The sequence below is a fragment of the Gastrolobium bilobum genome, unplaced genomic scaffold (assembly GCF_033153095.1).
Source record: "Gastrolobium bilobum isolate Gb01-03AN ecotype WA unplaced genomic scaffold, APGP_CSIRO_Gbil_v1 utg23571, whole genome shotgun sequence".
NCBI lineage: Eukaryota > Viridiplantae > Streptophyta > Magnoliopsida > Fabales > Fabaceae > Gastrolobium > Gastrolobium bilobum.
Genome location: NW_026897251.1, coordinates 237,363 through 307,941, shown reverse-complemented (window position 1 = coordinate 307,941; position 70,579 = coordinate 237,363). Strand labels below are relative to the sequence as shown.

The window sequence follows — 70,579 nt, the reverse complement described above, 5'->3', positions numbered from 1 at the left end:
AACTTCCCAATGAATCCTTTAATCTGTCAGAAGGAAAGGCTAAACCTGATGCAGCCAGTATCCCTATTGTCTCTGAATAGTCAGAGATTTTTCTGGATGAAATTCCAGGTTTATTCCCAAACAGAGAAATTGAATTCTCCATTGACCTAATACCTGGAGTAGGACCAATTTCTATTGCACCCTATAGGATGTCACATGTATAGCTTGTTGAACTAAAGAAATAATTAGAGAAACTTCTATCAAAGCAGTTCATTAGACCAAGTGTGTCACCTTGGGGAGCATCAGTGCTCTTTGTCAAGAAAAAAGATGGAAGAATGAGGTTGTGTGTGGATTATAGGCAACTAAACAAAGTCACCATTAAAGACAAATATCCTTTGCCTCAGATAGATGACCTTTTAGATCAGTTGAGAGGAGCCACAATGTTTTCTAAAATAGATTTAAGGTTAGGATATCACCAGATCAAAATTAAGACTGAAGATATTCCAAAGACAGCCTTTAGGACTAGGTATGAACATTATGAATATCTAGTGATGCCTTTTGGATTGACAAATGCTCCAGCAGTATTTATGGATTATATGAATAGAATTTTTAGACCTTACCTAGATCAATTTGTAGTGGTGTTTATATATGATATTTTAATATATTCTAGGAATAAAGAGGAGCATAAGGAGCATTTAAGAATAGTATTACAAATTTTGAAAGATATGCAATTGTATGCCAAACTTTCAAAATGTAAATTATGGATGGAAGAAGTTAAGTTCTTAGGGCATGTTATTTCAAAAGAAGGAGTAACAGTTGAACCTAGTAAAATTTAAGGCTGTAATACATTGGGAGAGACCTATGACTATCACTGAGATCAGGAGTTTCCTAGGATTGGCAGGATATTTTAGAAGATTTATTAAGGAATTTTCACAACTAGTGTTACCTTTAACTAGGTTAACTAGAAAAGGGAGTTCCTATTGTTTGGGCACAAGAATGTGAAGATTGTTTTCAAAATTTGAAGAATAAGTTGACATCTGCACCAATTTTAATAATCCCCGATCCATTAGGAAAATTTGAGATTTACAGTGATGCATCTAGGAAGGGATTAGGATGTGTCTTAATGCAAGAAGGAAAAGTTGTAGCTTATGCATCAAGACAATTGAGACCTTATGAGGAAAATTATCCAACTCATGATTTAGAATTGGTTGCAATAGTTTTTGCCCTTAAGATTTGGAGGCATTATTTGTATGGAGTCAAGTTTGAGATTTTTAGTGAACATAAGAGTCTTAAATATTTATTTGAGCAAAAAGAATTGAATATGAGGCAAATGAGGTGGATGGAATTTTTGAAAGACCATGATTTTGAACTTCTATACCATTTAGGAAAAGCTAATGTGGTAGCTGATGCTTTAAGCAGAAAATCTCTTCACATGTCACATTTAATGGACAAAGAAATGGAATTGTTGAAAAAATTTAGAGATATGAAATTATCTGTGACTGTACTGTCTCAAAGTTTAGGTATTAGTGAAATAAAAGTAGATAATGAGTTGATAGATAAAATTAGGAAAGCTCAGCAGAAAGATTCTGGTTTAGAAAAATCTTTGAAACAGGAAGAATTTACCAAAGAGAAAGATGGTTTGGTGAAATTTCAAGGAAGAATTGTTGTACCTAAGAAGGAAGAATTGATGAAAGAAGTTTTGAATGAGGCACATAGCAGTAAATTCACAATCCACCCTGGTTCCACCAAAATGTATCAAGATTTGAAAAAGACATTTTGGTGGCCAGGAATGAAAAAGGATATTGCTGAGTATGTTTTAAAATGTTTAGTTTGTCAAAAAGTGAAAATTGAACATCAAAAGCCTTCAGTATTAGTTCAATCATTAGACATACCAGAGTAGAAGTGGAAAAATGTAGCTACTGATTTTGTGATGGGTTTACCAAGAACCCAAGAAGGGTATGATGCAATTTGGGTAATCATTGACCGATTAACCAAATCTGCTCATTTTCTACCAATTAGGGCTCAATATTCTATTGAGAGGTTAGCCCAACTATATATAAAAGAAATTGTCAAACTTCATGGAGTACCTCTAAGTATTGTATCAGATGGAGATCCTAGATTTACTTCTAGATTTTGGTGATGTTTACAGCAAGCCTTTAGAACTAAGTTGAGACTTAGTACAACATATCATCCTCAAACTGATGGTCAAACTGAGAAAACCATTCAAACTTTAGAGGATATGCTGAGAGCCTGCATCCTTGAACAAGGAGGTAGCTGGGGTAGATACCTACCATTAATAGAGTTTGCTTATAATAATAGTTATCACTCTAGTATTGGAATGGCTCCATATGAGGAACTTTATGGAAGAAAGTGTAGATCTCCAGTGTGTTTGTATGAAAAAGGGAAAAAACGGTTATTGGGACCGAAATTAGTCCAAGAAACCTCGAGACAAATTCAGATGATAAAAGAAAACCTTGAAAAAGCTCAAAGCAGACAGAAAAATTATGCTGATAACAGGCAAAAATTTGTCTTTTGAGAAGGAGAACATGTCTTTCTTAAACTTTCTCCTACCACAGGTGTAGGCAGAACCCTCAAAGTTAGAAAATTGAGTCCTTGGTATATTGGTCCATTGCAAATACTCCGAAAAATAGGGCCAGTTGCTTACCAACTTGCTCTTCCACCTCATCTTTCCAATATCCACAGTGTTTTTCATGTTTCTCAGCTTAGAAAGTATGTCTCAGATCCCTCTCACATTCTTGATATAGACTTAATACAAGTTAAAGAGAATCTGACTATTAAGACCAGACCTGCTCAAATCCTTGAAAAAAGTCAAAAGCAACTGAGAAATAGGTTGAAATAATTTTATCTCTTATAATAAGAGAAACATTAATCCCAAAAGTTAATAGCTGAATTCATATTTATTTATTTTCAAAAAATGAACAGAAAAAAAAAATATTTTTTTTCAAGGATTGGCTCTGACGCTCATATTATATTAAGCAAAACGAATATTTTATGGCAAATATATTTTTCATGTTGTTAAGATAATTTTGTCTAATGCATACATAAAAAAGGAATGAAATTCACTTTTTTTTCTTTTTCTCTTCACTTCCTAGGGGACGTTTGGTAGAAGAGAAAAAAAATTTATCCAGTAATAAAATTTTTTTATCCAGAAATCATGATTACTGGAAATATGGTGGAAAATATTTTTTTCTGAGAATATTATTAAAAAGTTGTTTGGCAAGGAAAAAAAATTTCAGGAATATTGCATTAATTTTACTAATGTTGTGTTTAGTTGATAGTAAAATATTGCTGAGAATGTGGACTAAAATTATAAAACTACCCATGTATTTGAATATTGAATCTTTTTTAACTTTACAAAGTTACTTGGATTATATCAGTTTCCAAAAAATAATAAATATTTTATGAATTTTTAAAGTATGTATTTTGTAATATTTAATATATATATATATATATATATGATAATAATAAATAAAATATAAAATATCTTAGATATTTAGATAAAATATCTTGAATATTTATAAAAGTAATAATTGAGATTTCTTAGATATTTATAAACGTAATGATTAAGATTTCTTAGATATATTTATAAAGGTAATGATTAGATTCCTTATATTTTTATAAAATATAATGATTATATTCCTTTTTCAAAATCTATATAAACCCTCCCCCCCTCCTTAGAAACTTAAGAAGAAGAAAGAAGGAGAGAGAGAGAGAGAGACAGAAGGAAAGAAAGAGGAAGAAGAAGAAGAAGTGGAAGATGGAGAGAAAGAAAGAAGAAAAAGAAAAAGAAAAGGAAAGGTAATATTGGCAGTAAGCAACTCATTCTCTCCTTTATTTGTAAAGTTAATTTTTAGATATTTTAGAAAGCTATGTTGGTTCTATTTTTATCTATGTTATGTTTAAAGTTGATATTTTAAAGTTATTTCTTTAAAAGTTGTGAATATGTCGTTACTCTGCCAAAATTATTTTATGAATTATTTCTACTCTTTTACTTTATTTTCTATATTTGGCTTTGTGAATTTGATAATTTACTTCTATTAGATATGAGAATAATCTTGAATCAAGATTATAGAAATTAAAGAATTTCTTTGGTACCAAATGAATACTAATGGAATATGTAATCTTTTACTGAATGCGTCTGATGTGACTGACCCACAAGGGGATCAGAATGGTTATAGGGTAAAAGACGTCTTATCATGGCTTGAGCTCCGCCATACAGAACTTTTCACATACAGAACCCACAGAATTTGGGCGCTCCAGAATTTAGCATTAGTCATTTCAGTTAAAGATTACACGTTCCTATAGATGTTTGTATCTAGAACCCACAAAGTTTGGGTAGAACCCACAAAGGTTTGACTGAATGAAGAACCCACAAAGGTCTGGGCTTATATTTATTGTTTATGATATTATTTTCTTATTATAAATTTTATTCTGTGAGAATGATATTTTCCACTAAAGTGGCTGGATTGGTTATAGTTCGAAAACCCCAATATTACTGAGATTTATCTCACGTGTGTTTGTTTTTATGCTAACCTTTTCAGAATAAACAGGCCAGTATCTGTAGCTTTGGAGTAGGGTAAAGCACTATGGTTAAAGACTTTAAAGACTATACGGAGCTCAGTGGAGCAATTATTAGAAAATAGAAATGTTTCTTTTCAGTTTAGATTATGATGTATTTCTGATGTAATGGTGAACTTGACTTCTGTATAATTAGATTTTATGAGTATTTTATCATATGCCTTATTTCATATCTATTGCATTAGAATTTCATTATAATTCTCGTTCTCTTATTTAAAATAAGATTTAAGAATTTATGTGATATCCTCTATCCTAGTCAATTGTAGAGGATGTTACATTTTATGGTATCAGAGCAGCGGTTCAGGTAAATAAAAACCAAACTATTATAGTTGTTTGGTATTTTGTCATAGATCATGCATATTTTGAGTTATTTTAATGAGCCTGATCAACTCACTATCATAAAACAATATATGTAGATTTATGGCAGATACAAGGCAGATATCTTCTTCAACTTCTGAACCAGAAGTTAACCCAGTAACTGATGCGTTTACCCAAGTGGCAGAAGCTCTTAGAGAACAAACTGTAACTAATCAGCAAATTATTCAGGAGCTCAGGGAGGATCGTGCAACCAGAAATCACACCCATAATTCTGAAAGTGAAAGTGGACCTAGAATTGTAAATACTCTGGGAGGACTTAATTCTGATTATAAAGGACTCACTGAATTTCGTAAGCATAAACCTTCCACTTTTCGTGGATATTATAACCCTGAGGCAACCATGGAATGAGTGAAAGAACTTGAGAAAATATTCCTGGTAATGGACTGTCCTAATACTCATCGTGTAAACTTTGCCATATACTTGTTGATTGGAGAAGCAGAGCATTGGTGGACAAATACCAAAAGATATTTCCAATGCCAAGGAACAGAGATTACTTGGACAATCTTTAAAGATGTCTTTTTGGAAAAATACTTTCCTCAAAGTGTAATAAACAGAAAATAAATAGAATTCTTTGAACTGAAACAAGGAAACATGACTATTGGAGAATATGTGGCAAAATTTGAGGAATTATCCAGATATTCTAATTATATACAAAATCAACCTAATGAGGAATAACTGACAACTAAATTTGAATCTGGACTAAAACCTGAACTAAAAAGTATGATAATAGGGCACCAAATCGGGAATTTTTCATCATTAATAAACAGGTGTAGAGATAATGAAGCAAGCATGAAAGAGGTTGAGGATGCAAGAGAGAAAGACAGAGCCTCAAATCGGAGAAGGAATGATGGCAACAACAAAGGGAGGTTTCAACGAGCGCAAAACTCAGGAAACAATTTTGCTAGCAATGAAGGGAAGAAGAATGGGGGTCGAACGAATTCCCAGATTCAGGTATGTCCAAAATGCAAGAAAAATCATGCTGGAGAATGCTTGGCAGGAAGAAGTGTGTGCTTTAAGTGTAGGAAGCCTAGACATATGTTAAAGAATTGTCCTCAGAATCAAGATCATAATTCATCAAACCAACCTACAACAAGAGGAAGAGTTTTCACCCTAAGTGGTCAGGAAGCGGCTCGAGCTTCAAACTTGGTTCAAGGTACATGCTTAATACAAGATTATCTTAACTGTATTTTTTGATTCTGGGGCTTCTCATTCTTTCATATCCCTATCTTCTACTCAAAAGTTAAAATTACCAATTTTCATTTTACCTTCTTATCTTGAAATCTTTCTTCCTACTGGAGAAAAGATAATCACATCTCACGTCTGTAGATATTGTCAATTTCAACTTGAAGGGAAATTGTTTGAGATAGATTTAGTTTGTTTGCCTATGATTGATATAGATGTGATTCTCGGTATGAATTGGTTGTCTGCTAATTGTGTGGTCATTGATTGTCATAATAAAAATATATTTTTCATAAAAGAGTCAGAACTTCCCAATGAATCTTTATTCTTGTCAACTTCCCAACTTAGGAAAATTTTGTTAGATGGAACACAAGGATATGTTCTCTTTAATCTGTCAGAAGGAAAGGCTAAACCTGATGCAGCCAGTATCCCTATTGTCATGAATAGTTAGAGATTTTTCCGGATGAAATTCCAGGTTTATCCCCAAACAGAGAAATTGAATTCTCCATTGACCTAATACCTGGAGTATGACCAATTTCTATTGCACCCTATAGGATGTCACACGTAGAGCTTGTTGAACTAAAGAAATAATTATAGGAACTTCTATCAAAGCAGTTCATCAGACCAAGTGTATCACCTTGGGGAGCATCAGTGCTCTTTGTCAAGAAAAAAGATGGAAGAATGAGGTTGTGTGTGGATTATAGGCAACTAAACAAAGTCACCATTAAAGATAAATATCCTTTGCCTCGGATAGATGACCTTTTAGATCAGTTGAGAGGAGCCACAGTGTTTTCTAAAATAGATTTAAGGTCAGGATATCACCAGATCAAAATTAAGACTGAAGATATTCCAAAGACAACCTTTAGGACTAGGTATGGACATTATGAATATCTAGTGATGCCTTTTGGATTGACAAATTCTCCAGCAGTATTTATGGATTAATTGAATAGAATTTTTAGACCTTACCTAGATCAATTTGTAGTGGTGTTTATAGATGATATTTTAATATATTCTAGGAATAAAGAGGAGCATAAGGAGCATTACAATTTTTAAAGATAAGCAATTGTATGCCAAACTTTCAAAATGTGAATTCTGGATGGAAGAAGTTAAGTTCTTAAGGCATGTTATTTCAAAAGAAGGAGTAACAGTTGATCCTAGTAAAATCTGAGACTGTAATACATTGGGAGAGACCTAAGACTATCACTGAGATCAGGAGTTTCCTAGGATTGGCAGAATATTATAGAAGATTTATCAAGTGATTTTCACAACTAGTGTTACCTTTAACTAGGTTAACTAGAAAAAGGAGTTCCTTTTGTTTGGGCACAAGAATGTGAAGATTGTTTTCAAGATTTGAAGAATAAGTTGACATCTACACCAATTTTAATAATCTCCGACCATTAGGAAAATTTGAGATTTACAGTGATGCATCTAGGAAGGGATTAAGATGTGTCTTAATGCAAGAAGGAAAAGTTGTAGCTTATGCATCAAGACAATTGAGACCTTATGAGGAAAATTATCGAACTCATGATTTAGAATTGGCTGCAATAGTTTTTGCCCTTAAGATTTGGAGGCATTATTTGTATGGAGTCAAGTTTGAGATTTTTAGTGAACATAAGAGTCTTAAATATTTATTTGAGCAAAAAGAATTGAATATGAGGCAAATGAGGTGGATGGAATTTTTGAAAGACTATGATTTTGAACTTCAATACCATTTAGGAAAAGCTAATGTGGTAGCTGATGCTTTAAGCAGAAAATCTCTTCACATGTCACATTTAATAGTCAAAGAAATAGAATTGTTGAAAAAATTTAGAGATATGAAATTATCTGTGACTGTACTGCCTCAAAGTTTAGGTATTAGTGAAATAAAAGTAGATACTGAGTTGATAGATAAAATTAGGAAAGCTCAGCAGAAAGATTCTGGTTTAGAAAAATCTTTGAAACAGGAAGAATTTACCAAAGAGAAAGATGGTTTGGTGAAATTTCAAGGAAAAATTGTTGTACCTAAGAAGGAAGAATTGATGAAAGAAGATTTGAATGAGGCACATAGCAGTAAATTCACAATTCACCCTGGTTCCACCAAAATGCATCAAGATTTGAAAAAGACATTTTGGTGGCCAGGAATGAAAAAGGATATTGCTGAGTATGTTTTAAAATGTTTAGTTTGTCAAAAAGTGAAAATTGAACATCAAAAGCCTTCAGTATTAGTTCAATCATTAGACATACCAGAGTAGAAGTAGAAAAGTGTAGCTACTGATTTTGTGATGGGTTTACCAAGAACACAAGAAGGGTATGATGCAATTTGGGTAATCATTGATCGATTAACCAAATCTGCTCATTTTCTACCAATTAGGGCTCAATATTCTATTGAGAGGTTAGCCCAACTATATATAAAAGAAATTGTCAAACTTCATGGAGTACCTCTAAGTATTGTATCAGATAGAGATCCTAGATTTACTTCTAGATTTTGGTGATGTTTACAGCAAGCCTTTGGAACTAAGTTGAGACTTAGTACAACATATCATCCTCAAACTGATGGTCAAACTGAGAGAACCATTCAAACTTTAGAGGATATGCTGAGAGCCTGCATTCTTGAACAAGGAGGTAGCTGGGGAAGATACCTACCATTAATAGAGTTTGCTTATAATAATAGTTATCACTCTAGTATTGGAATGGCTCAATATGAGGAACTTTATGGAAGAAAGTGTAGAAGAAAGTGTAGATCTCCAGTGTGTTGGTATGAAAAAGGGGAAAAACGGTTATTGGGACCGAAATTAGTCCAAGAAATCTCGAGACAAATTCAGATGATAAAAGAAAACCTTGAAAAAGCTCAAAGCAGACAGAAAAATTATGCTGATAACAGGCAAAATTTTTTGTCTTTTGAGAAGGAGAACATGTCTTTCTTAAACTTTCTCCTACCACAGGTGTCGGCAGAACCCTCAAAGTTAGGAAATTGAGTCCTTGGTATATTGGTCCATTTCAAATACTCCAAAAAATAGGGTCAGTTGCTTACCAACTTGCTCTTCCACCTCATATTTCCAATATCCACAGTGTTTTTCATGTTTCTCAGCTTAGAAAGGATGTCTCAGATCCCTCTCACATTCTTGATATAGACTTAATACAAGTTAAAGAGAATCTTACTATTAAGACTAGACCTGCTCAAATCCTTGAAAAAAGTCTAAAGCAACTGAGAAATATGATGATTCCATTAATTAAAGTGCGTTAGGAATTACTTTCACTGCAAGAGGCTATATGGGAAAAAGAAGAAGAATTACGACAGAATTTTCCAAAAAATTTCTTATGAGGTATGTCCAAATTTTGAGGACAAAATTTTGATTAGGAGAGGAGAAATGTAATACTTAATATTTACATATATATATATATGATAATAATAATAAATAAAATATAAAATATCTTAGATATTTAGATAAAATATCTTGGATATTTATAAAAGTAATGATTAAGATTCCTTAAATATTTATAAACGTAATTATTAAGATTCCTTAGATATTTATAAAGGTAATGACTAGATTCCTTAGATTTTTTTAAAAAGTTATGATTACATTCCTTTTTCAAAATCTATATAAAGCCCACCTTTAGAAACTTAAGAAGAAGAAGGAGAGAGGGAGAGAGAGAGAGAGAGAGAGAGAAGGAAAGAAAGAGGAAGAAGAAGAGAAAGAGAAAGAGAGAGAATGAAGAAAAAGAAAAAGGAAGGTAATATTGAGAGTAAGCAACTCATTCTCTTCTTTATTTTTAAAGTTGATTTTTAGATGTTTTAGAAAGCTATGTTGGTTCTATTTTTATCTATGTTATGTTTAAAGTTGATATTTTAAAGTTATTTCTTTAAAAGTTGTGAATATGTCGTTACTCTGCCAAAATTATTTTACGAATTCGTTCTACTCTTTTACTATATTTTCTATATTTGGCTTTGTGAATTTGATGAATTTACTTCTATTAGATATGAGAATAATCTTGAATCAAGATTATAGAAATTAAAGAATTTCTTTGGTACCAAATGAATACGAATGGAATATGTAATCTTTTACTGAATGAGTCTGATGTGACTGACCCACAAGGGGATCAGAATGGTTATAGGGTAAGGGACGCCTTATCATGGCTTGAGCTCCGCCATACAGAACCTTTCACATACAGAACCCACAGAATTTGGGCGCTCCAGAATTTAGCATTAGTCATATCAGTTAAAGATTACACGTTCCTATAGATGTTTGTATCTAAAACCCACAAAGTTTGGGTAGAACCTACAAAGGTTTGACTGAATGAAGAACCCACAAAGGTCTGGGCTTATATTTATTGTTTATGATATATTTTCTTATTATAAATTTTATTCTGTGAGAATGATATTTTCCACTAAAGTGACTGGATTGGTTATAGTTCGAAAACCCCAATATTACTGAGATTTATCTTACGTGTGTTTGTTTTTATGCCAACCTTTCCAGAGTAAACAGGCCAGTATGTGTAGCTTTGGAGTAGGGTAAAACACTATGGTTAAAGACTTTGAAGACTATACAGAGCTCAGTGGAGAAATTATTAGAAAATAAAAATGTTTCTTTTCAATTTAGATTATGATGTATTTTTGATGTAATGGTGAACTTGACTTCTGTATAATTAGATTTTATGAATATTTTATCATATGTCTTATTTCATATCAATTGCATTAGAATTTCATTATAATTCTCGTTCTCTTATTTAAAATAAGATTTAAGAATTTATGTGATATCTCCTCTATCCTAGTCAATTGTAGAGGATGTTACATATTTTATCGTTTCAATCAGTTTTTAAATTAATAGTAATAAAATTAATTCGACCGATGAAATTCATATTCAAAAAAATTTACGTAATAATTATATATTTTAAAAACTAATATAAACAATGATATATAATAAATCTAACTATTTTCTCAATTCTTAGTATAAATTTCATCATGATTGAATTATTATATTACTGTGTTGTTCTAATTTTTAAAACGTAATCTCAATTCTTAATTCCAATTTCCTCGACCCGTTTTCGAAGAAATTGAATGTTTCTCGTCAACAACCTCCACGTGAGTTGTTTCTCCAACGTGCGTCGTCTTTTGTGTCTACTTCCTTTTAATTTCCATGTTCACAACGCGGTGGTAGTGAGAAATGAGAGTTTTAACCTCCTACCAGCCACACGCGGATATAGAGCAGATGAAGAACAAATCGAAATTTTCAAGCACACGAAGTGGCGTTTCAGTCTAATATTTTCAGAGCAAGATTTTTTCGCTTGTGTTCGATGGCATTTTGGTCGGAGGAAGTCATCGTTTCCCGCGATCCGAGAAAAAAAATACAATGGTGAGATAGTATTTTGAATTGGAATTTGTAGTTAAAAACTAAATGAAGGAAAAAAAAATTCTTGAAATATTTTCACTTTTCCTCGTACCATGTGAAAATATTTTTTCTCACTCCACTTTTCAGGATTTCAACCAAAATCTCTATACCAAACAGCCTCTTAGTGAATCATATTCACTTTTTTGTATGTTGCATGAGTTTCCCTGTATATATTTTGGGCTTTATTAATCTCATACAATAAAAAATAAGCTTTTTCATGCTATAGAGACAATTATATATGGGACCCACTCACTTATAAAAAAAGAAAAAAAAGTAGCACGAAAATCGATGTATATATAGGAGAGAAAAATATTTTTCTACAACATAAGAGTATATTATTTCATATATTTTATGGGCTTGATGTTTCTCTGATGTTTCTTATATTGTAGGAGATAAAATTATCTTCTACACGTTTCTCATATTGTAGAAGATAAAATTATCTTCTACAAGTGTCCAAGGCCCATACCTTGCAAATGGGATCGTAACATTCCACCACGCTCCGCAGCCCTGGCGCCCATTCGGGCTGACTTTGCGCTAGTCTTTTACTAGCCCCGGACGAACACTGCAATGCCGACGTCACCACCCGTAGTGGAAGACTCTGATACCATTTGATAAGAACCTTGAGGTGCACCACCCCAAAAGCTAGCTCAAATGGTGGGAGTGTCCAAGGCCTTATAAACTCCACATTAGTTGCCCATACAACCAATGTGGGACTCTAAGTCTCATACCTTGCAAATGGGATCATAACAGTATGTGAGTTTCATATGGGACTATGTGAAGAGAAAAGAAAGAAAAATAAAATTTGGATTCCATATATTTTTATATGTATATAGAAAACAAAATTATCTCTCTCAACATTAGTTGCACATACAACCAATGTGGGAATATATATCTCAACACGTCCCCTCACATAAGAGCCATTTGGTTTACCTTTTGTGCTTTTTGTTTTAATTCCACTTTAAAGTGGGGGACGGTGAGACTCTGATACCATGTAAAGAACCTTGAGATACACCACCCCAAAAGCTAGCTCAAGAGGTGGGAATGCCCAAGGTCTTATAAATTCCACATTAATTGCACATACAACCAATATGGGACTATATATCTCAACAGCACGGATCGATCAATCAAAAGGCAACAATTATTAAAGCCCCAAGAATAAAACGTGCTGACTATTAAGCTTAATTATGACAAGGCACTATGCAATTAGACGTCAGTTTCGGGCAATTCCTCAACTGCTGCATTTGTAAAGTATGTCCTCGTGCAGTTAGGAATGAGTCAAGTATTTTCATCAGTTTTCTTGTGTCACATAAGAAACCAAACCTGTCATATTCGCTTAGCTTCATCGTTTTCTTGAATGTAAATTCATTTACCAACAAGAGCAGGTTGCTTTCAACCAAGAAAGTACTCCTATTATTACCATGTGACATGTGGAATTACCAACTTAGCTACGCATAGAGTACATTAATTTATAGTGGACCATTAGTAAGAAATACCTACCCCATAAGTCCTAAGTAATTAAGAGTAATTGAAAATCAACCCTCATTGTTTGTATATCTGTCTCCACTCCCCGGATTTGGCTACGAATAACTTCCCTTCTCCGTCAACCATTGTCATTTATCTTATCTTCTATGTGTCAATACCCAAATTGTTAAAGATGCTCCTACCACGGCTCAAGTTCAATTAACCCATCATATAGGTCGAAAAGCAAGCAAAGAAAACAAAAACAAAATATGGCATTTTGGTTTTAAGTATATAATTGATTAAGCATGTGAATGAAAGACACCAAGAATTCACACTTGCCTAGTGAAAGGCTCCAAAGTGAAGTGCTAATATTGGGGACCCGTGTTCTCTCTCTCTTAATACTGTTGGTTCACATGATATTATTCTCTGGCCTTCCTTTGAATTAAACAAAATATTGGTGATAGCTACGGGTTCCTTGCTTAGGTGGAGGACCTTAGTAATTTTGAAAAAAAAAAATTGTTGTTTATACGTTTAATTAATCGAAGTATAACAACCACCCATACATTGCGGTAATGAAATTAGTAGTTCAGACTGTTCAATTAGGATTTCCTTCAATCGAACCAGAATAGGAGTATCTGACTCATATGTAAGATTAAGTGCTGCACAAACAAGCAAATAAATAAAAGAATGAAAAGGAAGAAACCCTGAATGTAAACTTAGTAACAAATGACAAGCAACCTTTTTTTTCTTCCCTTAACAATCAACAATCCTACGAAGAATATTATTTATTTATTTTTTAACTTCGGTTTTTTAGCTTCGGTTAGCATATCACTATCAGTATACCCAACCTATGTAAAAAAATATTATTAATAATATTATTTGATTGTCTATTTTTTTTTAAGAAATTGTCATTTTAAAATATATAATTTTGTGTCATTTTAAATGAAACAACGTTGTTTTCGTATATAATCGGTGATTTTTTACATTCTCTCTCCATCACTTTAGTGAAGGAGAAAGAATATAAAAAATCATCAATTATGCATCAAAACAACTTATTTCATCTAAAATAAAAAAAATTATATTCTTTAAAATTATAAATATTTATTTATTTTTTAAACTCATAAACATGATAAAATTTGAATTGTATTAAACTCATCTAAAGGTACTTGAGAAATTCATTTGTAGATTTAACTTTATCTTATCCAAATAAAAAATATACATCTCCAACTCGAACCATACTAATTAAATAATATTATCATAGGGAAAAATGTTTCCGCATTTAATGCAGAGAAGTTATCTGCATTTATTTCCAAAACGGCGTCGTTTTGGTATTAAAATTTTAAAAAAGTATAAATATAAAGACTATTATAACCCTAAAATAAATTAAAATTACAAAAACACCATAATTTTCGTCCCAAAACGACGTCGTATTGGCTTACTGCAGACAACTTATCTGTAGTAACTACAGAAAAAACGAACTCATTCTCTTATCGCAATATTTTATCATTATAAACAACTTTATGTACTTCCAATTAAAACTAAATAATCACTGGATTTTTTTCTATAAATTTAAATGTGTAAACAAATTATCTTGCAGTTTAATTGCATTATTTATTAAAAAAATTCTAAATAAATCAGCTTAATAATATATATTTTTAGTAATAAGCTTAATAGTCTTTTTACCTACTTAAAAAACTATTTTATAAAAAAAATATAAAATGCTATATTTTTTTAACATCTTCTTTCAAGTAACAAAAATTCTAAATCCTTTTAATAAATTAGCTTTATAACTATCATGATTAATTAGAAAAAATATTAGATTGCTTTTTGAGTTTTCAAGCTATTAAATGATTTTTCCTTTTTGCTAAATCCCTTCTGTTTTGAATAACTATAGTCTATATAGTGATGTCATGTCAGGAGGATATGGCTTTATCTATTACGTTAATAATTTTTATATAACTACTTAAAAAAGAAAGTATTAACAATTTTTAATATTAATTAATTGGGATGATGTTATGGTGATATTTCATTATTTATTAAAAAAATGATATAGCATTACTCCATCCGTTTATCGCAATATTTAAGGCATTATAATTGACCATATTTTGTTCATTGATAATTACAATGATGACCAAGTTTATATTAACTATTCGCTTTTTCTGCAGTTACTGCAGATAATTTATCTGCAATAAATTCAATACGACGTCGTTTTAGAACGAAAATCATGATGTTTTTGTAATTTTAATATATTCTAAAGTTATTATAGTCTTTATAATTATAATTTTTCAATCTTTCAATTTTAAAATGACATTATTTTAAAAATAAATACAGATAATTTATCTGCAATAACTGTAGAAATATTTTTCTGTTATATTAAAAAGAAAAAATGGGCTAATACAACTATTTACCAAGGAACAAATTATGGTCAATTAATCATACCATAATTAGTAGCGCAAGAGACTGATTGAGAGATGCCATATCACCTTTTTTTAATAATTAATGATATATCATAACAATCACTTTTAATCCCTTTCTTTTTTTCTTTTTTCTTTTTTGTAATATCTTTTAATCCCTTTCTTTTTTGGAAATAGGAAACAAAAACACAACAAAAAGAATTATGGTCAATTAATCATACCATAATTAGTAGCGCAATTTCCTTCACGAGACTGATTGAGAGATGCCATATCACCTTTTTTTATCCCAATAATTAATGATATATTTTTACATAACAAACACCAAGCAACCAATCTCTCTATTCGATTCCTTGGTTGATTGCCCGCTCCAAAAACAGGGTTAGCTGCAAGAGCGACACTATCTCTGAAACCAATTGCTGAACGGCTAAGATTCCAAATAAAAGAGGCCAGTCCGACCCCATCCCCCAATCCTTTGAGCTGTCTAAATTAGAAATGATCCAATTTTTGAGGTTGAAAAATTCACGCTGATTTATATGAGGCATTATCATGCACCATACTTCCTTTGATACAGTCGCGAATAGTATGAAGGATAGTTTCACTAGACTGATTACATCTAGGACACAGATTTTTCTACAAACATTAGTCATCAGCTTCTCCCCTGCCATTAACCAAAGAAAAAAGCGAATTCTTTTAATCCCTTTCTTTGATCAATTTTGTTTTGTTTTTTCTCATCTAGTTGCTACATGTTATTCATTATATACTTAGCAGAAAACCTCTATCGAGACATTTAACAATTTCCTTAAATAAGTTCAATTATGACAATTACGACTAGAAATGCTTGCATACTTTCTCAAAGATGTGTTCAACCTATTATTATATGATACTCGCATTATTACATCAAAATTATATTATTATAAATGATGATTATATTGTCTATTAGGGATGTTCATCAACCGATCCAAACCGATTCAAACTGCAGAGACCGAACCGAAAAATCGAAAACCGAAAAATCGAAAAAATCAAAAACAAAAAAAATCACAAAATTTAATTGGATTGGATTGGTTAGTGAAAACTGATCCAATCCAAACCGATCCAATGATTCCCCAACTTTATCAAGTAGCCTTTCCCTAATCATAACACAAAAATCATATAGCAAAATTTTAAATCCAAGACCTATTAACCCATCATGTTGGAGAAAGTGGGTTATGCTTGATACATAATATATTTTTATTGGGCTTGATGTTTATCATTTTAAATAACATAAGTTATGTCATTTTAAAAGAGAGATACACACAAAAAATAGAAATCGTGGGAGAGAGAAAGTGGGTGATTTTTTTTAATTTAAAATTTAAATAAAAAATTTATTATGTGTCTATCTCTCTTAAAATGACATAATTTTATGTCATTTAAAATGACAAACATTTTTTCCATTTTTTTTACATGGGTTATTGTTGTACAACAGCTCCTCTATAGAAAGAAAATTTGGGTTACTTTCTATCTCAGGGAACCATATAATAAATTCTTTGTTAGAGATAAAAGATGGTAATTCAACTTTTTGTTGTACAATGCTTATAGATTGCACAATAATCATCAAACTTTACAAAGTCGATACATACAAAAGATATGTTATTTGCATAATAATCATTATATAAATCTTAGGTTTTTCAAAAAATAAAAATCGATTCAATCCAAACTGAATAAAATTGGATTGGATCGGATCAGATTTGAAAAAAATCTAAACTGAATGGATGATTACACGATTAAACCTAAGAAATTGGATTAGATGATTTTTTCTTCCAAAACTGATTTATTCCAGATCGCGAACACCCATATTATCTACGTATTTAATCTTCCAATCCTTTTTTTATTATCGTTAAATTAAATTGAAATCGAAGATCTTAAATATCATAATTTTTTATTTTATTTTTCTCTCCCTTTTTTTTCCAACTAACTACACCTAGGGGTGTAAATGGGCCGGGCTAGCCCAGCCCAGCCTACAGCCCGGCCTACATTGAGCCCGGCTCAGGCCCGACCTTTCAGAAAAGTAGAGTAGGCTTAGGCTTATAAAAAAGTTTTTTTAACAAATAGGCCATAGGCCAATTTTGTCAAGTCCGGCCTACAGCCTTGTAGGCTGGCCTATTTAATTTATTAAAATAAAATAATAAAATAATATTTATTTTATGTGTCAAAGACTCAAAGTACCAAATACCAATATCTCTTACTTTTTGTGCTATTTTATTTTATGAAAGGAAAACTTGTCTAATGTCTCCAAATTTTACATGTTGTTGCAGCTTAATACCATGGAGGTACCTTGCTGAATTATGATGTTACTAATGAAGATCTTTCAATAATACTCTTCTTTCCCTTGTCTTGATGGTGGTTTAAAGATTTTTAGATAAATGACATTCTCTTGAAGATTTTATTTCAGCATCCGGTAATTGTATTTTTCTTATTTTTTTCATTTCTTTGACTCTATTCCTCTATGATATACATGATAGAGCTGAGGTATTATGTTGACTCTTTCTTGTTTGTCATTTTTTTTCTTATGAGAAGTACTAGTGCATACATGAATGGAACTTTCTTTGCTCTATACAATTATTTTTTTTGCTTAGTATTTACAGTGGGAGGCCTACAAGGCCTGTAGGTCATGTCAGGCTTTCTTATTTTAAAAAATGGACCGGGCTTGACCTACAAATAAAGCCTTAATAGGCCAGTAGGTCAGATAGGCTGAATTTTTTTTTTACGTAGGCTTGGGCCGAAAAGGCCAAAGCCCAGCCCATTTACACACCTAACTACACCTCTTGTTTTCTATTGCTAATTTAAATATATTCTAACAGTAATAAAAAGATAATAAAAATGGAAAGATAAAATAAGTAGGAAATAAAATCATTCCCTTCTTGAAATATATTATTTATACATATTCACGTAACCACTACTACTAGCTTTGTTAAAAAAAAAAAAAACAACAACTTGGTAACTTTTGTTCTCTTAATATTATTTTAAGGAAAAATGTGTGTATTTTTAAAAAACATACGATATTTTTTAAGAAAAAGATAAATATAAAAAGATATGAATTTTATTAAAATAATAAAATAAAGGTGTGAATATCAATTCTTTGAATCTAACCCACCTCTCTTCAAAGTTTATGTCAAAGGGTACATATTTTTTCCTTATTTTTTTTTTTTGGTAAAGTATTTCCCCCTTATTTTAATTTAGAGATAACATATTCTTATTATTAATTTTTTTTATGACCACTTTAATTACGTATTCAAAAGTTTTTTTCTTTTCTTTTCGTTCTTCAATCTCTCCTTTAATCTAATAATAATCAAAATAATAATAGAGTGAACATCTTTAATTTATTACTTCTTATTTTTTCCCCAAAAAATACCCATCTTCACCGTTGTGAGCAAATTACTGGATGGAGAATGAGAAAGTGAGCGTCAATGGAACTAATTTGCAATATGGCAGATTTCTTGGGTGTGGATTGTTTTCGACGAACCTTGCTCCGTAAAGTTTTGATACACAGATGAATCCCCATCAATCATCATCGTTTTGCTGTGAAGGAGATAGATACGAAGCTGAAATACTCCTTATGAAGAGTTGAAGTTTGATACAAAAATGTTATGATGTTTGTGGGTAATGTATTCTCTTCCATTTCAATGTTTACACCTTATTCCTAACCCTTATGCAATTGAAACCTGCTCTCATGTCTCAAGAGTAAAAATGAAAATAATAAAACTTTTAGGACTGAAATGTAAATTAGGATAAAAGGTAATTATAATATAATATGGAACAGGTTATATTTACAAAAAATATTTGTTTACAAACTCTTATAAATTACTTCTTCCGGTAGAACACTGATTACACACTATGTTCTCGAGTAAACATAGTGTAATTGTGGATCATTCTACGTATAATATTATATAAATTAGTTCTTACCTCAGTATCTATCTACACGGGTTGCAATGTATAAAACCTCCACTTTGTGTAAAAAAGATAACTGACAAATCAGTACCTACCCCCACGGAGCAACACCAGGTCGTGACATATCAACTATATAAATCCATGTGCAATCTTTTGAGTATATTCATTCATTCATGGATCATGCTCAAACTTGGATAACCAGTTTTACAACTTCAACGCCCGTGCTTTATTTTTTTGTCCATTGTTCATCCGTGAGTAATTTGTTTTTGTCTTGGTGGTCTGTCTGTCTTTCTCTTTCCTAGTTACCAAGTTAATATAACATGTTGTCTAGTCGTATTCGTTAGCCTTCCCTCTCCCATGTTGTAATTCCGGGTTGGCAGTGTTATTATTTAGTTTCCATATCAAATTAACCTTATCTTTCACGAGATTATATCCCATGTTGTAATTCCGGGTTGGCAGTGTTATTATTTAGTTTCCATATCAAATTAACCTTATCTTTCACGAGATGATCTCCCATGTTGTAATTCCGGGTTGGCAGTGTTATTTATTAGTTTCCATATCAAATTAACCTTATCTTTCACGAGATGATTTTAAGCGTTACTTCGTTGACGACACCTGCACTGCACTCCAACCTGCTTTGTTTTTTACTATATATATATATATAATCCATTCACATGTTTATACTGTCTTAACCATTCCCCTTTGTCGTCCTCTGCTTCCTTGTGTATGTTATGTTATCCTTCTCTCACTTTACTGAATTTCGAGTGGTCTTGTTTCTCTCTCTCGCTTCAATTGAGAAATCCAAAGTCACTTTTTTTTTTTTTTTTTAATTTTATCTATTTGTCTTCTATTCAATTTAGCCAAGTTCTTAATATCTGCTTTCTGGGTTGTGTTCAATTTCGTTTTAGCTCTACTTGATATGAGGTTGTCTATTGGGTAGAGTTTGATGCTTTTTCGTTTTAATCCATTTTGCTTAATCTAAGATTGTTTGTTTTTTGGTTTGTGTTCTACTTTGGATTTCTCAGGTGGATGGAGGCTTTTGTGTTTGTGTTTGTGTTTGTGGTCCTTGTGCTGTTTGGTAGTGCTGGTGGTAAAGAGTGCACAAACACTCCTACCCAATCACACACGTTCAGGTATGAGCTGCTGGCATCAAAGAATGAGACGTGGAAGGCGGAGGTGATGTCTCACTACCATTACCATTTGACACCAACCGATGAATCGACTTGGGCAGATTTGCTACCGAGGAAGTTCTTGTCAGAAGAACACCAACATGATTGGGCGGTGATGTATAAGAAAATTAAGAACATGGGTGTGTTCAAGTCACCTGAAGGCTTTCTCAAAGAAGTGCCTTTGCAGGATGTGAGGTTGCTTGTGGGTTCCATCCATTGGAGGGCACAGCAGACAAACTTGGAGTATCTGTTGATGTTGGATGTGGACAGGTTGCTTTGGAGCTTCAGGAAGAACGCTGGTCTACCAACTCCTGGAACACCTTATGGAGGGTGGGAAGGTGCAGATGTTGAGCTAAGGGGTCATTTTGTTGGTTAGTTTATTTATTTCATTAATCCTCTTAACTGTTGTTGTTTTTGTTGTTGGCTTTTATTTACCAAATCTAACTTGTGTCCTCGTTTAATGTTCTTTATTAATACTCACCTCTTTTGCTTTCTTAATGAAGACTTAAGATGCAATGAAAGCGTAATAACTCACATTACACTTTTATTCGAATTGTTATTGGTAGATTAACCCTGTGGTTGGTTCTTTTTAATCTAAAATACAAAAGGGTATAACTGCATAAGTCCTCTCTTTTTTCTCTTGTAATGCTTTTTCCACTTTTTTGCTTGGTATTATTTTAGTCAGAGCTGAGAGAAGATTAGAGTATTTGTTTGAATAAAAACTGCAGTTATATTTAGAGAATATTTCGTAGTTGATGTTTTACCCACCCAAACAGCAAACAAATGCTCTCAGGCTTTTGTAAAGCTTGCCTTTCTATGTATATGGTTATCTCTGAAGGACTCCTTGGACACCATGTATTTCAAGTACTGAATTTTATTTGCTTGGTTTAAGGTTTGTTCATAGCTTCTGAAATATCACTTACACACTAATGTGTAGACACACAAATGCATGTTTGGTTCTCCTTCGGATTTTAGTGCTCTGCCATCTAGCAAGTACATTACCCCTGGCTGCAACTTTCTGCCTCTGCAGTTTACTTTTCAAGGTTAATTTATAATTGCATGTTTTTGACACTGTGAAGGGCATTACTTGAGTGCTTCAGCTCTAATGTGGGCCAGCACACAGAATGGTAGCCTCAAGGAGAAAATGTCAGCTCTTGTTGCTGGTTTGTCTGCCTGTCAGGAGAGAATTGGAACAGGATATCTCTCTGCATTTCCATCTGAGTTTTTTGATCGATTTGAAGCTGTTCAATCTGTGTGGGCTCCCTATTACACCATTCACAAGGTATAATTAAAAGTGGATTTTGATTATGCAAGCGCTTTTGGCCTTAGTATAGTGGGATTTCAACTATTCAGCTTTGACAGATTTTGGCCGGCCTGTTGGATCAACATACTATTGCTGGAAACCCTCAAGCTCTAAAAATGGTGACATGGATGGTTGATTACTTTTACAACCGAGTGATGAATGTAATAACAAAGTACACTATAAATAGACACTATCAGTCACTGAATGAGGAAACTGGAGGAATGAATGATGTCCTTTACAGATTATACAGCTTAACGGTACGTTAATCAGTTTTTATAGTTTCCTCAACTCTGTTATTGCTTCATTTGTATGTATAATTTTCTTGACTTGTAGACTTTGTTGATATAAGTATAGTCATTAACAGATATGGATTCTAATCCTTAGTTGAGAGATTATTTTATAAGCAATGGCTTACTTGTAAAATAGTTTTCATGATTATAGCACATGTTACCTAGTTATTGCTGTAAACTTCAATTCTGAAGTAAAGTTGTCTTGTTATTCTATGCAGGGAGATTCAAAGCATCTATTGTTGGCTCACCTTTTCGACAAGCCATGCTTTTTAGGGTTGCTTGCAGTGCAGGTAGTGATAACAATATTTGTTATGACAGAATTGCTATTTAATCTACGTTGTCTTATATAGTTGTGGCTGTAAGTTTCAAGGGGTTTCACCATTACAGTTGTCTTTCAAATTATTGTTAAAATCAGTTGTATTGCAGTTATAACTAATGTTAGCTTTTAGATGAGTAAGTACATCTTTGAGAGTGCACATGATATATTATATATAGCAGAAAGTTTCTATGTAAAATTTACGAGAATATAGTTTCTCATGCGGCATGGGACAATACATATACAAAAAAGTGGGTGGGACCTACTAAGGAGAAGAGAGAGAGAGAGAAAAAAAAAACAAGTGGGTCTCATCCACTTTTTTGTGTGTGCGTGAGAAACTATATTCCCAAAATTTAATTATTTCCTTATTTCAAGTTTAATTTTTATGAAAAACAGATCATGTTAAGAAGAAAATATTGACAATCGATGTTCATCTTTTTATGCACACAAAAAAATTCCCCCAACTTGAATATTATATATAATGTTGTGCTCACCTCCAAAGGAAACAATTACATTTTTGGATGTGGAATTTAGGCATTATATCTAAGTTTATAACGAGGCCCAAGAATTAATTTTTAAACTTTCTTCTTCATGTAGGCTAACGACATAGCTGATTTTCATGCTAATACACATATCCCAATTGTTGTTGGATCTCAATTACGGTATGAAGTCACAGGCGATCCACTTTATAAGGTGAATACTTTATGCACAATGTAGACTCATGATGTAATTCTTCTAACAAAAAGTGGATTCTTCTAACAAAACAGATTACTGATATATAGTTCACTAAGTTTTAATGGAATTGTGTTTATTTACTATTTTTTTGTATAATATCATTATTAGTTTTTAAATTACATTATGTAATTTATAGATTTTGCTTATGATATTTTCTCAATGATCTAGTAATTAAAACTTCTGTAGTCAACGGCTTGTGAAATTAACTAATTCTCTTGGTTGCATAACTTGAAGATATTAGTCATTCAAACATCCCTATTTATACGTATAGGCATTCAGTCAGTGATAGTTTGTGAAGTACACTTTCACTCTGAATGATATAAAAAAATACATAAATTGGTATTGGCACTATATGGTTCTTACGTCAAAGTAAATTGGTATTTCCGTCCACGTCACTTTCACTCTCCTTGGATCATTGCTTTCGTTTCTTCCCCTATATTGGGTATGTTTAGTAGAGTTGTATCGGAAGTAATCATTATGCGAAGTATAACTTACCATTTTTCATGCCTTTCAACTTTCTAAGATTTATTCTTGTTTTTTTGTTATGTTAGGATGTTGGGACATTTTTTATGGACCTTATAAACTCTTCTCACAGCTATGCAACTGGAGGGACATCAGTCAGTGAGTTCTGGTATTAAGATGTCAGCATTTTTGGTTTCAGTTTTTCATATGCATTTAAAATTGTCCATTGAATAGTTGTTTTCTACTGGGGCATCAAGTAGTAAGTGTTCTGTTCCTTTATTTGTTGGTAATCAGTTCTAGTTTTGTTTCTTAACTCCTTTACTTCAATTCTTGCGTAGGAATAATCCAAGGAGAATAGCAGACAACCTGAAAACAACAGAGAATGAAGAATCATGCACAACTTATAATATGTTGAAGGTACAGCCAATCATTCATCATTTTATTAGCTCATCATGTAATGCTTGGGAAGTTAAAAAATGTGTATGTGAAAAAATTTCTTTTGAACTGTTGGAAGAGGGATGACTTATTATTACATGTTAATTCATCGGTATATGTTTATGATTTTTTTTTTTGTATATGTGTTTATATGTAATTGTGACATAATACTTGATATTCAATCTCAGGTTATTTCTATTGAAGTACTTATGTTGCCGTATAATGTTTCCATTATCTGAGCACCCAAAAATAAAATGATTCCAGGTTTCTCGCCACCTGTTTAGATGGACCAAAGAAGTCTCTTATTCAGATTATTATGAGCGTGCCTTAACAAATGGTGTACTCAGCATTCAAAGAGGAACAGATCCTGGTGTGATGATTTATATGCTTCCACTAGGTCTTGGGGTTTCCAAGGCTAAAACTGGACATAGTTGGGGAACACCTTTTGACGCTTTCTGGTGCTGCTATGGAACAGGTGTGCATTTATTTTGTTTATTCACTTTCCAAACTGCATCAAACTGCACCATATTCTTTGTCAACTCCTTCATACTCTTATGAGTCTTATGTTCTCAATTTCTTTTTCCCGTTCATTAGGAATTGAATCATTCTCAAAGCTGGGAGATTCTATCTATTTTGAAGAGGAAGGGAAAAATCCTACTCTTTACATCATTCAGTACATATCAAGCTCATTTAATTGGAAATCGGGGAAAATTTTGCTCAATCAGACAGTTGTTCCAGTTGCTTCAAGGGATCCTTTCCTACGAGTGACATTTACATTTTCTCCTAATGAGGTACCTATTACTTTGTCTCACGGCATCTCAGTTATCCAAATATACATCATAGATACATTTTAGATTAAACATTCTCATAATGCCAAATCTGGGCAACATTTGGTATCTCCTCTCCTCAACCCCTTCTCCACTAAGGTTTTCATTTTCCAAAATGTTGGGTCCTTTTGCTACTTCTTTTGGTTTATGTATGATAATTAGCATACATCTTGGTAGTATGAGAAATGAAAAAGAAATTGGAGTATAATTTCTGAGATTAGTGTAATACCAGTACTTTCACATCTCACCTCTTAATTTTGGAATTTTTGTCTTTCGTCATTTTGACCTCCAGTCTTTTATTAATAGAACTTGAAAAAATGCAAGTAGTATTGAGATTTAGAACTGCCTCATCAAGGTGATTATTAATTGAAGATAGGTTCATTATGACACCAAAATTGGAGTATAATTTCTGAGATTAGTGTAATACCAGTACTTTCACATCTCACCTCTTAATTTTGGAATTTTTGTCTTTCGTCATTTTGACCTCCAGTCTTTTATTAATAGAACTTGAAAAAATGCAAGTGGTATTGAGATATAGAACTGCCTCATCAAGGTGATTATTAATTGAAGATAGGTTCATTATGACACCAAAATTGGGTATCTCAACTTGATTATTACAATTTAGTTGTTCAGATATATTTTAAATTCTTAATTGCTAAACGAATTAGCTAACAGATAATGGATAAGGTGTAATATCTTCTGATGAAAGGTGACAGACTGGTGTGACTTATAATGCCATTTTTTCAATCTTATTTGAGCAGAAACCAAGAAGAAATTAAGTATAGATTCTCGACATTTTTCTTCTACAACCAATCTTTTTAAATCTTTACTTGTGCAGAAAATTGGTACTTCTTCTACACTAAACTTTCGACTACCATCTTGGACTCGTAAGGATGGTGCCAAGGGGATATTAAATGCTGAGACTTTATCTCTGCCAACTCCAGGTATGAATCTCTCTTTACTTCTTTTTTACTATCCAAAAGTAGAGATTCCACTATTATCTAATTGCTCATGCGCGCACACACTAGATGCTAGAATTCTTAACCACCAGCAAAACAATGTTCTTTGGCCATTCCTTTAGGTTTGGAAATACACACACACACTAGTAAACTATATATAAAGTGTAGTTTATAACAGAAAAATTTGGGACTTGAAAATTGGAAATAATATTTTATTTTGTGGTCCTCTAGGAAATTTTTTGTCAGTCACACGACAGTGGAGTGCTGGTGACAAGCTGTCCCTTCAGTTGCCCCTTACCCTCAGAACGGAAACCATAAAAGGTAGCTTCGTAAGATAATCAACTAGTGTTAAGCCTTCAATCGTAAACATGTTCTAGAATTAGTTTACATTACTGATTTTATGTTCTTTAATGAAATTAAGATGACAGGCCTGAATATGCATCTGTCCAAGCAATTCTTTATGGTCCGTATCTTCTTGCTGGTCATACCACCGGTGATTGGGACATTAAAGCTGAGGCTAACACATCTGTTGAAGACTGGATTACTCCAATTCCTTCCAGTTACAATAGTCAACTAGTTTCTTTTTCCCAAGACTTTGCAGAATCAACTTTTGTTTTAACAAACTCAAACCACTCACTTACAATGCAAAAACTACCTGAATCTGGCACTGATTTGGCTCTTCAGGCAACCTTTAGACTTATCCCTAAAGAATCTTCCTCAAAGTTTTCAACATTGACAGATGCTACTGGTAAAGAAGTGATGTTAGAACCATTTGATCTTCCTGGAATGAATGTGATTCACCAAGGAGCAGACCAACCTCTTGTTGGAGATTCTTCCGATGGAGGGCCATCTTCTGTTTTTCTTGTGGTACCAGGATTGGATGGACGAAATGGAACAATATCTTTAGAATCCCAAAGCAATAAGGGTTGTTACGTGTACACTGGGATGAGCTCTGATGCAGGAGTTAAGCTCAGTTGCAAGTCTGAATCTGACACTACTTTTAACTTAGCAGCAAGCTTTGTTGCTGGGGAAGGATTAACCCAATACCATCCTATCAGCTTCGTCGCTAAAGGAAGAAACAGGAATTTTCTTTTGGAGCCATTATTCACCTTCAGAGATGAACATTATACTGTTTATTTCAACATTCAAGGTTGATATAAGTTAAATAAACACTATATAAGTTCCATCTGTAAAGGTTCAAATATAGAAAGAGTAATGATCAACAGAATTAATAAATAGGAAGTTGGTTGCAGCAGTATGACTCTTGACCTTTCTATTTCTACTCCTTTATAAAGAATACGGGAAGAAGTGGTGATTATGCATCACACTAATTGTAGGTGTTTTCGTTAATAATATCAAAATATGTATTAACCCTTTAATTACTTGCTATATTGTGGTCTATTTGCTATATAATATTAATATGGTATGAGCACTGTTGATTAAACATGAGTCATCAACTTAAAAAATAAATAAAAAATAAACAAAGCTCTGGTTGGGACTATGTATAATAACCAATTTGTTATCCCTCTCCTAATGTGCATTCATTCTTTTCTTCCTATGTAATTGATTTTTTCTTCCTTTTAATATACTCTGTAATTGAAAAAACCTATATTTTATGAAAGCATTTGGATAATCGATTTTCTTGTTTTCATCGGTTATGCTTTTATATTTATAAGGAAATATCCTAGTGCAGTAATTTTTTATCTGATATTTGCTCTGAATTGTCTCAAAGTGCATAAAATCTTGAAGATTATGATCTTATTATATCTCACTTTTTTTACCAGCTTATTATGATTTGGTTGTTGATTCGGAGATCCACTTTTAACATTGATTAACAAGTTTCTTATATCTCCCTAAGGGGTTGGACCGAGGAGAGATGGTGGAATGCATCAATTTTACATAATTTAGTTAATATTATTCTTTTATTGTATGCATTTGATTAATATTTTTATTTTATTTTTATGCATTTCGGTTACCTTTATGAGATTTAATTAAAAAATTATAAATTATGCAAACTGTTAAAATAAAAAAAAATATAATGTTGCCACTTTCCCAGGCATATACAGATAATATTCTTCTTTCACTTATAGCATTTATTACCATTCATTTTCTTCATATTATTATAAGTAATATATTTATATATTTTTAATATGTAAATAATATATTTAGTTGAACCCGGTTGAACTAATTATTCAATAATCCAGTACTTCGACCGAGTCGATGACATATTGGAGTTTTACAACACTGGTTATGTTGTTGTGGGTAATGTATTCTCTTTAATTTCAATGTTTACACCTTATTCCTTACCCTTATGCAATTGAGGGCATATTTGGTACATAGTACAGGATAAGGCCTGATAGTATAAGGCCTGATAGTCTAAGGCATGATTGTATAAGAGTTGATTAAATTTTAATACTATCCAGCATTTGGCATGATATTATATAAGATAATAAATTGTATAAGATAATATCATCCAATGTTTGATAATACACTGTATTATACTAGATAGGTTAAAAATAAATATTTTTGTCAAAAATACCTTTTAATAATAAATTTACATAATTCTTTCAAATATATGAGATGATATTATTTTTTATAGAAATATGTTGATCAGTGTGTCCAAAAAATATATTAATTTTTATAAAAATAAAAATCTCCAATATTTTAAAAAATTATTTTTTATTTTAATATATTAATATTAAAATAATATATTAATTCTTGAGAATTGCATTGGTTAATACATCAACCTCTTACCAAGCCTAATCCTACTCTCCTATGCCTGATTAAGTTATGCGTCATTTTGATGTATGAAGGGATCCTGTTGTATAAGCTTATACTATACGATGGTCACACCAAACAACTAAATATGTCGCAACGTATAGTATAAGCTTATATTATCAGGCCTTATACATCACACCAAACAGGCCCTGAAATCTGCTCTCATGTTTCAAGTAAAAATGAAAATAACAAAACTTTTTGGATTGAAATGTAAATTAGGATAAAGGGTATTATAATATAGGAAAAATATTCTTCCTTTTAAAAATAATTATTTTAGTTAATATTAGTGTTTTTATTTAAAATTTAAATTAAAAAAAAAAACTTACACATTTTTTTCCCATGATTTTCTTTGTGTATCTCTTTTTTCTTATTTTAAATGAGACAATTTTATGTCCTTTAAAAAAAACACCACACCGTATACTATAATATGATTGAGAAAACTTCCCAAGTTATTTTAAAAGTTCATTTTTTTATCACAAGTTATTTTTAGTTCCTACCTCTGTATCTATCTACACGGGTTGCAATGTATAAACCTCCGCTAGTGTAAAAGATAACTTGCAAATCAGTACCCACGGAGCAACACCTGGTCGTGACTTATCAACTATATCCATGTGCAATCTTTTGAATATATCCATATTCATTCCTGGATCATGCCCAAACTTGGATAACCATTGTTCATTGTTCATCCTGTTAGAAAACAAACTCCAAAAATCTAAAAAAAGGATAAAAACTAAAACTAAAAAAAATCTAGAAATAAAATGTGAAAGCATGCACCACAATACTAGCCTAGGTCACAGGGGGATGCAACTTACATTTAAAATAAAATAGCAAAAAGTTTGTTTCCATCTAAAAATAGAAATGTCAATCAAATGTTGTATAAATAGAGGAATGCCGTGAAGAAGAAAATGTGGGAAAAGCAGTACCGAAGTACTCATTTGAGAAAAGAAAATAGTGGTATGTTCTTGATGAAATTGTATTTTTGAGGGAAAATTTTCTTATAATAAAAGCCCATTTTTCTTCTGTATTATTCTGCGCCATAAAATTTCCTACACATCCCTGAGGTAGTGTTTAGTTGGGAAGAAATTTTTTTAAAGTGGGTAGTTGTCTTTACTAGGAAAGACGTTGGAAAGTTAGTTTAGTAGAAAAGTGTAAAAAAAGTTGTTTAGTAGCGCAAATATTACTAGGAATATTAGGTTAAATATCCTGATGTGTGTTTGGTTAAAAATAAAATTGTGATGGGAAACATAATGCAAAAGACAAAATTAACCTTCTTATAAAATTATGCATTTTTACTCATGTATTCTCGATTCTTTTTTCTTGGACATGTGCATTGAGGTCTCCATCCTGATGTGTGGATGATGAGGACCTACATTTCTATTCACATACTAGATAATCACTGTGGAAACTTTTTCTTCACCAAATTTATATTTTCGAAGTTCATAAAGTATTATATAATAAAAAGAAAATAAGTGGAAGATGGCAAAATAGTATATCGGATGATCAGATTTTTACAATTCAAGAAAATATCTCATGTGATACAAACATAAATTTCAATCGGAGCTGCTACTAATCAAACCAAAAAATTGTACTGGCCCAATCAATCATATTAAAAGAAACAACTAAACCCAAACATATTCATCGGATAAGAATCTGTTGCCCTGTTGATGAAAGAACCCAAACAGTAGGATTTTTATGAGCAGCAAGAGATACAAAAGAAAATTTGAAAAGAAAATAAGCCAAAAATAAGATGACAGAAATAATAAAGTGTTTTGGATTTCCTCTTAGCAGTTTCGAATCCACCCAAAAAAAGTTGGTATTATAACCTGTTTCAAAGACAAAAAAAGTTGGTATTATAACCTGTTTCACTTGCAACCTATACCTGATTCCATTCATCTATACTTTTAACAGAACACAAAGCTTAGCTCCTCGTTTCTTTTCGTCGTGGTTTAATAGGGAGAGGGGTATATTTGTCAATCCATTCTCCACCTTTTTCACTTATCTGATACCCTAAGGTGGTGTTTGGTTGGGATCTTTTCAGCGGATATCTATGTTTCTGAAGTATGGCTTTTAAAAACACCATGTTTGTTTCAACGTATTTTCACCAAAAACCCATCTATCCAATTTGTCTGGATTTATGAGAAACATAGATATCTGCACTGTTTAGAAACCCAATTTGAAGGTGAGATTTTTCGAAAAACCGGTTATCTGACTTTTAATGCACTGTTGATTTCATAAAGTTACCTAATTTTCCCAGTAAAGTTTTTCCCCACCAAACTACTTTTTTTACATTTTTCTACCTATCTCACTTTATCTATCTTTCCAATCATTTCTCTATCTATTACATTTCATTACTATTCTGAAAAATTTTCCGAAACCAAACGCCCCCTAAGAGAATACTACATGTTGAAACGGCTTCTTCAACAGTGTGGAAATCCAATTTTTACACTTCTTCTTGGATTGCAGGGGAAAACAGTTTGATGGGGAAATTTTGCAAAAAGCTTCAACCAAAGGTGGTTGGGTCAGATTCTCAGAAGCACTTACTCACCAAAATTTTAACTTCTCCCCAACCAAACACTACCTTACTAATTTGTTTATGACTTAGTGGTCTGTTTGTGTCTTTCTCTTTCCCACTTACCAAGTTCAGATAACATGATGTCTAGTCGTATTTGTTAGCCTTCCCTCTCCCATGCTGTAATTCCGGGTTGGTAGTGTTATTTATTAGTTTCCAAATCAAACCTTATCTTTCACGAGATGATTTTAAGCATTACTTCATTGACGATACCTGCACTGCACTCCAACCTGCTTTGTTTTTTTACTACATTTATATGTATATCCATTCACATGTTTATGCTGTCTTAACCATTCCCATTTGTCGTACTCTACTTCCTTGTGTATGTTATGTTATCCCTCTCTCAATTTACTGAATTTCGAGTCCTCTTGTTTCATCCTTAAATAATCAAATCAACCTAAAAACTTAAAAGTAAAGATTCATCAATGGTTTATATATTTCTGCCCCTCACATGAGATTTTATGGGCTTGAAAGATGAATTTTTCTAAGATGCCCCTCGTACGAGAGCCTATTGGACATGAAAAGTGAATAATACACGGGCTACTAAAAAATTTCACAAGAAAAAATGAAGACAATGGAAAGCAATGAGAATCGAAGTAGTGACTACTTAGTCACGAAGACTCTCCGATACCATAAAAAGAACCAAATCAATCGAAAAACTTTGTTAAGTGATGAGTAATCAATGATTTATATACTTTTGTCACACTCTCTCCGGCTTCAATTGAGAAATCCAAAGTCACTTTTTTTTTTTTTTTTAATCTTTTTGTCTTCTATTCAATTTAGCCAAGTTCTTAATATCTGCTTTCTGGGTTGTGTTCCATTTCGTTTTAGCTCTACTTGATATGAGGTTGTCTATTGGGTAGAGTTTGATGTTTATTTTTTTGTACCCATTTTGCTTAATCTAAGATTCTTTGTTTTCTGTATTTTTATTTTTATTTTGGTTTGATGTTCTACTTTGGATTTCTCAGGTGGATGGAGGGTTTTGTGTTTGTGTTTGTGGTCCTTGTGCTGTGTGGTAGTGCTAGTGGTAAAGAGTGCACAAACATTCCTACCCAATCGCACACGCTCATGTATGAGCTACTGACATCAAAGAATGAGACGTGGAAGGCAGAGATGATGTCTGACTCCGATTACCATTTGACACCAACCGATGAATCGACTTGGGCAGATTTGCTACCGAGGAAGTTCTTGTCAGAAGAACACCAAAATGATTGGGATATGATGTATAGGAAAATTAAGAACATGGGTGTGTTCAAGCCACCTGAAGGCTTTCTCAAAGAAGTGCCTTTGCGTTATGTGAGGTTGCTTAAGGGTTCCATCCATTGGAGGGTGTTGAGATGTGGACAGGTTGCTTTGGAGTTTCAGGAAGAACGCTGGTCTACCAACTCCTGGAACACCTTATGGAGGGTGGGAAGGTGCAGATATTGAGCTAAGGGGTCATTTTGTTGGTTAGTTTATTTATTTCATTAATCCTCTTAACTGTTGTTGTTTTTGTTGTTGGCTTTTATTTACCAAAGCTAACTTGTGTCCTCGTTTAATGTTCTTTATTAATACTCACCACTTTAGCTTTCTTAATGAAGACTTAAGAAGCAACGAAAGCGTAATAACTCACATTACACTTTTATTCGAATTATTATTGGTAGATTAACCCTGTGGTTGGTTCTTTTTAATCTAAAATTCAAAAGGGTATATCTGCATAAGTCCTCTCTTTTTTCTCTTGTAATGCATTTTCCACTTTTTTGCTTGGTATTATTTTAGTCAGAGCTGAGAGAAGATTAGAGTATTTGTTTGAATAAAAATTGCAAAGAGAATATTTCGTAGTTGATGTTTTACCCACCCAAACAGACAACAAATGCTCGCACGCTTTTGTACTGCTTGTCTTTCTATCAATGTTATTAACCACTCGGAGAACATAATCGTAACTCAGTCTTTTAGGGTAGTTTGTAAATAAAAAATTTGTAAATATAATCTCTCCTAATTTATATTAGAAAAATTATAAATATACTCAAATACCTGTAAAAAAATATATTAATTCCAAACATTTTAATATGAAAAATAATAAATTACATATCATGTCTAACAAAAGATCAGTCAAACATATAATACTAGTGATACTGTTAGGTTCAGTAGATGTCATCTCTAATTATAAATCAAATCAAAATTCCCTGCATATTGAATAACCAAGAAAATATTATGGTTATAGGTACATAATCTATGTAAGTCAATAAGCAACAGAACACTCAAACATTTCAAAAGAAAACAAATCATTCTTGGGTGAGAGTAAAAAAAAAGACATCAATTGATCAAAAAAAACCATTTTTGTTTTATTATTTTTTTATGAACCGGGTCTGGTCACGTGTTGAACTTTCAGCCTCTGCAGTTCACTTTTAAAGGTTAATTAATAATTGCATGTTTTTGACACTGTGAAGGGCATTACTTGAGCGCATCAGCACAAATGTGGGCCAGCACTCGGAATGCTATCCTCAAGGAGAGAATGTCAGCTATTGTTGCTAGTTTGTCTGCCTGTCAGGACAAAATTGGAACAGGATATCTCTCTGCATTTCCATCTGAGTTTTTTGATCGAGTTGAAGCTATTCAACATGTGTGGGCTCCCTATTACACCATTCACAAGGTATAATTAAAAGTGGATTTTGATTATGCAAGTGCTTTTGGCCTTAATATACTGGGATTTCAACTATTCAGCTTTGACAGATCTTGGCCGGCCTGTTGGATCAACATACTATTGCTGGAAACCCTCAAGCTCTAAAAATGGTGACATGGATGGTTGATTACTTTTACAACCGAGTGATATGAATGTAATAACAAAGTACACTATAAATAGACACTATCAATCACTGAATCAGGAAACTGGAGGAATGAATGATGTCCTTTACAGATTATACAGCCTAACGGTAGGTTAATCAATTTGTATAGTTTCCTCAACTGTGTTATTGCTTCATTTGTTTGTATAATTTTCTTGACTTGTAGACTTTGTTGATATAAGTATAGTCATTAATAAATATGGATTCTAATCCTTAGTTGAGAGATTATTTTATAAGCATTGGCTAACTTACAAAATAGTTTTCATGATTATAGCACATGTTACCTAGTTATTGCTGTAAACTTCAATTCTGAAGTAAAGTTGTCCTGTTATTCTATGCAGGGAGATTCAAAGCATTTATTGTTGGCTCACCTTTTCGACAAGCCATGCTTTTCAGGGTTGCTTGCAGTGCAGGTAGTAATAACAATATTTGTTATGACAGAATTGCTATTCAATCCACATTGTCTTATATAGTTGTGGCTGTAAGTTTACGGGGTTTCACCGTTGCAGTTGTCTTTCAAATTATTTTTGAAATCAGTGGTATATCTGTTATAACTAATGTTAGCTTTTAGATGAGTAAGTACATCTGTGTGAAAGTGCACATGATATATTATATATACCAGAAAGTTTCTACTTAAAATTTATAAGAATATAGTTTCTCATGTTGCTTGAGACAATTTTGTCTCATGCACACACAAACAAGTGGATGTGATCCACAACAGAGAAGAGAGAGAAACAAAACAAATGGGTCTCATCCACTTTTTTTCGTATGCATGAGAAACTATATTCCCAAAATTTAATTATTTCCTTATTTCAAGTTTAATTTTTATGAAAAACAGATCATGTCAAGAAGAAAATATTGACAATCAATGGTATCTTTTTATGCACACACAAAAATCCCCCCCCCCCCCCCCTTGAATATTATACATAATATTGTGCTCACCTCCAAAGAAAACAATTAGATTTTTGGATATGGAACTTAGGCATTATATCTAAGTTTGTAACGAGGCCCAGGAATTAATTTTTACACTTTCTTCTTCATGTAGGCTAATGACATAGCTGATTTGCATGCTAATACACATATCCCAATTGTTGTTGGATCTCAATTACGGTATGAAGTCACAGGCGATCCACTTTATAAGGTGAATACTTTATGCACAATGTAGACTCCTGATGTAATTCTTCTAACCAAAAAGATTACTGATATATAGTTCACTAAGTTTTAATGGAATTGTGTTCATTTACTATTTTTTGGTATAGTACCATTCATTAGTTTTTAAATTACAATTACATTATGTAATTTATAGATTTTGGTTGTGATATTTTCTCAATGATCTAGTAAAACTTCTATAGTCAATGGCTTGTGAAATTAACTAATTCACTTGGTTGCATAACTTGAAGATGATAGTCATTCAAACATCCCTATTTATACGTTTAGGCATTCAGTCTATCATCGTTTGTGAAGTACTCTTTCAGTCTGAATGATAGGGAAAAAAAAAAATACATAAATTGGTATTGGCGTCCACCTCACATTTTTAATTTGGTAACTGTATGGTTCTTACTTAAATTTTTCATGTCTATTTGTAGCCCTCTGTGTCTTTTTTATTTTTTACTTTTGGTCTTTTTTTTCATTTTGAAGTTTTTCCTATATTGCATATTGTATTTGTCTAGTAAATCTGTTGTTCAAACATCAAATTCCATGTCTATTCATTGCGTTCGTTTCTGCCCCTTTATTAGGTATGATTAGTATAGTTGTCTTGGAAGTAATCATTATACAAAGTATAACTTAACATTTTTCATGCCTTTCAACTTTCTAAGATTTATTCTTGTTTTTGCGTATGTTAGGATGTTGGGACATTTTTTATGGACCTTGTAAACACTTCTCACAGCTATGCAACTGGAGGGACATCAGTCAATGAGTGGTGGTAAGAAGATGTCAGCTTTTTTTGTTTCAGTTTTTCATATGCATTTAAAATTGTCCATTGAATAGTTGTTTTCTACTGGGGCATCAAGTAGTAAGTGTTCTGTTCTTTTATTTGTTGGTAATCTGTTCTAGTTTTGTTTCTTTACTCCTTTACTTCAATTCTTGCGTAGGAGAAATCCAGGGAGAATAGCAGACAACCTTAAAACAACAGAGAATGAAGAATCATGCACAACTTATAATATGTTGAAGGTACAGCCAATCATTCATCATTTTATTAGCTCATCATGTAATGCTTGGGAAGTTAAAAAATGTATATGTGAAAAAATTTCTTTTGAACTGTTAGAAGAGGGAAGACTTATTATCACATGTTAATTCATCGGTATATGTTTATGATTTTTGTTTGTATGTGTTTATATGTAATTGTGGCATAACACTTGATATTCAATCTCAGTTTATTTCTATTGAAGTATTTATGTTGCCGTATAATGTTTCCATTATCTGAGCACCCAAAAATGAAATGATTTCAGGTTTCTCGCCACCTGTTTAGATGGACCAAAGAAGTCTCTTATGCAGATTATTATGAGCGTGCCTTAACAAATGGTGTACTCAGCATTCAACGAGGAACAGATCCTGGTGTGATGATTTATATGCTTCCACTAGGTAAAGGGGTTTCCAAGGCTAAAACTGGACATAGTTGGGGAACACCTTTTGGCGTTTTCTGGTGCTGCTATGGAACAGGTGTGCATTTATTTTGTTTATTCACTTTCCAAATTGCATCAAACTGCACCATATTCTTTGTCAACTCCTCCATACTCTTATGAGTCTTATGTTCTCAATTTCTTTTTCCTGTTCATTAGGAATTGAATCATTCTCAAAGCTGGGAGATTCTATCTATTTTGAAGAGGAAGGGAAAAATCCTACTCTTTACATCATTCAGTACATATCAAGCAGATTTATTTGGAAATCGGGGAAAATTTTGCTCAAGTAGAGAGTTGTTCCAGCTGCTTCATGGGATCCTTTCCTACGAGTGACATTTACAATTTCTTCTAAAGAGGTACCTATTACTTTGTCTCACGGCATCTCATTTATCCAACTGTACATCATACATACATTTTAAAGTAAACATTATCATAATGCAAAATCTGGGCAACATTTGGTTTCTTCTCTCCTCAACCCCTTCTCCACTAAGGTTTTCATTTTCCAAAATGTTGGGTCCTTTTGCTACTTTTTTTGGTTTGTGTATGATAATTAGCATACATCATGGTAGTATGAGAAATGAAAAAGAAATTGGAGTATAATTTCTGAGAATAGTGTAATATTATTACTTTCACATCTCACCTCTTAATTTTGGAAATGACGAAGTATGCCGGTAAAACTAGCATAATAATTATACAAATGATGCTTGCTTTTGTTTGAATTTTAGTCTATCGTCATTTTGACCTCTTGCCTTTTATTAATAGAACTTGGAAAAATGCACGTAGTATAGAGGTTTAGAACTGCCTCATCAAGGTGATTATTAATTGAAGATGGGTTCATTGTGACACCAAAATTGGGTATCTCAACTTGATTATTACAATTTTGGTAGATATATTTTAAATTTTAATTGCTAAACGAATTAGCTAACAGATAATGGATAAGGTATAATATCTTCTGATGAAAGGTGATGGACTCGTGTGAGTTATAATGCCATTTTCTCAATCTTATTTGAGAAGAAACCAAGAAGAAATTTAAGTATAGATCCTCCACATTTTTCTTCTACAACCAATCTTTTTAAATCTTTACTTGTGCAGAAAATTGGTACTTCTTCTACACTAAACTTTCGACTGCCATCTTGGACTCGTATGGATGGTGCCATGGGGATATTAAATGCTGAGGCTTTATCTCTGCCAACACCAGGTATGAATCTCTCTTTACTTCTTTTTTACTATCCAAAAGTAGAGATTCCACTAGTTAACACAACTAGATGCTAGAATGCTTAGCCACCAACAAAAAAAAGAGCTCTTAGTCTTAGGTCATTCCTTTAGGTTAGGAAATACACACACACACACACACACACAAGTAAACTATAAATATATTTGTAGTTCATAACTGAAAAATTTGACACTCGAAACATGGAAATGATATTTTATTTTGTGGACCTCTAGGAAATTATTTGTCAATCACACGACAGTGGAGTGCTGGTGACAAGCTGACCCTTCAGTTACCCCTTACCCTCAGAACAGAGACCATAAAAGGTAGCTTCGGAAGATAATCCATGTGTGCTTTTTACCAGTATAAATTCTTCTGTGAGAGCATATATTTCTAAAGGAAGAATTAGTTTACATTACTGATATTGTGTTCTTTTAATAAAATGAAGATGACAGGCCTGAATATGCATCTCTTCAGGCAATTCTTTATGGTCCCTATCTTCTTGCTGGCCATACCACCGATGATTGGGACATTAAAGCTGAGGCTAACACATCTGTTGCAGACTGGATTACTCCAATTCCTGCCAGTTACAATAGTCAACTAGTTTCTTTTTCCCAAGACTTTGCAGAATCAACTTTTGTTTTAACAAGATCAAACCACTCACTTACAATGCAAAAATTACCTGAATCTGGCACTGATTTGGCTCTTCATGCAACCTTTAGACTTATCCCTAAAGAATCTTCGTCAATGTTTTCAACATTGACAGATGCTATTGGTAAAGAAGTAATGTTAGAACCATATGATCTTCCTGGAATGAATGTGATTCACCAAGGACCAAACCAACCTCTTGTTGGAGATTCTTCCAATGGAGGGTCATCTTCTGTTTTTCTTGTGGTACCAGGATTGGATGGACGAAATGGAACAATATCTTTAGAATCCCAAAGCAATAAGGGTTGTTACGTGTACACTGGGATGAGCTCTGATGCAGGAGTTAAGCTCAGTTGCAAGTCTGAATCTGACGCTACATTTAACTTAGCAGCAAGCTTTGTTGCTGGGAAAGGATTAACCCAATACCATCCTATCAGCTTCGTGGCTAAAGGAAGGAACAGGAATTTTCTTTTGGAGCCATTATTCAACTTCAGAGATGAACATTATACTGTTTATTTCAACATTCAAGGTTGATACAAATTTATTTATTTTTTATTTTTTGAATAAACATTATTTAAGTTTCATCTGTAAAGGTTCAAATATAGAAAGAGTAAATAGGAAGTCAGTTGCAATATTATGACTCTTGACCTTTCTATTTGTACTCCCTTATAAAGAATACCGGAAGAAATGGTGATTATGTATCACACTATTTGTATTTGTTTTTGTTAATAATATCAAAATGTGTATTAACCCTTTAATTACTTGCTATATTGTGGTCTATGTGCTATATAATATGAATATGGTATGAGCACTGTTGATTAAACATGAGTCATCAAAATTAAGTTGCAAAATTCTTTTTGGTATTTAAATTAGTTCACTTTTGTATTACTATGTACAAGTTATTTACCATGTTCTCCTTAAATAAAATGTTATTATTCCTTATCCCTTCAATAAATCACTTTTTTTTTTGTATAACTTGGAGGGTATCCTCGTTCAACCTCCTCTGGTCACTTTGTCTACAGCCCGAAGGCTACCCCATTGGAACAACGGCTTCATCGAGCCTTCACTACCAGAGACTAATCCTCTCTTCAAGGAGAGAGATTTTGCAAGAATTTGCTTGAGACAGGTTTGAACTCCTGACCCAAGTAAATCCTTGTAAAGTCAGTTGACCCTTGGGGTTCTTCAATAAATCACTCTTAATTAAACGTTGGAGGCTGATTCAAATTTGTGCACATTAATTAGCAAGCTTTGAGTGGCATTCCACATAGGCAAACGATGCTGCACAAACACAGTCAAAGACGGAGGCCCTCAGAATTGGGCCAAAGAGTTGGTTGTGGCTCAAGTCCAAAGTACCCAATGTAGGAAGCAGTAGATATCGTTTTGGGTATAGGCCCCCAGAGGTTATTACACGATAAATCCAATGATATGAAATAAGACGTAGGCCCAAATAATAACAACGTTAGCGCCGTAAAGCCAAACTCCACCGGTGTTGGTGCTTCAACGAATAATGAGACATCGTTAAGCTGTTGCAGTTTTGAAAAGAGGAAAGTGAAAATGTAGAGACGCTCGGTGGGTGCATGAAAGTTTGGGAATTGGGACCCTGACATGTTGATTTATACTGTTTATTGAAGTCTTCTAACGATTTTGCCCCTTTTTTGGTTAATAAATAGGGAAGTCAACTAGAACTTTTTGATTTTTTAACTTCTCTTTGGAGACTTGGAATAAATGACCATGAAATACATTATAATTAATGAATGGCATAGGCTAATGTTGCGTGGTAAAAGCATTTTTTAAATTATAAAGCTTATTTAAATTTTGTGTTATATTATATTATGATTATTTTAAAAATACTTTTAGTATAATTTTCTGTTATTTTAAATTTTGTGTTATAATTAAATAATTTTTATTTTTTAAAAAATGCTTTTATTATTAATTTTTTCTTAAATTTAAAGCAAAAGAGTTAGGCTATCACTTAGGAAGGGAATCAGAATTTTCGGCATTTTGATTTGGTGTTTCCACTATTCTGATTTTTTTTTTACATATTCATACACATTTACATCTTCTTACTCCATTGCAATTCTTCAAGCATTCTATTGTGTCTAAAAAGGCTCTTGATTGGAAGTATCATTGTTCATGAGACGAATTTCAATCTATCCTCGGAGGAGGGTGAGAGTGTGCATGACAATTTTTTCGGAATCAATTTTTTTTTAATTTATGTTCCCAGGAACAAAAGTAGATAATAAACTCGTTTGATAAAATCGATTTATTTTCTTGTTCCCGGGATAACCCATTTAATTTTTGTGCTGGGAAACAGAAAAAAGAATCAAAAAATTTCTGTTTTTTTGTTCCCTGACACAAAATGAAAAACACTTGTCTCTCTCAATTACTCTCCACTACTACCATCATCACCACCACCACCACCCTCCCGACACGACAACCACTACCATTGTCGTCGTACCACCAGTGCCGTTGTCACCACCACCACGATTCCACCGCACCATCACCACCACCTCCACCCATCGCCACATCACCACCACCATATCACCATCTCTGATACCCGGACACGTGAAATTTTGAAAAATATGTGTGTCGGACACCAATACGCTCCGATACGTTCCGACACGCGTCCGACACGCAGTAAACATTTTAGGACACGCAGTCAACGCTCTGACACGTTCTGACACGCAGTCAACTTTTTCCGACACAGAGTCAACGTTATGACACGTTTTCGACATGTTTTTTTTTTTAGTTCTAAATTTTATTTTATTAACTAAAACATAAAATAATAATTCATAAATCGTTTTTTCTGTTATGAAATTTGACATGAAAAATTAATAAGGTACGAAAAATTATTTTTGTTTATATTTATGTTATGAAATTTGAATATGTGATTGTTTATATGACTTAATATGGGCTGTTGTATGTATTCAATATAAATTATATTATATATATTAAAAATATTATTTAATATCAAAACGTGTCCCAACGTGTCGAAATATGATATTTTTTAGAATTAACATGTCGGCGTGTCGTGTCATGTCCCGTGTTAGTCTCAGTGCATCATAGATCACCACCACCACTACCATGCCACCATTACCACGCCACCATCATCGCCACTATTGCTGCAACCACCACCACCAGCATCGTCGCAACCACTGTCGTCATCACCACCACCAACTACCACTACCGTCGTCGCAACCACTGCTGTCTCCACCACCACCATGTCATTACAACCACCACCACCATTACCACCACCATCACCATAGCCACTATTGTCACCACCACCACCATGCCATTACCGTCGCTGCCACCACCACCACCATCATCGCAGCCACTGTCGTCATCACTTCCACCATTGTCACCACCGCCGCAGCCGCTGTTGTTTCCACCACCACCGTCACCAACCACCACCACCATTATCGCAGCCACTGTCGTCACCACTACCACTACCGCCACCAACTACCACCACCATCATCGCAGCCACTGCATCTCCACACCACCATGTCATTACCACCACCGCCACCACCATCACCACAACCACTGTCGTCACCACCACCATCATGCCATTACCACCGCCACCACTTCCATCTTCGCAGCCATTGTCGTCACCACCACCACCATTACCACCGCCACCATTGCCACCACCGCCATCGTCGCAGCCATTGCCATCACCACTACCATTACCACCATCATCATCGCAGCCACTACGTCTCCACACCACCATGTCATTACCACCATCGTCGCCGCCGCCACCACCACCACAGCCATTGTCGTCACCACCACCATCATGCCATTATCGCCGCCGTCACCACCACCATCATCGCAGCCAATGCTGTCTCCAGCACCACCGTGTCAATACCACCATCGCCGTCGTCAACACCACCATCGCCGCAACCATTGTCGTCACCACTATCACCATGCCACCGCCACCATCGTCGCAACCACTGTCATCACCACCATCGCCACTAACTACCACCACCGTCGTCGCAGCCACTGCTATCTCCACCACCACCATGTCATTACAACCACCACTACCGCCACTGCCCACCACCATCGCCACCACTACAGCCGCATCCTAGCCACCACCACTATCATCGCCACTATTACCATCACCACACCGCCATTGCCGCCGCCACACCATATGGAAAAGAAAATGTATTCTGAAACAAAATTTATGCTTAATAGGATTATATTTTATTATATTATTTGGTATGTTATCAAACGCAATTCTCATTCTCGAAATAAAAATATAACATGTTATCAACTATGATGCACAGACACCGACACGGGACACGACACGCCGACACGTTAATTCTAAAAAATGTCATATTTCGGCACGCTGGGACACGTTTTGATATTAAATAAAAATTTTATTATATATAATATAATTTATATCTAATACATATAAGAGTCCATAATAAGTCATATAATCAATCAAATATTTAAATTTCATAACATAAATATAAATATAAATAATTTTTCGTACTTTGTTATTTTTTTATGTCAAATTTCATAATAGAAGAAAATTATTTTATAATTTTTTTTTTATATTTAGTTAATAAAATAAAATTAAGATTAAAAAAAATGTGTCCGAGCGTGTAGGAGCGTTGACCGCGTGTCGGAACGTGTCGGAGAGTTGATCGCGTGTCCCCAAATGTTGATCGTCTGTCGGACGCGTGTTCGACACGCAAATTTTTCAAAATTTACGTGTCCGTGCTTGCTTAGTTATCAAACACTTTTTTTTTCTCGGAAACTGTTCCAAGACATAGAAATAAAAAAAATTATTTTTTTTCAAAAATAATGTCAAAAAACAGAATGATTTTGATGCCCATCCTGATTATCCAACGTCATTTTTAGCTGACAATTACCGTTATTGCTCACAAATGTCATTTTTATTTCTCGTTTTCTTTGTGGCAGGTTTTATATTGCTTGACGTGATAGGGATTCCATTGATTTTGGGAACATTCACACATTTAATTAGACTCAATTTGATGTCACGTGTCAATTTAGATGTCTCTCAGTAGAATCAATTAAATGTATGAAATGCTTAAACGCAACGACAGAAGGATGAGGGACAATTCAAAGCCATTAACGTGCTATAGTCAGTGAGGTTTGGTTTCATAAATGTAAATACTGCGGGATGGAGAGAGACAGATTCAAATAGACCGTTCTCGTATATTTATCTAGGATAATATTTTTTTCATACAATATGAGATAATTATTATATTTTATAGATTTATTTGTGCAAATGGGATTTTTTTTCAGGAAAAAAGAGAGAAAAAATAGAATCAAATCCATTTTAAATTTATGTGTATAAGAGATAAAAAATTTATGTAATATGATAATAATAAATTGTTGGGAACTCGGTTCCTTCAAGCTCGGCTAAGTAACCTTTGTGCAGAAGTCAATCAACAAGATCCTGATCGCGGATCTCAGCAATACCTCGGCCTAAACTTCACTAGGTCGGATAGCGCAGCGAAAAAATTAAAACGAAAAATAGGAGAGAGAGAGAGAGAGAGAGAGAGAGAGAGAGAGAACACAAGCAATTTTTAACGTGGGAAAACATTTTCCAATGAAGAAGTAAAAACCCATGGGACCTAGTCCAGATCAAAAATTCTCTATAAAAATAATGGTTACAAATATCAAGATTCACCAATGTGCTGGTTAACTCAACCTCTCCAACAATGGTGATAATCAAATCTTCCTAGAGATGTTTCACTCAAACTCTCTCTAGAGATCTCTCAAATACAAAGCATAAAGCTTTGCTCAAATCACTCAAACAATTTTTCTCTCAAATATGTTCTCTCAATCTGACCTAGCCTCCACCCTCAACTAATGAATATATAGAGGAGGTGAGATCTAAGGTTAGGGTTTTTAGGAAACCCCTCAATGGGCTTGGGCTTAGCATTGAAGGAGGAAGCCCAACAAATCTCCCCCTCCGACTTCAATGCGTCCGCTTCAGCATCAACCCGGCTCCTTCATAGCAGTCTTCAAATTTTCTTGCTGGAACCGGCTTCGTCATCATGTCGGACCAATTTTGGTCAGTGTGCACCTTAACTAGTTCGAGCTCTCCACCTTCCACCACATCCCGGATCCAGTGATACCTTACATTAATGTTCTTAGTGCGGGAGTGATAGGTCGAATTCTTTGCAAGATGGATTGCGCTTTGATTGTCACAACCCAGCTCGTACTTGTCTTGATCATGGCCGAGTTCTATGAGGAACTTTTTCATCCACAACATCTCTTTGTTTTCCTCAGTAGCGGCAATGTACTCAGCCTCTGTTGTAGATAGTGCAACACATTTCTGAAGTCTTGATTTCCAAGAGTCAGCCCCTCCGGCAAATCTCATCAAATATCCTGTAGTCGACTTCCTCGAGTCGGCGTCTTCCCCCAAATCAGAATCCGAGTAGCCTTGCAACTCGGCTTTGCCTTCTCCAAATCGGAGACATAAGTCGGTCGTACCTCGGAGGTACTTGAAGATCCACTTCACTGCTTCCCAGTGCTCTTTGCCGGGGTTTGACAAATACCAGCTTACCATTCCAACAACATACGCCAAGTCGGGTCTAGTGCAAACCATTGCATACATCAAGCTTCCGACGACGGATTGGTAAGGGACCTTCATCATCTCATCTTTGTCTTCATCAGATCTCGGACATTGCTTCTGGTTCAGCTTTATGTGTCCGGCAAGGGGGGTGCTCACTGTTTTGGCTTTGTCCGTGCTGAATCTCTTCAGAATCTTCTCAATATATTTCTCTTGTCTCAGCCACAGTAGCTTCTTCTGTCTATCTCGGATGATCTTGATTCCGAGAATCTGCTTTGCAGGGCCGAGGTCCTTCATTGCGAAGGACGAGCTCAACGCCTTTTTCAAGGCGGTTATACTCGATTTGTCTTTGCCTACAATAAGCATGTTGTCAACATATAACAACAAAATCAAAAAATCTCATGCCTCGTACCTCTTCATAAATACACAGTGGTCGGCTTCAGTCTTCTCAAACTTATGATCAGTCATGAATGATTCAAACTTCTTGTACCACTGTCGAGGTGCTTGCTTCAAGCCATAGAGGCTCTTCTTCAACCGACATACCAAGTCTTCTTGGTCTGGAGCTTGGAATCCTTCAAGTTGCTCCATATATATTTCTTCTTCTAAATCACCGTGAAGAAATGTCGTCTTCACGTCCATTTGTTCTACCTCGAGGTTTATTGAAGCCGCTATGGCTAACACAGTTCGGATTGAGGTCATTTTCACCACAGGAGAAAAAATCTCCTCAAAATCTACTCATTTCTTATTATTGCAGCCTTTCACTACAATCCGGGCTTTGTATCTCGGCTTCTGCCCGTTCTCTTCATTCTTAATCTTGTAGACCCATTTATTTTTCAGAGCTCGTCTTCCTTCAGGCAACTCGGTCAGCTCATAAGTCTGATTCTCGTGCAGAGACTTCATCTCGTCCTGCATTGCCTTTTTCCATTCTTCTTTCTCTGAGCTCGTCACAGCCTTATCATAACTCTGAGGCTCACCGTCTTCAGCAACAACAGTGTATTCATCATATGGGTATCTTGTAGAGGGTCTTCTTTCTCGAGTTGGATATCTCGGCTGTTCTTCAGCTTGAGAACTCGATTCATCATTCTCATCCTGGATCTCATCATCAACTCGGACCTCAGTGTCTTGGTCATCATCAGCTTGTTGCTGATAATCATTTTCTTCATTATTTTCTTGATTTTCTCCCCCTGCTTCAGCACGAACAGAAGGGATGGGTTCTTCACGTTTGACAGTAGCTCGGACTTTGGCTTCGAGATGTCATGAATGTTCTCATCTTCATGAAAGATCACATCTCAGCTTCTCACTATCTTCTTATTGATTGGATCCCAAAGTCAGAACCTGAACTCACATCTCGGCAACCAAGATAGATGCATTATTTTGTCTTCGCATCAAATTTTTCCCTTTCATCTTTAGGGATATGCACGAAAGCTCGGCATCCAAACACCTTCAATTGATTATAGGCCGCTTTCTGACCTGTCCAGACTTCTTCTGGAATTTCTCCTTCAAGTGGTCGTGATGGTGAGAGGTTGATCAAGTCAACAGCTGTTTTGACGGCTTCTCCCCAGAATGATTTCGGCAATCCGGCATTGGATAACATGCTTCGGACCTTCTCTTCAATAGTTATGTTCATCCGCTCAGCCAGTCCATTCAGCTGAGGTGTCTTGGGGGCGTCTTCTCAAGTCGGATCCCGGCCGCTCTGCAATATGCATCAAAAGGGCCGCAATACTCACCACCATTTTCAGATCGGACCACCTTCAATTTCTTGTCAGTCTCCCTTTCAACCGTTGTATGGAATTCTTTAAAGGATTGGAGTACTTCGTCTTTAGACTTCAACAAATATACCCACACTTTGCGGCAGTGGTCATCAATAAATGAAACAAAGTACTGAGCTCCTCCAAGGGATCTTTCCGACATAGAGCAAACATCAGTATGGACGAGGTCAAGAATATACCTGCGTCATCTTGGTTGATCCAGTCTCACAAAAGAAACTCGGTGCTGCTTTCCAGCTAGGCAATGCGTGCAACTCTCCAACGCTTGGCATTTCAACCCGGTCAATAATCCTTTCTTGTTCAGGATCTGGAGCCCTTTCTCTCTCATGTGGCAGAGGCGCTTGTGCCATAGCTCCAAGCTAGGTTCATCTCGGACAGAATTGGCTTCTCCGCCATTGATCTTTCCTTGCATCACGAACAAGGATCCTTCCTTCTTACCTCGGGCCACGACCAAGTTTCCCTTGGCCAGCTTCCATCTAACACTACCGAAGTAGTTCACTAACCCGGCATCATCAAGTTTGCCTACTGAGATTAGGTTCAAACGCATGTCAGGAACATGCCTTACATCTTTCAACACAAGTCGGCATCCGACATCCGTGGTCAGAGTTACATCACCGACACCAACAATCTTGCTGGTCACTTGATTTCCCATCTTCACGACTCCAAAATCACCACTTCGGTAAGAGAAAAAAAAATCTTTGTGTGGAGTAACGTGGAAGGAGGCACCGGAGTCAACAATCCAGGCGCAGTCATCATATGCAACATTCAAATAATTATCCTCACCTAGGAGGAATATCTTGGCATCTGGGTTGGCAGCCACCACAGTGGTGCTCTTGCCTTCCTTCTTCTTGGGAATAATCTGATCCGGCTTCACAGAGCCATTCTTCTCATCATTCTGCAGGGTCCAGTAGTCTGGCTTCTTATGGCTTCTCATATTTCGGCTTTGACCGACCTCTGGAGTTTCCTTTTCTGTCACGATCTCAACCCCGACTTTTGCTTCTACCCCGGGAGTCGGATTTCCCTTTGTTTTCAGCAATGTTGGTCTCAGACGTGCTTGAAACACCTCGTTCTCTTCTCCCGACTTCTTCGCTCAGGAGGCTGTCTGTCACGACATCCATCTTCAACTTTCCTTCTGGAGCTGAATTACTCAAAGTCACCACCAGAGTATCCCAGCTTTCTGGTAGCGAGCTCAACAGCAGCAAAGCCTGCATCTCATCATCAATTTTCATCTCAGCTTTTGACAGCTGATTCACAATACCTTTATAGGTGTTGAGGTGTTCAATCATGCTTATGTCGTCCTTGTATTCAAGCTTCACAAGTCGACGAACCAGGTATGCTTTTTTCCTGGGAGTCTTCTTCTGAATCATGGACTCCAGCTTCGTCCACAACTCATACGCGTTCGTGAACTCGGACACGTGCTCAAAGAGGCTTTTATCAATATATTTCCTGATCGTGGCTACCGCCTTCTGACTCAGGATCTCCCACTCCTTATCAGTTTTGCCTGCCGGTCTCTCATCAAGGATAATGGGCTCATGTAAATCTTTGCAGTAAAGATGATCTTCCATCATCGGTCTCCAATAGGTAAAATTATCTGCGGTCAACTTGAACATGTCTCCATCATTGGTTATGCCACTGGTCTCCATCTCGTCTCCCTCAGAACCCGTCGAACCTGGCTTTGATACCACTGTTGGGAACTCGGTTCCCTCAAGCTCGGCTAAGCAGCCTTTGTGCGGAAGTCAATCAACAAGATCCTCATCGCGAATCTCGGCAATACCTCGGCCTGAACTTCACCAGGTTGGGTAGCGCAGCAGAAAAATTAAAACGAAAAACAGGAGAGAGAGAGAGAGAGAGAGAGAGAGAGAGAGAGAACACAAGCAATTTTTAACGTGAGAAAACCTTTTCCAATGAAAAAGTAAAAACTCACGGGATCTAGTCCAGATCAAAAATTTACTATAAAAATAATGGTTACAAATATCAAGATTCACCTAGTTAACTCAATCTCTCCAACAATGGTGATAATCAAATCTCCCTAGAGATGTTTCACTCAAACTCTCTCTAGAGATCTCTCAAATACAAAGCATAAAGCTTTGCTCAGATCACCCAAACAATTTTTCTCTCAAATCTGTTCTCTCAATCTGACTTAGTCTCCACCCTCAACTAATGAATATATAGAGGAGGTGAGATCTAGGGTTAGGATTTTTAAGAAACTCCTCAATAGACTTGGACTTAGCATTGAAGGAGGAAGCCCAACATAAATTTCATTTAAAAATTCAACGCTAATAAAATATAAGAAGCTACAAAAAAAAATTCAACAGCGTAAAATTAGACTTCCATGTTTAGTGGGAACTGCAGAGGGGAAAAACGAAGAAAATGACGCATTCACAACTTTCCTTTTTACAGATCTCCTTTTTTATATCAAGTCATAAATAAGAGATCATTATAATTACGGGACTTTTAATTATTTGGCTTATAAATAAGAGCACTGTTGAAAAATTTAATTATATTTTAATCCATACTATTAATTTTTTATATCATTAAAGTTATTTTTAAATTTGTGCAGTATGACAATTTACATTTTTATTGTGTTATCTTTCTTACTTCAAAAATTATATAACGCTTTGAATAATTTAGATGATAAACATCACATAACGTTGACGCATGTAACTAAATATATTTCCTTTTCCCCTTTCCCAACATAATTAAGTAAACAAATTATAAATAAAAAAAACAATGGAAACTCCTTTATGTTTTCCTTTAACCTGATGACACTGGTACACACAGGCATGGAGATGTAACATAACATTATTTTACATATATAGGAGAGACAATGGCACTTAATGAACACAATATATTTATCTCTAAAACTGGTAAAAAGTCCTTTAGTCTCACTCAAAGAGATTTTGTCTTTTAGCAACAGTGGAGTGCAACGTGCAAAGATAATAAGGTAGAGTATCATGCAGTGACTGTTAATAATATAAAAGCACATTTACTGTAACAAGCACGATACTAAGTCTTATAATATTTGCACTACTGGCCGCAACGTCGGCACAATAATATGGGAAGACACGTGCGTTGCCACCTTGTTTTGAATCAAATTTGAACAGTTTCTGAAAGCTCGGGTTAATCATTAAAAAGACTTGCATAGAACTTTTAAATTCCACTTTATATATATCTTATTCTTTAAATTTTCGTCTCATATTGCTTACATCATTGAGTACTGTAAAATGCTGTTTAATTAAGATAATTTTTTTTTTTGTAAATTGCAAGTTTTTTACTATGTACCTAGAGCAGTAGCAGAGCCGGATAAAATTTTTAACCCATGCCAAATATTAATTTCCGAAAAAAATTAATCATTGTAAGCCATAGAGGAAAATGTTATTTTCATAGTTCTTTGTTATTTTTATGGGTTTTATGTTTATCATGTAACATAATATAACCTCACTTTCTTACACACACATTAAAGAGGTGGGGTCCACATATTTTTCTTTCTCTTTCATCATTTCATTTTCTCTCTCCTTTTTATTGTATGTGTTGGAAACAACACTTAAATTATGTTACATAACATTAATAAAACCCTATTTTTATATTCTACAAATAGGAAATTGTTGCAATTTCGACAAATGTACTGGTCATATAAGTAATAAAGTGATAAAAGTAAGGTTGTCGATCCCACGAGAATTAATTTATCAAGCAATAATTTATTTATATAACTAAAGTTGAATCGATCTTGAAAGTCTTTGAAAATATGATGTGATTTAATAAAAATAGAAATTTTAAAAAAAAATTATTTATTTTCAAGATTAATAACTAAGATGCTAGAATGCAGACAAGAACTAACGAGTTGAATTCAAATATGCAAAAACGTAGTTAGGGATTCGATTTTCCCAATATTTTCCTAATGAGTTTACCCTTTCTTGCAATTAACATTCAAGATTAAGTTATCAATGATTCTTTCTAAACTAACTAAACTCTCAATCCCTCAGTGATTTTAGTTCTTTACTTTATCCAAAGCCTTAATCTCTTAAAGCCTTTTTCTAAAGCAAGCATTAAGAGCAGGAATCATAAGTTGTAGAATTTGTATGCCTATGTTTAGATCATACAATCCCTAGCAATTAATTAATCGGAATCAAGATACCAATATCCCTATTGACATACAAGTAGGGATGTTCAAAATGTCCAAAAGAACCAAATCGATCCATAACCAAATTGCTTCACATTTTAAAAACCGGTTTCATATGAAACTGCATTTTATTTTATAAACCGATTATTTACAAAACCATAAAAATAATTGGTTATCCATGGTTATCCATAACCAAACTGCTCTACAATTAAAGAACAATATTATCTTTTATCATGCCTATTATATTAGTCAATTGACTCAAACTTCCAAACAATAAATTAGCAAAAAAAAGTTAAGCAACTCAAGTAGAAAACATTTATTTAAAAAAAATACACATAAATCGAAATGTTGCATCCTAAGAAAGCACTTCTTATGTAACGTAACAACTTCTTTTCCCAAAAAAAATAAAATAACCACATACAGTCCTCCGGGCAAACTCATAACTTGACAAGGCGAAGGCTTTGAAAGAAAAAAGATGAAGTTAAAAAATCATAACGAAAAGGGCAACGAAATTATCAATTGGCTTAACGTCATTGAGAGTGTCGTTAAAAGGATAACTCACAATGAATTTACTTATTTGTTCTTTAATTATAGAGCAGTTTGGTTATGGATAACCAATTATTTTTATGGTTTGGTAAATAACCAGTTTATAAAAATAAAATACAGTTTCATATGAATTCGATTTTTAAAAATAACCGATTTTCAAAGTGTGGAGCAGTTTGGTTATGGATTGGTTTAATTCTTTTGGACATTTTGAACACCCATACCCATATCTTCCTCCATCAGTTCAAATGAAACTCTTAGTAACATAAATCTTGAGAGAATGAAGAGCAATTTTTTTATAATTTTAAAATAATTCAACTGTTCTTTTACCAATCACTCTCAAAACAACGTGAAACAATTTCTATAAGAATCATTTTGTCCGGAGAGTTCCAAAACAATGAAGATTCTTGCAAGAAATAGTTGGTCAACTACCTATAACCGGGAGAAACAAAGGACTACTTATAAAAATAGCACAATCCATCAAAAACCAATTTTTAATTTGTTAAAAAACCGGTTTTGAACTTGATAACCGATTTATGGTTCATAACCGGTTTTGATTTAAAATCGGTTTTAATTAACCGGTTATAAACCATAAACCGATTTTGGAACCGGTTTCAAACCGGTTTAGAAAATTAATAACCGGTTTTAAAAGAAGAAAATCGGTTCGGTTTGAAAACCAAACCATTTAAAACCGGTTCGGTTCGATTTTTGTTAAAATTGGTTATGAACCGCTCCATGCACACCCCTACATACAAGACTCTATGTGTTTATTTATAAGTGCGCAAGTCATAAACAAAACTAATTATCAATAAACAAATTAATTGCATAACTCAAATCTTAAATATTAATTACAAGAAAGATTAAACAGCGTTCAGGAATCCATTGGTTCCATGTCGCCCTAACTACGTAAAAACAATTAGCCTAATATGTTCAAAAAAACAAGAACAATAAATGAAAGATAAAGAGAATGCATGGTGAAGCCTTGAGTTGTTTTTTGTCCTTCTCCTTTTCAAGAGCTCTCTTTTGCCTCCTCAAAGTATTCTATGCTGCGTGAATCCCCTTCTGTAACCCTAATCACTTCTCTTTTAAATAAATAAAATTAGGCTTTTAATTTGGACAAGGCTCACTGAGGAGCTAGTTGAAGCAAGTTGTTGGGCGAGAAAATTCGACACGCTCGCTTGACTTGCTCGCTAAAGCAAGAAGGTGAGCGAGGACAAAATAATTTTTATGAAAGCTCGCTCAAGCGAGCAAGCCAGCGAGGATGAGGCTTCTTCGATTCTTGATTTTTCTTTATTTTTTGGCTTGATTCTTGACTTCTTCAACTTCATTGATCCATCAAAATTTTAATTTAGCATTTTAAACCTGAAAACAATATAAAAAGAAGTTAGAATCACTTCCAGACATTAAAACCTCAATTCTTTTGCATTTAATTAATTTACACTATGTTTTTAATCGTATTTCTCTTTATTTAATATATCTTTTTATCCTATAAATATAATGTCTATGACACTCATCAGAAATCAACCATTTTTTAAAACTAACCAGAGGCCTTATATATATATATATATATATATATATATATAACGCATAAAAAAGTAAGGAAAAGAGAGAAAAAAAATAGATTTCACTCACTTTTTTGTGTGTTGTATGAGACAATTTGTCTAGTTTAATACGAAAAACATTTTTTTTTTATTGTATATAGTAACCAGCATAAAATTAACAACATTCCTAACCCAAATTTCGATCAACTTTTCTGAGTTTTCACGTGTTTTAAGAAAAGTTCCAAAGTACTAAGCTATATTATACAAATGTGCATTTTAAAAAGTAATAATTTAGTAAAAACTTTGAAAAGCGCATATGAAATTAAGGAGATTTGGATTCTTCCATCTCATAAACTACTTTATTAAAAAAGAATTGAAATTATGTAAGATTTCATTACAAATAATTACAGTCAAGAATAAACTCACAAAAAACTTAAGCTAGGTGAAAATATATTAATTGTTTTATACTATATTTTTAACACATTTTCTCACGCAATAATTTTTAAAATTTAAAACATAAATAATGCATAATCCCATATATATGATGTATTTAAGAAATTTTATAATATTTATTAAAAATTTATTAAAAAAACTCTAAATTATTTAGTCATAGATACTTTGTTAAAAACCTACTCTCAAAAAGCTTAAGTTTTTGAAATAATTAATTCATGACATTAATTACAAAATTCATTAATTATATTTAAAATCACTTGGTCTCTTGTCTTCTTACATAATTCAAAAGAAAACATCATATATAGATGTATTCAGTACTTTAATAAAATAGATGTGGGTCTCATTGTTGGTGGGATAAGTATCATGCACTGATGATACTCATACGAAGCTTATTTTTTCTAAAATAAAAATTAATATAACTTTAATAAGAAAGGAAAGATCTTCTTAATTATATTATTTACAAGCATAAGAAGATTATTACGAGAAAGAAAAATAAAAATAAAAATAAAAATAAAAAAACTCTATATAAATAACAATTGATAATATATATATACAGAGAGAGTTATATTTATAAATTTTTTATTTACAAACTACACTATGTACTTTCGAAAGTACACTAGGTTACATTATGTATATTCAGGAATATATAGTGTAATTTGCAAAAATTTATAAAAAAATTTGTAAACGGATCACTCCATATATATATATATATATATATATAATTTTTTTAGTAACATTATTGTCTCGTATAACATGAGATAATTATAATCTTTAATAACTTGATCATGTTTTTTATTGTTAAGATTAGAGGTGTAAATGAGATGAGGCTAGTTAAGTCTATAAAATATTTTGAGCTCTTGTTAGTCTGATACGAGCTAAATTCTAGGTTCGGTTTGACTTGTTTATAAAAAATTAAAGGCTTGACTTGAGTTTGACTTGACTCATTTACCGTCATAGAACTCACTCAATCCACATATAATTACATCTTTTATGCTATCTAGCCGGATCAAAAAAAAATATTTCAATACATTCAATTATCCCATTAATTAGAGATTCGATTCATGGATTATTTGGAACTAATTCAAGATATATTAAAGTCGAAACTTCATGATCGAATAATGAGTTCTGCAATTTATTCTTAGACATTAATCCAGCTCATGAATTAGAGAAACACGCAGCCTACCCACTTGAAACTTCTCGTATCATTTGAACACAAGTCAACCATCTCCAACTCTGAATATCCATGAAAAGACCAATAGTCAGAGAACTTGTCTGTGAAACTGTGATCTTGAGAGAATGCGAGTAGATAATAGTTAAAAAATAAGATTATAAAAGTAGGATTAATGATTTAGTAACATAAAAATATATTATTTATTATAATAATATATCAGGCTAATTCACAAGCTTTTAAGTTAAGCTTCATTAAATTAGGTTTGGACTTGTTTGTTAATTAAACATTTTTTAAAGTTTGAACTCATTTTATTTATTAAACAAGTCAGATCAAGTCAAATTTAAAGCAATCTAAACCTTCGACCCATGACAAATCGTTCGATCCATTTAGATCCTTTATTACAATGAACTTCATGATGTTGAGAATAATAATATTATCGTACTCACAATATACGCAGATTCAGACCATTATTTTTTTACCTTAAATTATTAATCGCTTACAAAAATGTAGATTTATTCCGATAAGACATTCTCTATAATTTATTAAATGACAGTTAGTCAATACAACAAAAGAAAAATATAATGTGCAGCACTCTGGGGAAACAAGTTAGACTTAAAACTTTGAATTTCCATTATAGCCGAATCCATTTGTACAAATAATGTCGAGTAAAACAACGGATGTATTCTTTCTGTCCGTGGCATTAATAACCCAAATTAAGGTTACAATTTGGTCACATTAAATTACGTACTTAACTGCATATTCCTAACAGGATAACTCTAAATGTGAAATTAAGATTTTCTGAAAAAAATGAAAATAATAAATACAATCTGGAGGATTTTTTTTCTTTTTCTTGTTTCACATACTTTTAATAATATATTTAATATTAAACTGTTATGATCGAATAACATATATTACACATAGATTTATCATATTGCGAAAATGTTACAATTTTTTTGCATATATAAGTCGGTTTTTTTTTTCAAAAGTTTTCTTTTTTCTTTTTAATTAAAGTTCAAGCTGTATGTGAGACGTACATATATAAATCTTTGATGATTTTTTTTTTTTTGGTAAACAAATCTTTGATGATTTAAATCCGGGCAATTAACTCAATAAAATGAGATAGCTTTGTATTTTATGATCTTTTTGGACGATAATTTAATTTGTATGTTTCTGTATTTTTTTAAATAATTTATACCTTTTTTAAATGAATCCTTATTAAAAATAAACTGAATCTAAGCATCCAATAAAATTTTAAAGATTTGAGTTAATTTGTTGTTGAAAAAAATTCATTATTATTACGACATTTAGGACTGTTTGTTTAAGTTTGTTTTTTATGAAAATGTAATTTTAAACAATTTTATTATAATTTTTTATTAAAAAAAGAAAAAAAACGAAAGAATAGTTTAATACTTTTCTTAAAATTATCTTCTAAATGAAAATTAATAACACAAATATATGTTTTTAAATTTATCTAAACACTATTACCGTATTATGATTTATAGGGTGCACATGACAACTTTCTCGGAATCAAATTTTTTTTTTAATTTCTAGAAATGGCTAGAAAATTCGTTTGGTAAAATCGGATTGTTTTTTTGTTCCCGGATGAACCGGATTAATTTTTGTGCTGGGGAACTATTAAATATTATAGTTATTTGAACTATTATTTGACAGGTCAATGTTATGTAATTAGTGGAAACCCACATGTCTTGTAGATATATACGTGTGTAATAGACACAAGTCTCATTTTACCCTCTTTTCAGTCTCAATGAATTTACTTTTCTCTTTCTCTCATACTTTACTCTTCTGTTGTAATAGGAACAGAAAAAAGAATCAGAAAATTTCTGTTTTTTTTTTCCGGGCACAGAATGAGAAACACTTATCTCTCTTAATCACTCTCCATCTCTACCATCATCACCACCACTACCACCACCATCATCCCAACACGACCACCGGTACCATCGTCGTTGCCGCTGTCGTACCACTAGTGTTGTTGTGACCACCCCCACCACCACGATACCACCGCCACCATCACCACCACCTCCACCCATCATTACCACCATGCCACCATCACCACCAACATAACTACCTTCGCTGCAACCACCACCACCACTATCTCCGTCACCACCACCATCACTACTACCGCTATCAATCACCACCATCATCATCGCAACCACTGCCGTCATCGCCATCGCCATCACCATACCACTGCCACCACCACCATCACCACTACAACACCACCGCTACCATCACCATCATTGTCACAACCACCACTATCTTTGTTGCAGCCACCATCCCCGTCGCCGCCACCAACCACTATCACCATCGTCACAGCTACTACCGTCACCCCCATCACCATTACACCACCCCCGCCACCACCACTTTCACCTACAACCGCCGCCAGCGCTGCAGCTACTGCCACCACCACCACCATCTCCATGATGCCATCACAACCACCACCATCATGCCACCTCTACCATTGTCGCCGCAACAATGCTACCAACTACCATCCCCACCACCATTGTCGCAACCACTGCCGTCACCTCCACAACCGCTACCATCACCACCACTATCATTGCTACAGCCACCACCGACACCGACACCGCCGCCACCACCAACCACCACCACCATCGTCACAGTCACTACCGTCACCACCACACCATCGCCACCATTACGCCGCCACTGTCACCTACCATCACCTCCACCGCCGCAGCCACTGCCACTGCCACCACCATCTCCATAATGCCAACACAACCACCATCACCATGTCACCGCCACCAATGCCACCAACCATTATCGCAGCCACTGCCGTCACCTCCACCACCACCATCCCCACTGCCGCCGCCACCATTACCACCGCCATCACCGCAGCCACTGCCGTCACAACCACCACCACTATCATCACCACGTCACTGCCACAATCACCGCCGCCGCCACCACCATGCCACCCCTCGTCGCCACCACCACCACCACCACAACAACACCATATGAAAAGGAAAATGATGATCCAATTTTTTTTTATATTTAATAGAAATTATTTTTTATTATATTATTTGTTGTGTTATCAAATACAATTCTCATTCTCAGAATAAAAATAGAACATGTTATCAAACACATTTTTTTTTTTAGAAACTGTTCCAAGGAACAGAAATATAAAAGAATTGTTTCTTTTCAGGAATAGTATTAGGGAATAGAATGGTTGTCATGCACACCCATAGTATGCAGATATATTAAAAAAGTTGATTATATATTATTGGGTGAACTTCCTCTATCTACTCTTTTTTTTTTTTTTTTTTTTAAGGGTTGTTTATATATTATGTAGAAAAATAAAAGACATCGCTTCTGTCCATAGAATAATATTCAACGCATCTCCGTGCACGAACGTCCCCGTGGCACCAGTGGTCCCCTCATGCACAACAGAGAAATATTTCCTTTTCTCTCCCACTTCCATCGAAGCCAAATTTCAAAGAACATATGGCACCTATCTATTTTTTTAATAATTGAGATTTGTCTTTGATATGGATATGGTGGATTACCTTTTAATTCATATGTACTTGGAGTGAGGGGGAAAAAATATGTGGACTTCACATGCGAGACTTATAGTAGGTCTCACTCTCACCTTTAATTTTCTACATTTTATTGTATCCCCGTTAAACTATATAAATGATTCTAATCATGTATGTTGTATATCTGAATGTCATATTAATTGTTGGGATAGCTAGCAACTTTTGGATTGTATATTATTCAAAATTTCTTGTTTTCTCCCGGATTTTTTGTCTGTCTTCTAAAAAAATTGTCATTGTTTAATTGTGTGGGTTCTAAAGGTAAGACCCACACCCACCCACGAAAATAGATTAGGATGATTTAAACGAAGACGTAAGACTCTACCAAGAACTATAAACAATAATATATCTTACATCACTTTTATTTATAACAAACATTGAGGTGCCTGTGACTTCATTTTCTTTCGGTGCGTAAGTCACGACTTGCAATTAAGATTTTTTTCAGGAGTAATTTTAAAAATAATAATAAACCACATTAAACCGGTGCATTTTTTAAACAAAAAAAGAGAATGCCTCCTTAACATTATGTTATTTCCTTAACATAAGTTTTTGAAGACTTGTTAAAAACTGAATATGATATAAAATTTGTGGTTTTTAGATTAAAAAAAAAAAAGACTTGTCTACTCTCATATTATAAGAAGAAACATATTTTATGCTAAGACAAAAAGTGACGAGACTCATTATTAAAAAAGAGAAGAAATAACAGCACAATTATCGAAGTATCCATGACATAATATAATAATCTTTTACAACATGAGGTGACTACTTTCCTAAAAAAAATATTCACTTTCAGCTTTTGTTTTTGGCAAATGTGATTACAAGATTTTATTACATACAAATGACACTTAAAATTACGAACAATTATTCAAAAGGTGGGGTAACCTTAAACCATTGATGTAGCCAGATTTTAGCTTTTGCAGAATTCCTGGAGCAAAATTGTTGCACCTGAGTCTATTTTGAGAAAATGTTCATTTATAACAGTAAAAATTTAATATGATTTTCAGCTTTAGAAGAAAATAAAGTTATGTTAACTTTAACATTTAATTATAAAATAATAACAATATCACTTTTTTTTTATAATATATATAAGTTGGGAAAAGTGTCTATCATTTTAAATTACACAACTTACATCCTTTCACTCTCACAAAGAGGTGGGACCCACACCTTTATTTTTTTTTGTCAACTCTCTCTCCTCCTTTATCTATCTCTTTCTCTCTCTTAAAATGACACAACTTTACATCCTTTAAAATTATACACACTTTTCCCATATAAGTTATGATCTGAATTTTATTGTATTTTTACATACTAAGTGATGCTGTGAATAAAAGTGATGTGGTGCTGGTGCAGCCGAGCAGGCAATAGAGTAATTTCACCTCGTATCCTTCCCATTTTATCAAAACTCTAAATATAGGATTAACTTGTGTTCTTTCTCCCTTCGGAAGCCTTCCACTGCCACGTTCCTCTCACAATTGTGTTTCTTCCCAAAATTGAGGGGCATTCTAGTAAAACTCGAACACAAAAACACACCAAATCTCAGAGCTGGATTTATGGCTGTGTTCACTTCTCATTGGCTGCACCTCCTCACAAACAAAATCGAATGTTATTTTATACTCCCTTTGAATCCTTTCTCTTGAACCTTCCATCTCCACCACCACTCTCATCTCAACCCCACACACACACAAAAAAAAAAGTGTTGAGGTGCAGAGAGACAAAGAGGTAGGTGTTTATTGTTGTTCTGTTCATGCTTCATATCCTTTCTTTATCTTCGGATGTTGCTTTTGTTGCTAGCTAGTAGTCTTGTCTCAGTTAGCTTAGTGATTCACTTTCAGGAACAGAGAAATGGGTTGCCGTTAGTTTCAATGACTTTTGATGCTAAGTGATAGAAACTACTACCACTCTTTCTTTTTCTTTTCTTTTTGTCGTCTTCTTTTCCCTTCCTTCCTTCCCCTGTTTGATCTCTTCTTGATTTTTAGCAACAACCCACTTCAGAGTTTAGAGTTCTAAGTTAAATTATCTGGATTTGGGGTTTGCTTTGTTACTCTTAGATCTCTAGAATTGTTGTGCTGAACGCTTGGATAAAGAACAACTTTTTTTGCAGGAAACAGAGGATTCCAAGAACATGGTGTGATTTGTTAAGAGTGGTTGGAAGACAATAGGATAAAATTTGATTCTTTTTTTTTTGTTTTTTGAATTCCAACAAGACTTAATAGAAGTGAAGTGGAAGGTGAGAGATAATGGATTCAAGCTTGACAAGGTATCGATCGGCTCCAAGTTCGTATTTTTCGAATATCATTGACCGGGAGTTTTACGAGAACGTGTTCAATCGCCCCTCGAGCCCTGAAACAGAACGAATTTTCGATCGGTTTATCAATAGTCTTGGTGGTGGTGGTGATGTTGTTGTAGATGATTCACTTACTACTCAGAATCTCTCAACTGTTCAGCAAATCGCTGTAGTGAAGGAAGAGGTTAACCAGCAATCTGAGGCTATGCCATCCATGAATAATGAACCTGTGGTTCTCCACAACCAGCAACAGCATCAACAAAGCAATATCAATCATTATAGTTCCTCTGCTCCTCAGAATTTTTATCAAAGCTCTGGACGACCACCTTTGCCAAACCAGATGAAAACTGGTCGTGGAAATAGTTCTAATCTTTTCAGGCAAAATAGCTCACCTGCGGGACTGTTTTCAAACGTTAACATTGAAACTGGTATGTCCAATTTCTTTTCCTTTCATTGAATTTTTTTTTTCTTTCCTTCCCTATTTCCAGTTTTTTCAACTCCCCAATCCAAAAAAAAAAAAAGACTTCACTTTAGGTAGCATAATATTATAAAATGTTTGAAATTTAAGAGTGATAATTATTAAATAAGGACGACATATAAGTGGAAAGACTCCTTAGTTCAATGCTTAAAATTTTTTAATTAGGATATCGTGTTAATTTATTATGATCTGTGTTCACAAATCACAATCCCATGTTGTCGAACTAGAACTTAAATTAAGTTAATGGTCATGTAAGTTGGATGAGGCTTTTAAGCTTCATATTTATGCCAATCTTCATAGGTTGTTTTAATGACGCTATGCTAGCTTGATTGACAGGATATGCTGCTGTAAGAGGCATGGGAACTTTGGGAGCTGGTAATAACCCCAGTGAGGAAGCAAACTTTTCTACTGCATCGAGGTTGAAGAATCCACCAAACTACTCGTCAGGGCTAATGTCATCAATAGCTGAAATTGGGAATAAAAGCAATACACAAAATAATCCAGAAAAAGAAGATTTTGGTGAAAGCCAGGGGAATGATTATATTCCAGGTTTCCCCGTAGCTCCATGGGATGATTCTGCAATCATGGCTGATAATATGACTGGTGTAAAAGGTTATGGAGATGATGATGTAAAACCATTTTCTGGTTTAAATGCAGCTGAAAGCCAGGTATAGTACAATTGGACCCTCGTAATATTTGATGTATTATTTGTCACTGCAATGTCATTGACCTGATTTTGTTGCATTGATCAGAATGAAACAGGAGGCCAAACTTCTGCTCCTTTGGCTCATCACTTGAGTTTGCCAAATACTTCAGCCGAAATTGCAGCCATTGAGAAGTTTCTGCAGTTATCAGATTCTGTTCCATGTAAAATTCGTGCCAAGCGGGGCTGTGCTACTCACCCAAGAAGCATTGCAGAGAGGGTATGATTTATTCTAGCCAAATGATTTCCCTTTCTTCTTAATTTTTCACTTGTACCTTGTTTCTTGACTCTAAAATAGACAACCCTAATTTTGTCAATCACTTGGAAAGCATCGAACACTTTATATTTTGAGTATTTATTGTATTCATTCGAATCCATAAAACGGTCTCTTAGTAAAAATGTAAGGATAAAACTGCTATAGGCATAATATGGCAAATGATTGGCATCCAAAGTGAATTTGGTCTTTTAATGGTTATCTTTGGCCTTCAGGTTAGAAGAACTAAAATTAGTGAGAGAATGAGGAAACTACAAGATCTCGTCCCTAACATGGACAAGGTAAGGTTTTTGATTTGTTGCACACTTGGGCACATGCGTCACTATTGATGTCGATTGTGGATGCCTTAACGCATCAAATATTGTTTCTCTCCCTTTGTAGCAAACAAACACCGCAGACATGTTGGACTTGGCTGTTGAGTACATTAAAGACCTTCAAAAGCAAGTTCAGGTGAGTTCAAAACTGACCTATCTCATTTCTCTACAATGTCAATAATATAATGTTTATATAATTCATTAGGTAGCGTTGCCCATTCACTTACTCATTTTCTTCCTATATATGTATGGATAGACTCTTGCAGACTGTCGTGCTAAGTGTACGTGTTTGCACAAGCAGCAGCAATAATGGAAAAGAGTTGGAGGATACCCAATTCAGTATATGTACATATTTGTAATAATTTGGTCTAGAAAAACTAGAGCAGCTTTCTGAAATTTATGTAGCCACTTCTTTAGCGGTTATTTGGGAGTGGTGTGGGGGAATCCGGTTATAAAAGTTGACTTTTATAGATCCAAATTTGATGCCTCATATCATATGCAAAGCATGGTGTACAAAATTTTCTGATGTAAGTTTATTATGCATTTACTCTAGGGTCCCCCCATTTTAGGGGATGGAGGATGGGGTGGGGTGAAAAATTTGTAGTATTGCATCTTCATTGACTGTTGGTGCTATGGGAAGGTCAACTCAAAAGGATGTTATTTATGGGTTTGGTTTCACATTGAATGACATGGGAAAATATGGGGACCGAAGCCGACATAGTTTTGTTGGTTATATACTTATTTGAGTAGTGTGTGTTTTACTCTCTTATTTTTTATTTTTATTTTTTTTTGCACTCCCTTTACTTTCATGAATCTTGAGGTGTGTCTGACAAAAGCCAATTCGGTGGTGTTTTTAAGTAAGTAAGCTTTGGGATTCATTTATCTAAAGTCATACCCATATGAATGATTTGAGTGGTTGTGAAAGCCTTCTTATTTTCTTTCTTTTTTTGAGTTATGCTAGCTATCACCAATTTGGATTCGACTATATTTGAATTTTGCAATTCAATCTCTAAAACTAATGTGTTCTTTCATCTTTTTTATCTTTCATCATTTTGTCTTTGGTCAGTTACTACTGCAACTGCAACAACTTCGTCCTTTCTCCATGCATTACTACGGCAAAAATGAACATTTTGAATAAAATAATCTGTTTCGGGATACGTGACCAATAAAAGTAAATGGGTTTTCAGGCTTTCATCGTTTGGGAGTTAATCTGATTCCGAGAGAAAAGTCAGATGGATTTGTATGGCACAGCTGGAGGCAACGGACGAGTCACTATCCCTAATGGGACAACTGTGGGTCCAATTTCATTTAAGTGAACATCATGTCACAAATGATGTCACAACTCACAAAGCAAAGGTTGCCTATTTGTTAAATAATGTGTGGGTTGGTTTCTATTGCACCCATAGCAATGCCATAAATGGAAAAAATGAACAGGAACAAATACGATCTACACTAGGCAGGCACTACCTGATTTAATTTCATATAATATTTTTTTTAAATATAAGTTATGTTTTTTTTTAACTAAAATTAATACGTATTATATTATATAATAATATTTTTTTGATGAGATAATTTTTTTAAAATTATATTATAAAATGTTTAATTGTTTTAGTTTTTTTATTTTTAAAGTTTATGAGTTAAATATACATAAAAATTAAATTATTATATTTTGTTTACATATTAGGTGGGTCTAATTTTTTGCCCATCATATTAGTCAGGTCAGGTTCATGTTAAAAAATTGATTCAGTCAAAATATCTTATTGAGTTAGCTAAGCTAACCTCAACCTAATTTAGGTTGTAAGTATCATTTCTAAAAATAAAAAATACTGATCGAGACTTATCACATGCAGGATTATAATGCCGAACTCATAAATTGTCCAATAGGCTTAATGACACGAATTAAAAATTAAGGAAACATGTTTACGCCGCATTGATATTTTTCTGTAACTATATATTTATGGTATCAGTAGCTCAGAACTTTACAGTCACCTTAATAATCAATAGATAAGAGACAGGCACATGGTTCCGATTACATCTAGAAGGCACAACATACAAATAGGTATTATGCATATGGGATAGTCCGCAAAAGTCACTTCTTCCCATCAATGAAATTAAATAACACAATAATAAAGAAGAATAAGATAACAACCAATTACCATATAATAGAGATTTGAAGCTCAAATATGATTATTTTATTTATCATTACTAAAGTTTATTGATCAAATATTAACTTGAGTATTACAATGCCTAATAGATACCCCATATTTGTTTCAGCCAAACAAGATCGTCTGACACTAAATTCTCCATCTCAGAGAAGTGTCTCTCAACTAGAGCTGTCAAAAAGGGCTCAAGCCCTATAAAATTTTAGACCTCTATGTAATGCGGCCATTTTAAGCCTATCCTTTTAAAGCCCTCTCATTATAGGGTTAGGTTGGGGCTGGCCCGCGGGCTACAATATTCAACCCAATTTACAACGAAAAAATTTCATCAAAAGTTTTGACGGAAAAAAGAATTCCTTCAAAAATTTTAACGGAATATTTTCCGTCCAAAATCTTCGATGAAAATGTGACCCAATGAAAATTACAACGGAAATATTTTTTTTCAAAATTTTTGAGGGAAATGTTTCTGTGAAACTTTCGACGGAATTTAGATTTCGTAAAGATTTTTGACAAAATATTTTTTTTCGTTGAAATTTTTTACAGGAATATTTTATTCAAAGTTTTTTACAGAAATAATTTTCGTGGGAAATTTTTAACAAAAATATGTTCCGTTTAAAATTTTGAAAGAAATATCTTTTATCGAAAATTTTGTCAAAAATATTTTTCGTCAAATTTTTTTGACGGAAATGTGTTTCGTCAAAAATTTTGACGGAAATGTGTTTCGTTACAAATTTTAACGAAAATTTTTTTCGTCCAAAATTTCGATAAAAACTTTTTTCATCAAAAATTTTGACGTAAATTTGTGTCAAAAATTTTGACAGAAATTTTTTCGTCAAAAATTTCGACGGGAATTTTTTTCGTTAAAAATTTCGACGAAAATTTTTTTCGTCAAAAATTTCAACATAAACATTTTTCGTCAAAAATTTCAACAAAAACTTTTTCCGTCAAAAATTTCGTTGGAAATTTTTTTGATGGAAATTTTTTTCGTCAAAAATTTCAACCAAAACTATTTTCGTCAAAAATTTCGACGAAAATTTTTTCGTCAAAAATATTTACGGAATTTAGATTCTGTAAAGAATTTTGACGAATTTTTTTTTTCGTCAATTTTTTTACAGAAACGTTTTCTGTCAAAACTTTTTACGAAAAAATTTTCATGCAATAATTTTTTTAAAAAGTGACAATTTTCTAAAAATTATTTATTTTTATTTTTTCTAATAATTTCTATGCACCATTTTATTATAAATATTTTTTTTAAAAAATACATATTATTTTTTTAGAAGGCCCGCGGGCTGGCCCTAACCCATAGGGCTTTGGCCCGTGTGGATCTATATCATTGTGGACTTTTTGGCCCTAACCCACTTGGACTAGTGCTAAATGGGCTGGGCTGGCCCATTTTGACAGCTCTACTCTCAACCACATCTATTCCAATAAAGATCCAATTAATTATTGAGTCAGGCTCAATCGTATACAATCTAACCCAACATCTATTTACTGATCAAATAGAAACAATAAAAATTACATTTGTATCAAGTGAAGCTCGAAGGAACACGCAGGCACAAGATCCTAGGGGAATCCAATGATCTAAATCAAACAGATAAAAATAAAATTGGGTCGTACCAATTTTGATTCAAATCAAGTATCATTGATTAGGTTCTTGAATTCATAATATTTTAATTTAAAATCCATATCCGATTACCTAATGAACTTTTTCAGTTTTGTTTAAGCTTTCGAAGTTTTGATTTTCAAACTTCAATAATTAGGTCTCTTCATTTATTTGACATCTGTAACATCCTCAGGGTGGGGAGTGATCGTTGGTATAAAGAGGTACGGATAAAGAGCTGCTCCTAACAGACTTTCAGCAGAGTTTACATGAATGAATCGAATCGACACCCGAAAGAGTGGAATTTCAAAGACTGTGCAAGTATGAGACTGCACAGATTGGAATAACTTATAAGAATTAATTAATACTACCTATACTAACAAGATGCATCTACTTTTCGGTAGTCTGAAACGAAAGAACTCCATAGTTAAGCGTACTTGACTTGCAGTAATTCTGATATGGATAACCTACTGAGAAGTTTTCCCAGAGAATGTACAAGTGAGAAAACATCACTACTTAATGTTTAAACCACTACTTAGTGTCTTTAATTATATTTACTGTCTAACTTTAACACATATTTTATACGTAAAAGATTAATGAGAGAAATACAAAATAATTATAGAAACAACTAAGTATCGATGGAATGTAGTATTAAAGTTTAGAATTAATTTGAATATTTTCATACATCATAGAAGAGTAATACACTAATATTTTATCTTGCAATAAAATAATTAAAAGTTTTAGAAAAATAACAATGAATAAAGACACAAATTTTAAAAAATATATAGAATAATTTATATTTTTACTTTGATTTTACTATACAAACCAAAACAACATTAGTTTAATTTGAATTGACCCAAAAACTAAACAACTGCAACTGCAAGATGCAGCTGCATAGAACATGATCATATTTACACAGTGGGGACAAGCTAGCTAGCTAGCCCACGTACACTATTATTCCGTCCTTTTCAATGCTCTGGACTCAAATGAAAATTTTCTATTATATACATTGTTTAAAGAGTAAAGTGCATAGAAATAAGCAATTTTTATTTAAAAAGTAATGCAAAAATGATATAGTAAAAATCGTTTAGGAATATAAAATAAGAGGTTATATTTTCTTTTGTCGCAGAGCATATCAAATTTTCCTGCACATTCATGGAAAATTGTGTCAACAGTTTTTTTATTTTATTTTATTTTATTAAATAATGGGATTCATTTCAAAAAATGTATCCATTACATAAGAGATCCATTTGCCTGTTGATGAAGAATAAAATTTCCCATAAAATAAAGAAAAAAACTACTCTTATGTTACATGTGATAAATTTCTCTTCTACACATCTTTCGATAACTGTGTCATCTTTTTTTTTTTTTTCAAGTAGTGGAGCCCACAAATTTATCTCTATGACATGAGATAACTTATCTCCTTTAACATGAGATTAATAAAATACTAAAATAAATAGTGTGTAAATATTATAATTCAGATTGGTGCATTGCCCTGTGAAATGCAAGTGTCTTATTGCACGATGAATTATATAACCAACAAAACATCTTTGCATTGCCCTACCTGGCTACCTTCCATCTAGGGAATATACTTGATTGAAAAATTTAATAGTACATATAGAAATATGAAGAGTAATGTATAGATAAAATTGATGTAATATATATATATTTATAAACCACGGAGAATGAATAGAAATGGATTTAAGAGTTATTTAACAATTTTCAATTTAATTTAACATTATCGGTAAGATATAGGTTAAATTGGTCTGTAGGTCCATGTACTTATTGCAAAATTTTGAATAGTTTTTTTTTATCATTTAAAAACTATATAGTCTAATGTCCAGATTCAACGAGAACCCAATTGAAAAAGTTTTCAAAGTAGATGGATAGAAGATCTGAAAAACTAAGTGGAGTTAAAAAGTTGCTAATTAAGATTCCTTCGATAAGCATGTCTCCAAGTTATAGACCTACATGTATGATCGTTGGCAATTTGAAAGGTGGGCTGAATCCATCACAAGTTCACACATAGAACGTGGCCATAACCACTTGGTTTCTTTCTCTACCCGTGTCTTACTCAAGCTATCAACGTGATAGAATTCGATAGGAACAGGTTGAATATAAGCCTTTTATGCGTTAATGTCAAGCTACATTTGCTGACTTACCTTCCAAATATACAAGTATCAAATATATGAAATGAGAGTGAACCTATCCCGTGTGTGCTAAATTAATTCTAATGCCAACGAGCCCAACTTTGTGATAGTAAATATGTTCTATTGTTGATCTTAATGCTTGCTGATCCCATAAAGTTGTTGGAAAGTTAATTGGAGATAACTGCATGATTGAAAAAGTTGGCTTGACAAGTATAGTTTCATTTCTTACTTTGATGGGGAGAGGGAGGCTTTCACGCAATTTTTTATATTATCAAGCGTTGTTTTATTAAGATATATATATATAGGGGCATGATCATCTTACACCGGTGTAAGAATAATAAATATTACACCAAATCTTAATCATTGATTTTCTACATCTAACGGTTAAGATTTATATATATATATAGAGGAAGGATCCGTTTACAAACTTTATTTGAAATTTTTTACAAATTACACTATGTTCTCCCGAGATAAGATAGTGTAATTTGTAAGAATTTGTAAATAAAAAAGTTGGTAAATATAACTTGCCCTATATATATATATATTCTTTCCGAAACAGAATTTACCTTGGCTTGCTAATTCCCTTGATAAGGATCATCCTTGATTGACTTTGCGAAATTTAACATTAGAAGACTTAAAATTTATGCACTTATATGAATATAATAACCCCACATGTAATTGGGGATTTAATTATAAATTAATAATTTTAATCATAATATTGAAGAATAATTATAAGAAAAATATAAGAAAAAGAAATAAAGTCACATTTGATGAAAAAGAGTAAAAATGATAGTGTTGGTGTAACATCCTCTATAACTGACTAGGATAGAAGATATCACATTAATTTGTAAGTGAAATTCTAACGCAACAGATATGAAATGAGGCATATGACAAAATATTCTTAATCTTTAATTGTACAGAAGTCGATTTCACTATTACATCAGAAATATATTATAATCTAAACTATTTAGAAACATTTTATTTCTATTAATTTGCTCCACTAAGCTCCATATAGTCTTCAAAGTCTTTAGCCATAGTGTTTTATCTTACTCCAAAGCTACATATACTGGTCTGTTTACTCTGGAAGGGTTAGCATAAAAACAAACACACGTGAGATAAATCTCAGTAATATTGGGATTTTTGAACTATAACTGATCCAGCCACTTTAGTGAAAAATATCATTCTCACAGAATAAAATTTATAATAAGAAAATAATATTATAAACAATAAATATAAGCCCAACCTTTGTGGGTTCTTCATTCAGTCATACCCAAACCTTTGTGGGTTCTAGATACATATATAGGAACGTGTAATCTTTAACTGAAATGACTAATGCTCAATTCTGGAGCGTCTAAACTCTGTGGGTTTTGTATGTGAAAGGTTCTGTATGGCGGAGCTCAAACCATGATAAGGCGTCCCTTACCCTATAACCATTTTGATCCCCTTGTTGGTAAGTCACGTCAGAATCATTCAGTAAAATATTACATATTCCATTAGTATACAATTGGTACCAAAGAAATTCTTTAATCTTTATAATCTTGATTCAAAATTATTCTCATATCTACTATAAGTAAATTCATCAAATTAACAAAGCAAATATAGAAAATAAAGTAAAAGAATAGAAAGAATACATAAAATAATTTTGGCAAAGTAACGGCATATTCACAACTTTTAAAGAAATAACTCTAAAATACCAACTTTAAACATAACATAGATAACAACAGAATCAACATAGCTTTATAAAATATCTAAAAAACAACTTTAAAAGTAAAGTAGAGAATGAGTTGCTTACTCCCAATATTACCTTCCCTTTTCTTTTTTTTCTTTCTTTTTTTTATCTTCCTCTTCTTCTTCCTCTCTTTCTTTCTTTCTCTCTCTCTTTCCTTCTCTCTCTCTCTCTCTTCTTCTTCCTAAGTTTCTAAATGGGGGGGTGGGGTGTATATAGATTTTGAAAAATGAATGTAATCATTACTTTTTATAAAAATCTAAGGAATCTTAATCATTACGTTTATAAATATCTAAAGAATCTTAATCATTACGTTTATAAATATCTAAGATATTTTATCAAAATATCTAAGATATTTTTATTTCTTATTATATATATATTTAAATATTATATATCCCCTCTCCTAATTAAAAATTGTGTCCTCAAAATTTAGACATATCTCATAAGAAAATTTCGGGAAATTCTGTCGTAATTCTTCTTCTTTTTCCCATGTTGCCTCTTGTGGTGAAAGTTTTTTCCAACGCACTTTAATTAACGGAATTATCTTATTTCGTAGTTGCTTTAGACTTTTATCAATGATTTGAGCAAGTATGGTCTTAATAGTCAAATTCTCTTTAACTTGTACTGAGTCTATATCAAGAATGTGAGAGGGATCTGGGACATACTTTCTAAGCTAAGAAACATGAAAAACACTGTGGAGATTAGAAAGATGAGGTGGAAGAGCAAGTTGATAAGCAACTAGCCCTATTTTTCGG

The 70,579-nt window shown here is 33.5% G+C and overlaps 2 protein-coding genes and 1 pseudogene across 5 annotated transcripts; all 3 read left to right on the top strand.

Annotated features, from left to right (window-relative positions):
* The first annotated feature begins 19,536 nt into the window (after positions 1-19,536).
* On the top strand, positions 19,537-27,166 carry LOC133305236 (uncharacterized). Its single transcript, XM_061505399.1, has 13 exons — positions 19,537-19,551; positions 20,326-20,840; positions 21,549-21,751; positions 21,832-22,029; positions 22,281-22,352; positions 22,976-23,071; positions 23,665-23,744; positions 23,914-23,992; positions 24,275-24,485; positions 24,605-24,801; positions 25,676-25,781; positions 26,028-26,117; positions 26,218-27,166. Exons 2-13 carry the CDS (start codon positions 20,330-20,332, stop codon positions 26,949-26,951), a joined length of 2,577 nt encoding a protein of 858 aa, XP_061361383.1. The 5' UTR covers positions 19,537-19,551; positions 20,326-20,329; the 3' UTR covers positions 26,952-27,166.
* A 4,551-nt stretch (positions 27,167-31,717) lies between these two features.
* LOC133305246 (uncharacterized) lies at positions 31,718-39,176 on the top strand (annotated as a pseudogene).
* A 20,466-nt stretch (positions 39,177-59,642) lies between these two features.
* Positions 59,643-63,037, top strand: LOC133305238 (transcription factor bHLH130-like). Of its 4 annotated transcripts, none has more exons than XM_061505403.1 (7): positions 59,643-59,855; positions 60,341-60,848; positions 61,235-61,566; positions 61,651-61,821; positions 62,091-62,156; positions 62,257-62,325; positions 62,456-63,037. In XM_061505403.1, exons 2-7 carry the CDS (start codon positions 60,374-60,376, stop codon positions 62,546-62,548), a joined length of 1,206 nt encoding a protein of 401 aa, XP_061361387.1. In that variant the 5' UTR covers positions 59,643-59,855; positions 60,341-60,373; the 3' UTR covers positions 62,549-63,037. The 4 variants fall into 4 exon arrangements, with proteins under 4 accessions (XP_061361387.1, XP_061361385.1, XP_061361386.1 ...); XM_061505401.1 differs by having other exon boundaries at positions 59,645-59,855; positions 60,238-60,848; positions 62,456-63,036; XM_061505402.1 differs by having other exon boundaries at positions 59,645-59,855; positions 60,221-60,848; positions 62,456-63,036.
* The last annotated feature ends 7,542 nt before the right edge of the window (positions 63,038-70,579 follow it).

Bases quoted from the DNA above. Each gene is read 5' to 3' on its own strand.
- LOC133305236 (XM_061505399.1), top strand. From the start codon at position 20,330: ATGGAGGCTTTTGTGTTTGTGTTTGTGTTTGTGGTCCTTGTGCTGTTT. The intron at 22,353-22,975 runs GTAGTGATAACA...TTCTTCATGTAG, and splicing joins TAGGGTTGCTTGCAGTGCAG to GCTAACGACATAGCTGATTT. The intron at 25,782-26,027 runs GTATGAATCTCT...GTGGTCCTCTAG, and splicing joins TTTATCTCTGCCAACTCCAG to GAAATTTTTTGTCAGTCACA.
- LOC133305238 (XM_061505403.1), top strand. From the start codon at position 60,374: ATGGATTCAAGCTTGACAAGGTATCGATCGGCTCCAAGTTCGTATTTT. The intron at 61,822-62,090 runs GTATGATTTATT...TTTGGCCTTCAG, and splicing joins CAAGAAGCATTGCAGAGAGG to GTTAGAAGAACTAAAATTAG. The intron at 62,157-62,256 runs GTAAGGTTTTTG...CTCCCTTTGTAG, and splicing joins TCGTCCCTAACATGGACAAG to CAAACAAACACCGCAGACAT.